The sequence below is a fragment of the Aegilops tauschii genome, chromosome 2 (assembly GCF_002575655.3).
Source record: "Aegilops tauschii subsp. strangulata cultivar AL8/78 chromosome 2, Aet v6.0, whole genome shotgun sequence".
In the NCBI taxonomy this organism is placed as follows: Eukaryota; Viridiplantae; Streptophyta; class Magnoliopsida; order Poales; family Poaceae; genus Aegilops; species Aegilops tauschii.
Window position 1 is genome coordinate 642,634,478 of NC_053036.3, and position 72,089 is coordinate 642,706,566.

At 43.3% G+C, this 72,089-nt stretch overlaps 3 protein-coding genes and 3 pseudogenes across 3 annotated transcripts in view; 1 reads left to right on the forward strand and 5 right to left on the reverse strand.

Moving 5' to 3' along the window:
• Positions 1-4,436: 4,436 nt before the first annotated feature.
• Positions 4,437-7,729, reverse strand: LOC109744591 (disease resistance protein RGA5-like; annotated as a pseudogene).
• A 9,030-nt stretch (positions 7,730-16,759) lies between these two features.
• On the reverse strand, positions 16,760-24,686 carry LOC141042145 (disease resistance protein RGA5-like; annotated as a pseudogene).
• Positions 24,687-27,880: 3,194 nt separating this feature from the next.
• LOC109779962 (disease resistance protein RGA5-like) lies at positions 27,881-31,038 on the reverse strand. Its single transcript, XM_073507564.1, has 7 exons — positions 30,952-31,038; positions 30,496-30,864; positions 30,173-30,252; positions 29,135-29,558; positions 28,530-28,786; positions 27,956-28,313; positions 27,881-27,892 (listed from the first exon to the last, which is right to left on the reverse strand). Exons 1-7 carry the CDS (start codon positions 31,036-31,038, stop codon positions 27,881-27,883), a joined length of 1,587 nt encoding a protein of 528 aa, XP_073363665.1.
• An 18,701-nt stretch (positions 31,039-49,739) lies between these two features.
• On the reverse strand, positions 49,740-53,187 carry LOC109756087 (disease resistance protein RGA5-like; annotated as a pseudogene).
• A 3,920-nt stretch (positions 53,188-57,107) lies between these two features.
• On the forward strand, positions 57,108-59,740 carry LOC120974305 (uncharacterized). Its single transcript, XM_073507565.1, has 3 exons — positions 57,108-57,350; positions 59,091-59,584; positions 59,677-59,740. The coding sequence occupies exons 1-3, from the start codon at positions 57,108-57,110 to the stop codon at positions 59,738-59,740; spliced, it is 801 nt and encodes a 266-aa protein (XP_073363666.1).
• Positions 59,741-67,274: 7,534 nt separating this feature from the next.
• LOC141041419 (disease resistance protein RGA5-like) overlaps positions 67,275-72,089 on the reverse strand; it is a 7,847-nt gene continuing 3,032 nt past the window's right edge. The window contains exons 5-7 of the mRNA XM_073507566.1: positions 71,816-72,083; positions 71,540-71,710; positions 67,275-71,211 (exon numbers count right to left, since the gene is read on the reverse strand). Coding sequence (XP_073363667.1) covers positions 70,420-71,211; positions 71,540-71,710; positions 71,816-72,083 — 1,231 coding nt within the window. The 3' untranslated portion in view covers positions 67,275-70,419. The remainder of the gene's footprint in view (positions 71,212-71,539; positions 71,711-71,815; positions 72,084-72,089) is intronic.

Sequence of the window (72,089 nt, forward strand, 5' to 3'; positions counted from 1 at the left end):
AAGTTACATCATGTGTCTACCCTCGCTATATATGAGAGGTCTAGGATACAAGTGTCCTACTTGGACACGACTCCATATCCTGTCTATACACCATACGACTCCAAGTCCAACTGTAACCTAACTTGTACAATAATATTTGACACAACTCTAACATACTCGCGGCTAAACTACCAGGTGCTTGAGCCGCTAGTGTTAGAGAGCAAAGCTCCAAATCTCTGAAGGCTTTATTTCGAGGGTAAACACGAGACGCAAATCTCACTTGGAAAAGTGTTGCAAGTGAAAGGCCTATATATAAACTGCTCCCAATCTAGTTATCTACTCGAGATGAGCTGGTATCAAGCATGCCAACAAATCTGGGAATGGAACTGTTGTGCGGACGACGTAGGGTTGCACGACAGCTGCACAACGGGGAATCCAGCCGTTTAGTGCATTTCCATACATGCATGGACTATGTGATATATGTTGTCGTGCAGGAATCGTGCACGCAGTGTCGTGTCTATAGCAGTGCTCATCTTGGAACTCCTGCCAATACAATCAACCGTGGAGGCATGCTCTAAAACCCTATATTGGGTGGCTAGAGAGCAGCGAGGCATGATTATTGATAAATATTACGGAAGTCATACTTGGAGCATAATATCCGACCACCTTGTGCAGATAATGAGTACACTAACGGTGTCTCGCAAATTATTTCTCTACCTGAAGTCTTTAGGCACTTATCTATGGTGTATCACGGCAAAATCAGTAACCGGAGAGAGATCAGTTTGAGTGTAGGATCATAGAGCAGGTACACTCTTTCGACTGAACCTGGAGGTGATCTCCTGGCCTGTGTGGCTTCGTTTCCTGGTCGTACCCTGATTGCCATGAGATAGGTCTCCAACTGAACCTTGGACGGGACAGCATCCCACCGAGGCCAACTATGCTTTTTGACAAACCTACATTCACCAAACGACACATTCAGCAGCAAACTTAGAGAAACAAACGTGCAGGTGTATACCCGTAACTAAGGTGCTGTGGTATTACATTACCACTCTTCTGTTACCTACATGGAGGATTACTTTATCATGCATGTTATTCTTTTCTTCTCTAAGTTAGTGCAACTGTACATGTGCCATAGCATCCATGTTGTAAATTTCCTCTTGCGGTAATACCCACGGAAAATGTATCGATTGCAAACCATCGATACCTATTTACTATTGAAATTACTAAGACAAACCTCTACAAAAGTTGAATAAGGCCACATTTGAGTTTTCAGGAAGATTCTTTTTAGAGGACATCAAGTTGTACCTTTCATGGAGCTCACAATGTATGTGGTGGTGATGCGGACGCGAGAAATAATTCCTGTTAATACATGACATTGGGAACATTAAAATTGTTTTGTAGATAAGCGTAAAACATATCAACACACCATGACATTGGTTGCGCTTGTGTGTACTTGGTTACTGCAGATGCGAGTCAATCTTCTGCGGCTAAGAATTTAACAAACTGTACGGTACCTCGCGTACCTCCTTGGAAGAATGATAAGTATTTAATCTTGACTTTTCATAGAACAAGAAAAATTTGTTCATGCAAGCATGCTACACGAGTTGCTGTATATTAAGGAGTTACCCAATATGCCATGCATACCTTGTATATAGAAAATATTTCTTTCAGAAAAAATCTATTTATGTGTTTTATTAATATGCAGCATAAAAGTGTACAATAGAACCATTATTTCCTAAGCTATTTCCATGTAGAAAATCTCAAGGCGTTGAATTTTCTCTTGTTTGATGGAACATTTTCTTACGCAATGAAAACTAGTCTGAAATACTATGATCAGGCTACTTCCTTTCCTTTATTATTATTTGATTCCATGTATTGACAGTGTGCAAAGTTTAATTTATAGCCCCTTACTAAGAGTAGTACCGAGCTCATAGTAACCTTGTAGAAACTACCGGCATGCTGGTAATTCCCCCTAATCCTGTTTACCACCCATGGTGCAAGCCAACAGTTCCCAGCCATACTTTAAATAGCTTGCTATCTCAGCACTGGTGTTTGGAGAGGCATCACGCTAAACGCATCGTTCACAATTTAGCACCATTTAGCATGCTATAGCTTCAACATAGCGCCAAACGTAGAATGTCATACCCCTCTATTAAAAACATTGATCCCAACAGAGTTTAAGTATCGGAATAATGGATGCAAATGAGGTAAACCTATCAAAAACTAGTATTTGAAATGCATAAATAATTGGGAAAAGGTACTAATATGAAACTTTACATGGTTAAGAAGAGAAACAAGAAAATACTTTTACAGATTTTATATCTCTCCCTAATAATAAAGCACGGATTGAGTCTCCTGGGTTGAGGCAACAAGGATGCTCGCCTCGACGGTAGCGCACACATCGTTGACTCCTGTCCGCGATCGTCGGGTACGGTTGATTCATCGAGGCCACGGTTGATTCATTCATCCTTAGTACAGTTTATTTTCTATTTCATGTGTTTTCAGAAGTTGGGTCTTGATGACCTATAAGCAAGAAGAACCTTCTCTAACTGATAGTGTTATTCTCCTAACCAAGTTGCTATTTCGGTATTCGAATGGGGGATAAAGAACGACATTCATCATTAGTACTTGAAGAGACTTGCATGCTTGGGACTGAACATGATCTGTTGTAGTGCATCTTACTTGACTGCTCATTGTACAATTTATATAAAATCAAGGTCTTCTCCATATGTAAGGGAATGTTTTCTTACTGCAATGGTAAACTATTCTGAATCCATCTCATAATGTGGCTGCTCATGTTTGGTGCAGTTGTAGCGCATGGCATGGCGATGGTGGGGGAGATGCGAAGGAAAGATGAGAAGGGAAGATGATAGGGGATTAATCGATAAGTATGCGGAGGTGCTGTAAAATTTCCTCCTTTATGTATAGTTATTTCATTATCCATCTAAATATCATCCCATGTATATGTATGAAAATCATTTTGTGCTGCTAAATTTTCTGTACAGATTTAGTATTATTTGGTGTTAAACTTATAATGATCGAAACAATGCTAAATTTACATGTTGATTCATCATTTGTATACTTTTGTTTTCAGCGGATTGATATGAGAGGTTTGGCACTACTCTTACTTATATATCAAAACGTACTAGATTTCTACCTCATTACGGTTGAAAACGCAGCCCCATTGGTATAGAAAAGAAAACAATCTTTTCAGAATAGTTCGTCATCTCGCGAGATTGCAGAAACCCTCGCGGCATTGACGCATCTTGCCTTCTGCGGTTGAGAGGACCTGGGCTGGGCTAAAATTTCTGTATAGATTTAATATTATTTGGTGTTAAACTTATAATGGTCGAAAAAATGCTAAACTTACACGTTGATTCATCATTTGTATACTTTTGGTTTCAACGGATATATATGAGAGGTTTAGCACTACTCTTACTCATAGATCAAAATGTATTATGACCACCAGGTTAAATCTACCACATGGGTCGTCAGCTTTGTTACCGTAACAATGCACCAACCTAACACGCGAGGAAAACAATTTCACAAGTCTCATGTTAAATATCTATTCAAAGAGGTACATGACAATGTCGATGTGCAGGAAAGATAACTTCACTCACTAACATCTCTGATGCTATGGCTTACATGTTGACAGTTGAGACCTGCTGAGTTTGCTCATTTATTGTGTGATGTGTTAACTTGCTTTTGTAGTTTGTATATGCCAACATATGTCATCTTGTTTTATGGTTAGTAGTATTTCAACATTATTTTCCTATTCATCATGCATGAAAACAAAAGGTGCTACAGAGCTAGGAGATCTTGGTGTATACTACAATATATTAATACGGAGGGATTCCTTTGTCACATGATTTGATAAGATATAGTTATTTTTTTATTTTGTAATCAGATTCTTGATGTACCGTTTCAGGTATTTTCTTTTCAGAGATTTGGCCATTCAACTTTTCTTCTGATTGCTAATTGCCTTTATGTGAAGAACTTTGTATGGATTAGTTGATATGGTCAGTGGTCAAACTGTTTGAGTTGCAAAATTGTTTGAAATTTTAAATCTGCAGGTTGTATATATACAACCGGATATGATGTGCATCATGCGTAGCTGTCTTCTTAGTTTTGTTTGTTAGCATTAATTAATATCTACTTCTTTTTTGCAGACTCTTTTTTAATATTTGATGTACTTCAGATGTTGAGCATATGAGCATTTTTCTCTCCCGTTACAACACAGTTTATATTCTGGGTTGCGCCAGTTGCTTTCGGTTGGCGACGACTGCAATGTAGTTATCACCATGCTCCTTATGTTACTGGAAACATCATTCTTGATTATTTCTCCTTGTGCTACTGGTCACCACCATTGTTGATTATTTCTCCTTCCGTTGTGTTATCCAATAGATATTCTCCTAGTACATGTATATTTGGGTGATAAAGGAGCAAGCTATCCCTGATTAAACCCCAAATTGGCGAGATATGATGTTTTCTATCTGAATGTTGTTTCATAGAATTAATCATTGGTTTAGTTTGAGAGATAAAACCCAAATAAGTTTATGCAATGAACGAGAAATAACATGATTGCATGTTAATTTTCTTCTTAAGTTTCATAGTAGAGATTTTGCCACCGATGATCTACTGCACGCGGACGCCACATCCTTTCTTCTCAGGTATCATTCGACATTTCAAAGCCAGTCCGTTGCGACCAGGGTGCTGGAGGCTCTTGGGGTCGCAGCCCGCATTCCTGCTGGAGGTAAGTTTTGTAGCCTCCCATTGCAACGCACAGGCATTTGTGCTAGTAAGGTAGAAAAATTAGCAAGTAAAAAATAACTATATACTGTTTGACAGTGTGAATTATGGTAGTTACCATGAGGCGTCCCATATCTGTAACTCTCAGTCTAGGCTTGTTTTGATTCATATCTATCTCTTTCCTCAATGCATTTTCCACACTACTAATCTTCTCGCTTGTATCTTCACTGAATGTAACACAAACATCCTGAAGCGACGGAAAGTTCTCTAAACCCAATGCAAAATCACCAAACTTGAATGATGTGTCCTCCACATCCTGAAAATCTAATTTGAGGGTTTGGAGACTTTGCATGGCTCCTCGTCCAAACCTCAACTCCATGATGTCACTCTTGACACTGAACATCTTTAGACATAAAAATGCATAAGCAATGCCAGTGGTCAACCGTTTTTCTCTGCCTTGTGTAGGTTTCTCCACATGTATGACCAGTTCAGAGAGAGACACTATGCTCCTGAGAACTTGAAGGTCCTCCTCTCCTAATGTTTTCAGTGTGATACTTAGGAAGAACAGGTAAGACATGGAGCACATCCATCTTGGCACTGCATAAGTGATGCTATTAAGCATGTGGATTAACAACAATTGTGTTATTTGAGCAAAGGTTGACGGCAGCTCTTCTTCTATTTTGGTAGACCTTATGTCCAACACTTGCAGAAATTGTAGATTCCCGATCTCTTTCGGGATATTAGTGATAGATGTACCCCTTAAATTCAAATATCTCAAGTGAAACAAATTGCATATATCATTCCAATGGGTATTATACACTTCACATTCAGCTAAATCTAATACACGCAGGACTGGGAAACACAAGAGTGCTGGCAGCAAACTAAAAGCTGGAGTAAACACAGTAAGTGACCTCACGTGGGACAAGCTCACGGTTGCCAGCTGATTACCAACTTCTTCATTCCTGGTCTGCAAGGACAATCGGCGTATCTTACTTGGTAGATACTCTAACTGCTGACAATCTGGTGTTGTTAGAAAATTCTCCTCATGTGACAAATAAGTGATGAAGTCACGAACCATATCATGCACACGACGAAGGCTATTTAAATATGAAGGCTGGACCAAGTTTATATTAACTAGCTCCTTCAAGTAATCCTCTCCTACTTTATATAAGCCCCTCCCTTGTTCTTTTCTCACAAAACCTTCACCAACCCATTTCCAAATCAGTTGTTCTGCTTCAATATCATAATCCTCTGGATACAAACCAAGATGCAGTAAGCAAGTCTTTAGGTGCGGAGGTAGGCCAGAGTAACTTACAGATAATATTCTCCTCATGTTCTTCACATCATCATGATTATTGTCTAGCCCCGAACTGATGGATTTGTACACCTTGGACCAATACTCATGTGTATGTGCTCTTCCCTTTTCACTAGACAGCAAGCTACCTATCGCAAGGATAGCTAGCGGAACTACCCCACATCTTTTTAAAATTCTCTCAGATACTTCAACCAATTGATTAGGTTGTGACTTGTTCTCCATCTCATATATTATTTGATAGAACAACTTTCTTGAGTCGACAACAGAAAGAGGTTTCAGCCGATATACACCACCAGCTTGCAGGGAAACATCAAGAACCCGAGTTGTTGTGATTACTCTACTTCCGTATCCATTCTCAATCAATGCATACTTGATATTTTCCCAGACGGATTTATCCCATATGTCATCAATAACTATCAAGTACCTTCAGTTGATATCAAAATACATATATTACATAAGAGTTGTCATACATTAATTGGGAAGAATTGAGCTGTGTAATAAAGCTTACCAACTTTTCTTCGAAAAATTAAAACTGGGGGATAATTTTACTTCGCCAGCCTCTACACCAACTAGGGACGATGCATACAGCCTTTTTAAGCATGAGTACTAAGATTTTTAAATCTTGGTTACACACCAAGCCTAGTCCTGAAGGATAAATGCATGAGTACATCCACTCCCCCAACCATTTGAGCTATGCTGACTCCCAAAGCTTACCAACTTAAATGGCAAAGAAAATAAAAACTTGAGAGGTCTGCACTATTGTAATTTCCTTCTGGCATCCATATACGGAACATTGAGGAACACATATTCACAAACGTACCTCTTGTTTTCAAGGAATGTTCTTATTTCACTGATGAGTTGTTGCTCGCCCCATGATGCTTCATTAATGTTCTGGTACATCTACTTGTCAAGTTGATGGAGCATGCTCTTGAAAATATGCTTCATATTACGATTAAGAGACACGGAAACAAAGGCCGCACAATCGAATTGCAAATTTTGCTTTTGAATACTGATTTGCACTCTGAGCTTCTTATACACTGCATTGGCAAGGGTTGTCTTGCCCAATCCACCAAATCCAACAATAGAGACCACTTTTAGACATTTCTCCGAAACCTCATCTCCCTCCGTCAGCATCTTGATTACCTCAACGCTCTTCTCGTCAGTGCCAACGAGCTCTGTGGCCTTTCTATACAAGGCTGCTAGGCGAAGGGTGTCAATAGCTGGACCGACGGGCTTGGCAGCAGCCACATTGTCAACCTTGTACCTATCACGCCGGTCACTGACCTCCTTGATGCAGCTCTTGATGTCTTTGATATCGATGCCGATCTTGTGGCAAATCTTGCCCTTGGTCAACAGGCTAAGGCTCTTATCAATGAAATTCCTGAAGCTATGGGACTTATCTGGTCGGCCATCGGTTTCGATGCGCACCATGAACTTGTCGATGCTATCTTCCAGGCCATATGACAAGTCCCTCACAGCCTTGGCCCAAAGCTAGACTTGGATGTCCGGTGGCTGGTCGATTGGAGCCTCAGAAATCCTGAGGAGAGAGGTCTCCATGCTCTCCATCTCGGCTTTGAGGAACATGATCTCGCCCCTGACACCCCTCTGAAGGTTGTACTCCTTGGTGATTAGGTCGGCCAGCTTGGGCAGGAGGGTGCCTATCGCTCCAATAACCGCTTGGGCCATGCCCGGCCTGCGCTATAGCTCAGCCTCTCAGCCGGCCGCTGGTGTTTGCGGAAGCAGCAGAGGGAAGACGGTGGTGGCGATCGGCTGCGTTGATGAAGAACTTCGTCTTGCACTACATTGCCTAAAGAACGGCAACATGATTAGTCAGGAGCATGAAGTCAAAACTTCGGTAGAAATTCAGAATGAAGTCAAACAGAAAGACCTCAATGAAAGGAGAAAGAAGTGGGGATGGAGACCTGTCTTGAATTGAGAGAGAGTTGGAGAGTGAAGCATTGAGCGTACTGATGGGGAAATTAACTTTTCGAAAAGCTAATGGGGAAATTTTGGAGCTTGGTCTTTAGTTTCAGAGAAGATATACAGCAATCTGAAAGAGAGAAAAATATGAGTTGTAAATGAATAGGTTGAGAAAGCAATGATTTCAAGATAGTCATCACATGACAGCCTAACAACAATTACATATCATGCTGGAACTTAACAGCATCCTAAACATGATTAAGAAGCAGCAGCCACAGCAGTTTCTTAAGTTAACAAGCTACAGATCATGCGAGAAGAGCATATGCGAAAGCACCCAATTTACAGTATCCGGAGAATTTTTTCTCAAGGGGGAGATGGTGATTACCTAGAGCATCCTCAGAAGCCTGCGTGTGAGCTCGGAGTCAACAGATGAGCACTGTGAAAGCAAGATGAAGCTCAGATCTGAATCAACCGTACTCATACGAGGAGTTAAAGTATGCGGGAATCCGACTGGTTTGTCTGTTTCTAACGTGTCTACTGTCAAAGTGCAGTCTACGCATTCATAAAAAGAATACCCCCAGCCTTCGTTTGAAGCGCTCACACATTTTTAAATTCTAACCCTATTTTTACTCGAAAATGGTCGAGTAAATCATAATAGAAAGAGAGTCTCTCCTGTTTTACAGAATTAAGATACAAAAGGAGCATTTTCCGATCTTAGATGTGCCACAATTTCATATTCTAATATTTACATTGGTAAACAGATTGACAACTGAGTGACTATGCCACATCACCTCCGATTTTGTATGAGTTAGGAAGTTTTGCATCAAAACTGGAGATGAAATAATGTGGCAGATAGTCTTGGTATCAGAAAAATACAGCAGCCATTATTCAAAAGAAGTGTTTTCATGCTTTATAGAAAGTGTGTGTGTGTGTGCACGCGCGCGCGAGAGAGAGAGAGGGAGAGAGAGAGAGAGATTGGGGCTTGGGTTGTAGTATACTACAGAACCCAAGGTCCAATCTGAGGCTCATACTAGTACTATATAATACAACAACCTTGTCTCTTTGAACACAATTCGAGGTTTAAGGCAGAGTACTCTGTAGACTACTCCGTGCATCATTACACAAGTAAGAAATTTCGAGTTTTCAGGAGGAGAGTACTTACAGGATTTCTGCCATGTTACAGTTAACTAGTGGGGTGCCATCCATGTGATGGAGTCTGCTATTTGCAAACTCTATTGTCATAGTGAAGAAACCACGTTCCATGGTGGAATGCGAGCATGCCAAAAAAATCTGGGCATTGGTGCTGGAACAGAGAGAGGGCTCAAGTTGCCAAGGCTGCATCCAGTCACTTGGGCTAGTGATTTTACTATGCACGATGCAGTGTCCAAAGATGATAAGGCTTATATGATCACACTACTCTGGCGCATTTGTTAAGCAGAAATAGATTTGTGCATGGAGAGGAGTATGAACATATCAGATCTTTACTGCTTGTGGATGAACTGGTGTCCAATCTTGAGCTCCCTATTTCGGCATCAAGTTCTGTAGGCCGGCCGACACGCTGGACGCCTTCTCCCCTAGCCTGGACGATTATTAACATTGATGGTTCTCTTGATGTTGCAAACCGAACTGCTGGGTCCGGTTATGTCTGGTGAGGAAGTGTCAGGGTCTTATGGAGGAAGGCTGTATCAGGCAGCTGCTAGTGGTGGATACATTTATCAGCGAACTCTTGACTGCCAGAGTGGGAAATAGAAGCAGCTGTCAACAGAAATGTTCACCAAGCCATTGTTCAAACGGATTGCTCCGCCTTACTCTTCCTGTGGCATACTAGCAGGGCAGGGGTGCTCGATTAGAAGGAAAGTCCACATTCTGAATGAACTGAAAATTTTGTGCTGATCCTTTGAGGGTTTCAAGCTTCTTCATATTAACCGTGAGGCAAAATTTGCTCCACACTTGTGTACTCCCTTTGTAAAGAAATATTAGAGCGTTTATATCACTAAAATAATGATCTAAACGCTCTTGTATTACTTTACAGCGAGTAACAAAGAAGCTCTTAGCATTGTTTCTGCTTCTTGCTATGATGTAAGTCATGAATTTCTTTCCTGATTAAAGTTATTCAATCAAAGGTGTAATCCGGACATTGAGCAATAAAGAACCTGATTACTATCAGAAAACAATTTCAAGGTAATTTTTTGTTGAAACCCAATGGCAGAGTAAACAAATGTGCAACAATAGGTGAGTATATATGGAAAACATAAAGAGACAAAGAAAACAAGAAGAAAAGGTAACGATCAGACTTGTAGTACTGTATTGTATATCGTAACACACAATTAATTTGCATGTCTTTTTTTTGAGAAAAGGAGGATGACCCCCGGTCTCTGCATCGGGGCGATGCATACGGCCACTTTATTAATTATTATTAGGTGTCACAATTGAAGAGATTTAATACAAAAGTAATATGACGAAAGCAATCTGTAACAAAATGCTGTCGAAAACCATAAAGTTCTTATAAGACAAAATGGGGTGAAGCAAGCCAGTGGCTGACTGGCTGTTAGCGTTGGATGGGCACAACTGGAGCAGTGGTATTTAATTCAGGAAATAACCCATTAAACTTACATGGATAAAGAAGGGGCATTTTAGATGTGTCAAGATTTCTCACTCTAAACAGATCGACATCTGAGTGATTATGAGACATCACCTCCACTTCTATATGAATTAGGCAGTCTTGGATCAAAGTCAGATATTAAAAAAAACTAGCAGATAGTCTTGGTATCAGAAATGTAGCAGGCATTATTAAAACGAAGTGTTTTCATACTTTCTAGAAAGCGAGAGAGCGAGAGAGAGGGATTGGGGCCTGGGCTGTAGTATATTACAGGAACCAAGGTCCGATCTGTGGCCCATACTAGTATACCATATTACAACAAGCTTGTCTCTTTGAACACAATTCGAGTTTGAAGGCAGAGTACTCTGTAGACTACTCCGTGCATCATTACACAAGTTAGAAATTTCGAGTTTGTGGAAGTTACCTATTGTGCCATACTAAGTCAGCTACAGTTATTTTGGGGCGGAGGGAATATTTGCAACTCTATTGTCGTAGTGAAGAAACCATGTTCCATGCCATGGTGGAATGCGTGCATGCAAAAAAGTTCCGGGCATCGGGCCCTCGAACCGGGACAGAAGGGTCTAGACGAACCGGGACAAATGCCCCACGAGGCCCGGCCGGCCCCATGGGCGCACGAACCGGGACGTATGCCCCCCATGGGTCCCGTTTCGTGACTGAACCAGGACTAATGGGCTGGCCAGGCCCCAACCAAAGCCATGTTTTCTACTAGTGTTAGTCCTGTGAACCTTGTTGTACGGTGGGTAAGGTCTCTTGTTCTGTCTTAAGCTTTCCTGAGGCAGTGGCCCTAATGGTAGTAAGATGTTTTTTCTTCCAGGGTTTTTCGCATGATAGTACTCCACTGGTCAATGGAGGCATCCTGCAATTGTAGGTACCCTCAGAATGTCGTTATAGTTGTAAGCTCCTCAAAGTATCAGTCATGTAATTAACCATATCGTCTATGAAATAATAGTGACAGAACCCCTAAGAAACTTGTTTGCCCAGAAGACAACTTTAATTCTATCGATTATATATATTTTATACAAAGTCGGAACGGTTGGATAAACCTTTTTTAATAAAATCCCTAAAAAAAGAAGTTTTACCTCTCATTTGTATTTTTGGATTTATCCTTTGATGGTGGTTGCCATAATGGCAAAAATTACCGAGGAAAGGACAGTCCTGTTGTTTTTATTAAAGATTCTTATTCTAGAATTTTCTATTCACGGAGCCTAATCACAATCTAGACATCACTATCAGGATATTTTCGGGACCATAAATTCATACCAAAAATGTATGAACTCTATTTATGCAAGTATCACCAATGAATCCATGAAAACATTCAAGACTGTATTTTTTGTTCTTATTTTCTCTCATATATGGGATTGGATTTAAATCTTTAAGGTGAAATGTGTCAAAACTATCTAATGTCAATTATATTACAAACACGATTAGATTGTGCACAGTGGATGCATATTTTAAACGACGAACATTACAAATGTAACATGAGTTTGTTATTAATATTTAACAATGTTATCACATCATGTTGTCATAAGTTATTAAAACTATATTAGCTCTGAATGTGATATGATAAAAATGAGTTAAAAATAAGCATAAAGGTTTAGTATAAACATGTTCAAATTGTGGCTCCTCAACCTCACAAACCATTTTTGGATTTATCCTTTGATAGGTGGGTGCCATAATGGAAAAAATTACCTAGGAAAGGACAGTCCTATTGATTTTATTAAAAAATTCTTATTCTAAAATTTACTATTCAAGAAGCCTAATCATAATCAAGACATCACTATCAGGATATTTTCAAGACCATAAATTCATACCAAAAATGTATAAACTCTATTTATGCAAGTATCACCAATGAATCAATGAAAACATTCAAGACTGTATTTTTTGTTCGTATTTTATCTCATATATGGGATTGGATTAAAATCTTTAAGGTGTAATGTGTTAAAACTATCTAATGTCACTTATATTACAAACACGATTAGATTATGCACAGTGGATGCATATTTTAAACGACGAACATTACAAATGTAACATGAGTTTGTTATTAATATTTAACAAAGTTATCACATCATGTTGTCATAAGTTATTAAAACTATATTAGCTCTGAATGTCATATGATTAAAATGAGTTTAAAATAAGCATAAAGGTTTAGTATAAACATGTTCAAATTGTGGCTCCTCAACCTCACAAACCATTTTGGGTCCGTCTATGTCACATCTAGATGTGAGATAATATCTCACATCTAAATATGATGTCATCAATTTTTGTGGCCACTTTGTTTGTTTGTCTCTGTTGTATCGATCTTGTTTCACGTCTTATTTTCTGCGACTCCCACTTCAGCCCACCGCGACGCTCCAGTGACAAACAACGCACCTCTCAGACATGGCATGGCCTGCCATGGGCCTTGTGGTCGTTATACTTGTTGGGGTTGTGCATAAAAAACCAAACAAAACGCTCAATAAGTTTTGCCTTATTGGTGGTTGTTGCTCTTTTATTGGCCTGGGCTTGTGGGAAAAAGCTTATGAAATGAAAAACTTACACATGAAATTTCCTCAAAAAAGAAACTGCAGATGCTTTGTGTACTGAAAAGAAAAACTGCAGATGCTTTGTACTTACAAAATAGAAAAACATTGCACTAGTATCAACGGACTGGGCAGCAATAAAATCAGTAATGATCCAGTCATGACATGGAAATTGCATCACCAATTGATTGGATATATGTGCAACTTGACATTGTACAGGAAGCATCAAGTACAAAAATTGATTAAAAAAAGAGAGCAGAAAAGATCCTTCAAATTGTTACTTCCTCTCACCACACACATATGAATACTTGCAATAAGTTGTACTCCATAAAAAGGGCCTTTGAGACTGCATGCATATCATGATACTTCACTATTCTGTAACAGAAAATTTTGGAATCATGAAATACAAAACTACAGACAAAAGGAACAGAGACAAGAACAAGCAGTGATGCTTTTCAAATAGTTCTTTAAAAAATAGAAGCATGTTGTAAAAATAACTGGCAAACACAAAAAATTATTCCGACGTTTGGATGTAATTTTTTCAAAAAACCAACTGGTTTATGAAAATTTTGGTGAAGTCAAAAATATGTAATATCATCCGAAAAAATAAATTTGGAAAAGAGAGACACAACAATTATATTAATTATAAGAATTCAAATTTGGAAAAAGATCATGATTCTTAAAAACAAAAATTTGAAAACAAAAATTTGGGGAAAATGTTTTTAAGTTCGTAATTCTTAAAAAATCTTGATGATCAGACAGATGCCCCACAAATTGTATGTCAGGGATATAGTTGGACTTGCAACTAGGACAAAAAATGTCGTTGCCCAGTTACGAGTTGAGAGTGTGATTGCAACTAGGACAAAAAAAGGTTGGGCCCCAGTTGCGAGTCAAAGGTGGGCTTGCAACTGGGACAAAAATAGTCAGGTTCCGGTTACAAGTCGAGGGTGGACTTGCAACTGAGGCAGAAAATGGTCGGCCCTAGTTGCGAGTCGAGGATAAACTTGCAACTGGGACAAAAAAAGGTTGGACCCCAATTGCGAGTCGAGGATGGGGTTGCAACTCAGACAAAAAAGGTCAGACCCTAGTTGCGAGTCACAATGAACTTGCAACTGGAAGTAAAAATTGCCTCATAATTGCGAGTCAAGGATGGACTTGCAACTGGGACAACAAATGGTCAGGCTCTACTTGCGAGTCGAGGGTGGACTTGCAACTAGGGAAAGAAGTTTGGACGTAGTTGCGAGTCGAGGGTGAGATTGCAATTGAACCAAAAAACAAGGTCTGGCCCCAATTGCGAGTCGAGTGTGGACTTGCAACTGGACAAAAAGGTCAGACCCGAGTTGTGAGTTGAGGGTGGACTTGAAACTAGCACAAAAATAGGTTGGGCCCTAGTTACGAGTCAAGATTGGACTTGCAATTGAGACAAAAGGTCGCGCTCCAGGTGCAAGTCAAGGGTAGACTTGCAATTAGGGCAAAAAAGGTTGGGTCCTAGTTGCGAGCCGAGGGTGGACTTGCAACTGAGAAAAAAAAAGTTAAACCCTAGTTGCGAGTTAAGTGGTGGACTTGCAACTGGGACAAAAAAGGTTGGGTCCACTTGCGAGTCAACGGTAGACTTGCAACTGGGACAAAAAAGGTTGAACCCAATTGTGAGTTGAGGTTGGACTATCAACTGGAGAAAAAAAGGCCAGGCTACAGTTGTGAGTCGATGATGGACTTGCAATGGGACAAAAAAGGTTGGGCCCTCAGTTGCGAGCCGATGGTGGACTGACAATTGGGACTAAAAAATATGAGGCTCCAGTTGTGAGTCGAGGGTGAACTTGCTACTGGGACAAAAAAGGCCAGCCCTGAGTTGCGAGTCGAGAATGGACTCGTAGCTGGGACAAAAATTTCGGGCCCCGATTACGATTCAAGGTTGGGATTGCAACTGGGACAAAAGAAGGCCAGGCCCCGATTGCAAGTTGAGAATGGACTTGTAACTGAACAAGAAAAAAGACATCATCTTTGATTGTGGACAGTCAATTGACAACGAAGTAAAAAAACATTAATTTAAAAAATAAAATGGAAAAATGGAAAAATAAAATAAATAATTTCATGAATCAAAAACTTTACAAATTTAAGAAAAAGAAGGAAAAGGCAAAAAAAATAAAAATAAAAAAATAAAAAATGTTTGCTTGTGGCTACAACCCACGCCGAGGCAAAGGTACGGGGGCTGTTATAAAGGAAACAACGGGCTAAACGCTACGATGAGAACCCCTCTCGCGAGCGACGCATGCAGAGACAACACCAAACAACAAAAAAAAGACCAAAGAACACGAATCTTGATGTCTAAATTGTGTAGTTAAAAGTTAGATGTGATGTAACTATTTCACATTCACATCTACTCCTTGTAAGTCTTTTTAAACATTTTAAATGGAATACAACATACGGATGTATGTAGACATATTTTAGAGTGTAGATTCACTCATTTTGCTTCGTATGTAGTCACTTGGTGGAATATCTAGAAAGACTTATATTTAGGAACGGAGGGAGTAGATGTTAAAATAGCAAACCCGTTACGAAAATGCATAGAAAAACGCAAAAACACTCAAAACAAAAAAGGAAAGTTGGCGTCTCGTCCATTCTCCACTTACACCTCTGTAAGCACACACAAACAACTCAAAACAAAAACAAAAAACAGAAAAAAAATACTAATATACAACCCTAGACTTAAGAAAACCAATACATCAATAAAGAAAAAAAGATTAAAACAGTCCACAGAGAGATGGTATCGGATGAGTGAGACTCTTTCAATTCTACACATCGGTTTGAAAAAAAACACAAGCACTTCAGAGGGGATAGCAGGCCCATACAATGGACAGAGACAGCCCCGGGAGGGACACGCGATGCAGGACACACACATCGACGCAAGGGACAAAACAATGCCGCATCAACAGATTTTGCACGAACTTTACAGCCTTGATCTTGTGGTGGACAACTTAGATGTAAGATAACTATTTCACATCTAGATGTGAAATAGCAAATCTGAACCATTTTTATAGATCTCCGTCAAGACGGAGTTCTGGGTGTACGAAGTCATGTCCATGTTCTGGACTTGGCTGTGGAGGGAGTGGATGATGTCCAGGGATGTCGCCAATGGAAAAAATGAAATAAGAAGATGGTTTTTAGTGCTGCTGCAATGCATAACAAAGAATAGCCAAGAACAACTCCGAATAATAAACAGACAACAAGAACAAATAAGCGCACGAGTTCAGGTGTGACGATTCCGAACTCTAATCTACCAAAGACTTGGCCCTCAGCGCACTTAGGGGGCACGGCCACAGCACCCATGGCGCGTGCGGGGATGCCCAGAGCACGTAGGGTGCACCCACCTTGCCACAACACCTCCCCGACAGTGATTGGCCGGTCCTCTCGGGCCGTCCAATCACCGGCGGCAAGATGCCGTCGTAAGGAGCGCGACGTGCGCAAGAACCAAAGACTCGACATAACGTCTAGAACATCATTGTGACTGCTCTACGATCTATTGCAACCAAACACTTGCCCCCGCGACGCACTTGGTGGGCACGACCACAACAAGCAGGCCTCGTCGCTGGTGCTCGCGCATGCCGCTCACGTCGCCAAAGCACCTTGCCCCCGCTGGTCTAATGACCTATATTTTTGTTTTTTTATGCCAAATTTGCGTATTGAATCAATATGAATTTAGTTGTTTGTATACCAAATGTAATTTTCTTTTGAAACTATCGTAAGATTAGCTCGGGTGAAGAATAACTCAACCCTTGGTGATGAATAGTATTACTAGTGTTTCCAATGCATAAATAAGTATCATAATACGATAAAATTATATAAGGTTAAAAAGAATATAGGCAAACGTATACTTCCACTAATTGCATATACGGTTTACTTGCGTGAACTTCACCTTCTTTTTTTGTGAATGTTAGTATGGGCCTGTTTTGATTCATCTTGACCTCTTTCTGAACAGCATATTTCACCTTTTGAGTCTCAGTGTCTTCTTTGTTGAAGGGGAACTCGACAACAATATGTTCAAGCAAAGAGAGATTCTCTATACCAAGTACAAGATCACCAAACTGAAGCAATGTGTCATGCACATTATATAAAACTAACAGGAGGGTATGTAGACTTTGCATGGCTACCCGTGCAAACTTCAACTCCATGGTGTCACCCTTGACAGTAAACGTCTTTAGACACCGAAATGGATAAGCATCTTCAAGGACCAACCGTTTGTCTCCACCCTATGTTGGTTTCTCCACTTGTATGTACAGTTCACTGAGAGATGCTATGTTCCCAAGTACTTGAATGCCCTCTTCTCCCAGTGTTTCAAGTACAATATTTGGAGAGAAGAGGAAAGACATGGAGCACATCCACCTAGGCATTGCACAAGTGATGCTATCAGCCACATAGAATAACAACAATTGGGTTAGTTCAATAAAGGTTGACGGGAGCTCTTCTTCTATATTAGTGTACCTAATGTCCAGCAGTTGTAGAAATCGCAGATTCCCAGTAACTTTTGGGATCTTGGTGATAGATGTACCCATTAAACTCAGATACCTCAAGTGAAACAAACTGCATATATCCTTCCAATTATTATTGTCCACTTCCCTGCGGTAACTTAAATCGAATACACGTAGGACTGGGAAACCCGAAAGTGTTGGCAACAAACTGAAAGCTGGTCTAGCCACAGTAAGTGACCTCACATGGGTCAAGCCCATAGTTGACAGCTGATTAGCAACTTCTCGAATGCAGGTCTGGACAGAAAATCGGCGGATCTTACTTGGTAGATACTCTGGTTACGGACCACCTATTGTTGTCAGGAAATTCTCCTCATTTGATAAGGAAATGATGAGGTCACGCACCATATCGTGTATACGACAAGAGCACATTTTATTTGCATTTTCAAATTTTACAGGTTGGACCAAGCTTTTATTAATGAGCTCATCCAAGTAATTGCCTCCTACTTCATACAAGCTCTTCCCCTGTTCTTTTTTCACAAAACCTTCTCCCACCCATTTCCGTATCTGCTGTTCTGTTTCAATCTCATAATCCTCTGGGTATAGACTAAGATGCAGTAAAAAAGTCTTCTAGTGTGGAGGTAGGTTAGAGTAACTGACATATAATATCCTTCTCATGTTCTTCACATCATCATGACTATTGTCTAGCCCTGGACTGATAGATTTCTGCACCTTGGACCAATACTCAAGTGTATGTGCTCTTCCCTTTTTGTTGGACAGCAAGCTACCTATCGTAAGTATAGCTAGCGGCACACCCCCACATTTTTTAGAATGTTCTCAGATACTTCAAACAATTGATTAGGTGGTGACTTGTCCCCCATATCATATATTCTTTGATAGAACAACTTTATTGAGTCCACAGCAGAAAGAGGATTCAGCCGATAGACACCATCAGCTTGCTGGGCAACATCAAGGATGCGAGTTGTTGTGATTACTCTGCTTCCATATTCATTCTCAATCAACGCAAATTTGATGTTTTCCCACACAGACGTATCCCATATGTCGTGAATAACAATCATGTACCTTCAATTAATACCAGAACACATATATTATAAGGCTATTTAAGTTCTCATCATTGAGAAGAATTGAGCTACTTAATTAAGTGTAAATTAAATGGAAAAGGAAATAGAAAACTTAGTTCTGCACTATTGCAGTTTCCTTTTAACATCCATGGCTGAAACATTTCGGAGGGAGGGGGCATATGCACATACGTACCTCTTGTTTTCAAGAAATATTCTTATTTCACAGATGAGCTGTTCTTCACACCACGATGCCTCACTCGTGTTTTGGATCCTCTGCTTGTCAAGTTGATGGAGCAAGCTCTTGAAAATCTGCTCCATGTTAGGATTAAGAGACACGGAAATAAAAGTTGAACAATCCACCAGGGTTGTCTTGCCTAATCCACCAGATCCAACAATGGAGACCACCTTCAGTTGTTTCTCGGAAACCTCGTCTCCCTCTATTAGCATCTCGACTACCTCTAGCCTCTTCTCTTCAATGCCAACAAGCGCCGTCACCTTTGTATACAAGGCTTTCAGGCGAAGGGTATCAACCGTTGGACCAGGTGGTTTGGCAGCAGCCACACTGTCAATCTTGTACCTATTGTTGAAGATAATATTCGCAGCTATATCTCTAGGCGTTACGCATGTATCTTTCTGTTATGTTTCTATCTTCCGTAGGTAGTTGAATAGATTCTATCTCTACCTCTCTTGTTCTCCAAGAATGTAATTCAAACAGATGTATGCGCCTATGGGATAAGCCCCGTCAATCTATAAATACACACCGCCCTCCAACGAGGGTGATACGCTTCCTCCTATCAATTTCTACATGGTAATTAGAGCATCCTCTTCCTTCTCGTCCTAAACCGCAGAAGCCTAGATCGATCTCTCCACAGAAAAACCATGTCGTCCTCCTCCTCCACCCCAACTCTCTCTAGCCTTGGATCCCAGGTCACAGAGAAGCTTACACGCGAGAACTATCTCCTATGGAAGGCGCAGATCCTGCCGCACTTCCTTGGGGCGGGCCTTTACGGCTATCTGGATGGCACCATTGCCGAACCAGAGAAGATGCTTACCGTGAAGGGCAAGTAGGGAAAGGACCAAGTCGTCATCAACCCGGTGTATGAAGCCTAGATGCATCAGGACCAGCAGGTCCTTGGGAACCTCATGAACAACCTGTCAAAGGAGGTGCTGGTCTCGGTCGTTTCTATCAGGACGGCACAAGCACTCTGGACATCATTGGGTAATATGTTTGCTTCTCAATCACGCTCACGTATTAATAATCTTCGGATCTCCCTGTCCAATGCCAAAAAGGGCAACCAATCTGCACCGGTGTACTTCTCCCGGATGCGTGGATATGCCGACGAGCTTGCTGCCGCGGGGAAGCCACTAGATGAGGATGAACTCGTCTCTTTCCTGCTGGTCGGGCTGGACCTCGACTACAACCCTCTGGTCTCAGCCCTAGATGCCCGCACCGAGCCGGTCACCGTCGATGCATTCTATTCCCAAGTGTGCAACTTCGATCAGCGAGTCGAGCTGCTCATAGGAGGCCATGATGTGGGCTTCAAATCTTCTGCAAACTCTGCCCGTCATGGCGGAGCTCCCCCTCGTGGCTATGGCAGGGGGAGAGAACAGAAGCAAGGAGGTGGTGGCGGTGGCTACAAGAAGAAGCAGACCACCGGCGGGCGCCCCTTCTACAACAACAACAAGGGTGCTCGTCCAGGTGGTGGCTCGTCCAGCAGCAACAAGGCCAACAATGATCTGATCCAGTGCCAAATCTGTAGCAAGATCGGTCACAGCACAAGGGACTGCTGGTACCGCTTCGATGATGATGCTCAAGAAGAAAAAGTTGCTGCTGCGGCTCAGTATGGTGTTGACACTAACTGGTATGTCGACAGCGGCGCAACTAACCACCTCACAGGAGAGTTGGAGAAGTTGATGACCCGTGAGAAGTATCGGGGCCACGACCAAATCCATGGTCCAGATGGATCAGGTATGAGAATAAATCATGTTGGTCAATCAATTATCAAAACCCCTAGCCATCCTATTCATCTTAAAAATATCCTTCATGCTCCTAATGATCAAAAATACCTTCTTTCTGTACATCGCATTGCTCGAGACAATCATGTATTACTTGAGTTTTACCCCTTCTTCTTTTTGATTAAGGATCTGGCAAAGAGGATGGTGCTCTACAGAGGTAGATGCGTTGGAGGGCTCTATCCGTTGATCCCTCGCTTTAGGAGCTCAAATAAACAAGCTTTTGGTGTCACACAATTATCTTCGGCAAGGTGGCACGATCGACTAGGACATCCTTCTTTTGCTATTGTTCAACGAGTGCTTAGGAAAAATAAACTCCCGTTTGTTGGTGAGCCTAGTAGTGAAACAGTGTGTGATTCATGTCAAAAAGCAAAAAGTAATCAACTCCCATATCCCGTGTCAACTAGTGTTTCTTCTAAACCGTTAGAACTCATTTTTCTGATGTATGGGGGCAAGCATCCACTTCTGTTGGTCGACACAAATACTATGTAAGCTTCATTGATGATTATAGCAAGTATACATGGATCTATCTTATTAAACATAAGTCTGATGTGTTTCAAGTTTCCCAAAATTTCCAAGCACTTGTTGAATGAAAGTTTGATAGAAAAATTATCACAGTCCAATCGGACTGGGTGGCGACTACGAGAAACTAAACTCTTTCTTCCAAAAATTGGGAATTTCCCATCATGTTTCTTGTCCAGACGCACACCAACAGAATGGCTCCGCTGAACGCACGCATCGCCATATTGTTAAAGTTGGCCTTTCTCTACTTGCAAACGCTTCCATGCCATGAAAATTCTTGGATGAAGCCTTCCTCACTGCCACACATCTCATTAATATTCTTCCAAGCCGTGTCATCAACTACCAAACACCTACAGAACGGCTTTCGCAAACCAAACCAAACTATGCCTCCCTTCGAGTTTTTGGGTGTGCATGTTGGCCCAATCTTCGACCCTACAACACCAGAAAACTTTCCTTTCGCTCAAAACAATGTGTTTTCAGTGGTTATAGTCCACAACATAAAGGGTTCAAGTGCTTAGATGTGCAAACTGGAAGAGTTTACATATCCAGGGATGTGGTGTTCGATGAGACCGTTTTTCCGTTTCAAGGTCTCCATCCCAATGCCGGAGCTCTCCTACAAAAACAAATCCTTCTTCTTCCTAGTTCTCTTTCCGGTTTAGATCAAGGGCGTAATGATATTTTTGATGATCACATGACTAACCCTCATAACCATACAACATAGTATCCTGGTGATGCAGATGATACAGGCATTTGTGGCGCAAAAAACGGTGCAGAAACTGCTGAAAATGAAGCTGTACAATAGCCAATATTTCATGCAGCGGAACCGGACATGGGCGCTGGACACGAGGGAGATTCACCTGCGCCTGCAACTGCGTCGGGATCAGTAGGCTCCAGACCCAGGAGGATCGCCTGCAGCAGCAGGCCACCTCGGAGTCACGCGCGCGTCGCAGTGACTGCGCCTCCCCAACGAGGCGGGCCACGAACGCGCCGCCCAGTGCGCATGGACCCACCTTCAGGTCAATCATCGCCCTCCACGCGCGGCATAGTTCGGCGGGCCGCTTACAACGACCGGGCCCCCGACAGCGGTTGGGCTCACGACAGCGACTGGGCCAGCGCAGATTCTCCTGACGCGCCTAGTGCACCCGACGGTGGATCGCCCTCGGGATCCGCCTCTACCAGCCCTGCACACCCAGGCGGATTGGGCGGATCTTCTGCAGCACCAACTCCTGTAGCGCATTCTACACGTGTTGGTACACGTCTACAAACAGGAAAAATTAATCCTGTCAATTACAAAAATATTCTTAAATTCGAGCTGACATGTTCTACTGATGTACCACATTCTGTTGAAGGGGCGCTGAATGATGCTAAGTGGAGAAAAGCCTTGGAAGAAGAATACAAGGCCTTGAGGAAGAATGAGACTTGGCACTTGGTTCCACCGGGTCAAGGTAAAAATTTGATAGATTGCAAATGGGTATACAAAGTTAAAAGAAAAGCTAATGGCACTATTGACCGGTATAAGGCTAGGTTAGTAGCTAAAGGTTTCAAACAGAGATAAGGGATAGATTATGAGGACACGTTTAGTCCTGTTGTCAAGGATGCTACTATCAGGCTTGTGTTGTCTATTGCTGTCTCTAGGAATTGGTGCTTAAGGAAATTGGACGTACAGAATGCGTTTTTACATGGTATTCTGGAAGAGGAGGTTTACATGAAACAACCACCTGGGTTGAAAGCAAGCATGCACCTTTCCATGTGTGCAATCTTGATAAAGCTCTGTATGGTCTGAAGCAGGCCCCGAGAGCGTGGTACTCATGATTGAGTGCAAAATTGCAAAATATTGGTTTTGTTCCATCCAAGTCAGATACCTCATTGTTTATTTACAATAGGTCTAATATCACAATGTTCATGCTCATATATGTTGATGATATTATTGTCACCAGCTCGTCCAGTGAAGCAGTGATAGCACTTCTGAAGGACTTGGGCTCAGAGTTTGCTCTCAAGGACTTGGGAGATCTGAGTTTCTTCTTAGGGATTGAAGTCAAGAAAACTGATAATGGTATAGTCCTCTCTCAAGAAAAATACGCAACTGATCTTTTGAAAAGAGTTGGCATGCAGAATTGCAAACCCTCTCCAACTCTGTTATCTAGTTCAGAAAAACTATCTTTGCATGAAGGAGAACTTCCAAGTCAGGAAGATGGCACTCAATATAGGAGTATGATTGGTGCACTTCAGTATTTAACCCTTACTAGACCTGATATCTCTTTTGCTGTGAACAAAGTTTGTCAGTTTCTACATGCACCTACCACCTTACATTGGTCTGCTGCAAAGCGTATTCTGAGGTATGTGAAGAATACAGTAAGTGTTGGTTTAACATTCAGTAAATCTCAGTCTACTCTTGTCAGTGCTTTCACTAATGCTGATTGGGCTGGAGACCCAGATGACAGAAGGTCAACAGGTGGCTTTGCAATATGTGTTGGTCAAAATCTAATATCATGGTGTGCTAAGAAACAAGTCATAGTCTCTCGGTCTAGTACAGAGGCTGAGTATAAAGCTCTAGCTAATGGGTACAGTCCATGCTAAAGGAACTTGGAGTGCCACAGGTATAAGTTCCTTGTATTTGGTGTGATAATTTGGGAGCCACATACCTTTCTGCAAATCTTGTTTTTCATGCCAGAACCAAAAACATTGAGATAGATTTCCACTTTGTTAGAGAGCGTGTTGCTAACAAGAAGTTGGACATTCGGTTTATTTATTCAAAAGATCAAGTTGCAGATGGCTTCACAAAGGCTTTGCCTACACGGAGCTTTGAAGAATTCAAGCGTAATCTCAACTTGGCCAAGTTGTGATTATGGGGCGTGTTAAAGTTAATATTCGCAGCTATATCTCTAGGCGTTATGCATGTATCTTTCTGTTATGTTTCTATCTTCTGTAGGTAGTTGAATAGATTCTATTTCTACCTCTCTTGTTCTCCAAGAATGTAATTCAAACAGATGTATGCGCCTATGGGATAAGCCCCATCAATCTATAAATACATGCGGCCCTCGAACGAGGGTGATACACTTCCTCCTATCAATTTCTACACCTATTACACCGCTCACTGACCTCCTTGATGCGGCTCTTGATGTCTTTGATAATGATGCCAATCTTGTGGCGAATCGTGCCCTTAGTCAGCAGGCTGAGGCTCTTATCAATGAAATTCCTGAAGCTATGAGACTCCTCTGGTCGGCCATGGGATTCAATGCGCACCATGAACTTGTCGATGCTATGTTCCAGGTCATATGACAAGTCCCTCATAGCCTTGGCCCTAACCTTGACTTACTTTATTGTCCGGTTGCTGGTCGATTGGCGCCTCAGAAATCCTGAGGAGAGCTGTTTCCATGCTCTCCATCTCGGCTTGGAGGAACATGATCTCGCCCCTCACACCGCTCTGAAGGTTGTACTCTTTGTGATTAGGCCGGCTAGCTTGGGCAGGATGGTGCCCATCGCTCCAATCACCACCTGAGCCATGCTCAACCTCTCAGCGGGCTGTTGGAGTTTGCAGAAACAGCGGTGGAGGGTGGTGGCGATCTGCTGCGGTGATGAAGAACTTCGACTTGCACTACATTTCCTAAAAACGCGTAACATGATTAGTCAGCAACATGAAGTCAAAACTTCGGTAGAAATTCAGAATGATGTCAAAAAGACAAACCTCGATGAAATGAGAAAGAGTCAGGGATGGAGACATGTCTTGAATTAAGAGAGAGTTGGAGAGTGAAGCAGTGACCATACTGATGGGGAAATTATTTTGTCGAAAAGCTGATGGGGAAATTATGGGGAACCAGAAGCTTGGTCTTTACTTACATAGTAGCAGATATACAGCAATCTGAAAGAAAGAAAATATGATTGGTAAATGAATAGGTTGAGAAAGAAGTGATTTCAAGATAGTCGTCACATGATAGACTATAACATCCCAATTTTCCCTATGATAAATGAATGAGGTAACCATTAAGAATAAATGTCCTTTTCCTATGATAAATGATCTGTTTGACCAGTTGGAGGGAGCTACTGTGTTTTCTAAGATTGACCTTCGTTCTGGTTATCATCAATTGAAGATTCGTGAGCAAGATATTCCAAAGACTACTTTTACTACAAGGTATGGGTTGTATGAATATACTGTTATGTCATTTGATTGACTAACGCTCCTGCATACTTCATGAATATGATGAACAAGGTGTTTATGGAGTTCTTGGATAAATTTGTGGTTGTTTTCATTGATGATATATTGGTGTTCTCCAAGAATAAGCAAGAGCATGAGGTGCATCTGCGTTTGGTATTGGAGAAATTGAGGGAACATCAATTGTATGCCAAGTTCAACAAATGTGAGTTTTGGCTGGATGAGGTAGCATTCCTTGGACATGTTGCGTCAGGTAATGGAGTTGCAGTTGATCCATCTAAGGTTGCTGCAGTTACGGAGTGGGAGACACCCATGACAGTTGGAGAGATTCGCAGCTTTTTGGGCCTTGCAGGATGTTACAGGAGGTTTATTGAGAACTTCTCCAAAATTGCAAAGCCTATGACTGAATTGTTGAAGAAGGAGAAGAAGTTTGTATGGACTGATGAATGTGAAGCCAGCTTTGAGGAATTGAAGCAACTTTTGGTTACAGCACCAGTTTTAACAATGCCAGACATACATAAGGACTTCCAGGTATATTGTGATGCTTCTCGTCAAGGACTTGAGAGTGTTTTGATGCAGGAAGATAAAGTTGTTTCATATGCTTCACGTAAGCTTAAGAATCATGAGCATAATTATCCTACACATGATTTGGAGTTAGCCTTAGTTGTGCATGCCTTGAAAACTTGGAGGCCATATCTTATTGGTAATCATTGTGATATGTTTACTGATCATAAGAGCTTGAAGTATATTTTTACTCAGAAGGATTTGAACCTCGGGCAGAGAAGATGGTTGGAGCTTATTAAGGATTATGATTTGAATGTGCAGTATCATCCTGGTAAGGCTAATGTTGTTGCTGATGCGTTGAGTCATAGGAGCCATGCTAATGAAATTAATATTGATAATATGCCACCGGAGTTATGTGAGCAGTTCAGGAATCTCAGGTTGGAGATGGTTCCTAAGGGATATTTAGCAACACTTGAGGTAAAGCCTACTTTGCTTGACAGGATCAGAGAAGCTCAAAAGGGTGATAAGGAGATCGCTGAGATAAAAGATAACATGGTTAAAGGTAAGGCAGAAGGTTTCCATGAGGATGAACATGGAGCCATATGGTTTGAGAAGCGTATTTGTGTACCTCAAGATGCAGATATCAGGAAGTTGATTCCTCAGGAGGCGCATGATTCACCTTATTCTATTCACCCAGGTAATACTAAGATGTATTTGGATTTGAGGGAAAAAATTTGGTGGCCTAGCCTGAAGAGGGAAATTGCTAGATATATTGCGACATGTGATGTGTGCCAAAGAGTTAAAGCACAACATCATAGACCAGCAGGTTTGTTACAACCATTGCCTATACCTTATTGGAAGTGGGATGAGATTGGTATGGACTTCATTACAGGTCTTCCCAGGACTCGGTCAGGTTATGATTCTATTTGGGTAGTTGTTGATCGTTTGACTAAAGTCGCTCACTTCATCCCAGTAAAGAGAACTTGTACCAGTGCTCAGCTAGCAAAGATTTATATGTCTAAAATTGTTTGTCTGCATGGAGTTCCAAGGAAGGTAGTGTCTGATAGAGGTACTCAGTTCACATCCAAATTTTGGCGTTAGTTGCATGAATCCTTGGGCACCAGGCTGGAGTTCAGTACAACTTTCCATCCACAGACAGATGGGCAGACACAGAGGGTAAATCAGATTTTGGAGGATATGTTGAGAGCTTGTGCTTTGGACTACGAGTCTAGTTGGGATGATAATTTACCTTATGCAGAGTTCTCATATAATAGCAGTTATCAGGCTAGTCTGAAGATGGCACCGTTTGAGGTATTGTATGGCAGAAAGTGCAGGACACCGTTGATGTGGGATGAGGATGGAGAGCATCAATTCTTTGGACCAGACTTGATCAGAGATGCTGAGGAGAAGGTCAAGTTGATTCGTGATAGACTGAAGATAGCGCAGTCCATACAAAAGATTTATGCAGATGCAAAACGTAAGGAGGTGACATATGAGGTAGGAGACCGTGCATATCTTCAAGTTTCACCACTTCGTGGAATTAAGAGGTTTGGAATCAAGGGTAAGTTAGCACCACGTTTTGTGGGACCTTACAAGATCTTAGAGCGTAGAGGAGAGGTAGCTTATCAGGTGGAGTTGCCAGAATCCTTGTCAGGAGTTCACGATGTGTTTCATATATCTGAGTTGAAGAAGTGCCATGCAGAGATGATGGATGTTCCGTTGAGGGACACGGTGCCACTTGAGGCAATTCAGTTGGAGAGTGATTTGACATATGAGGAGAAGCCTATTCAGATTCTGGAGACAACAGAGAGAGTTGATCGCACCAAGACAATTAAGTTATGCAAGGTTCAGTGGGATCATCATACAGAGGGTGAAGCTACCTGGGAACGAGAGGAAGATCTCAAGCAGGATCACCCACACCTATTTGCTAGCTAGCCCGAATCTCGAGGGCGAGATTCATCTTAAGGGGGTAGGTTTGTAACCCAATTTTCCCTAAATAAGGATGTTATTAGATCATTCATATGCATATCATATTTCTATTGCACTATTTTTCTTTCTGCAATATTTCAAATCATTATGCAACTATATACTGTTTGACAGTGTGAATTATGGTAGTTACCATGAGGCGTCCCATATCTGTAACTCTCAGTCTAGGCTTGTTTTGATTCATATCTATCTCTTTCCTCAATGCATTTTCCACACTACTAATCTTCTCGCTTGTATCTTCACTGAATGTAACACAAACATCCTCAAGCGACGGAAGGTTCTCTAAACCCAATGCAAAATCACCAAACTGGAATAATGTGTCCTCCACATCCTGAAAATCTAATTTGAGGGTTTGGAGACTTTGCATGGCTCCTCGTCCAAACCTCAACTCCATGGTGTCACTCTTGACACCGAACATCTTTAGACATAAAAATGGATAAGCAATGCCAGTGGTCAACCGTTTTCTCTGCCTTGTGTAGGTTTGTCCACTTCTATGACCAGTTCAGAGAGAGACACTATATATGCTCCCGAGAACTTGAAGGTCCTCCTCTCCTAATGTTTTCAGTGTGATACTTAGGAAGAACAGGTAAGACATGGAGCACATCCATCTTGGCACTGCATAAGTGATGCTATTAAGCATGTGGATTAACAACAATTGTGTTAGTTGAGCAAAGGTTGACGACAGCTCTTCTTCTATTTTGCTAGACCTTATGTCCAGCACTTGCAGAAATTGTTGGTTCCCGATCTCTTTCGGGATATTAGTGATAGATGTACCCCTTAAATTCAAATATCTCAAGTGAAACAAATTGCATATATCATTCCAATGGGTATTATACACTTCACATTCAGCTAAATCTAATACACGCAGGACTCGGAAACACAAGAGTCCTAGCAGCAAACTAAGTGACCTCACGTGGGACAAGCTCACGGTTGCCAGCTGATTACCAACTTCTTCATTCCTGGTCTGCAAGGACAATCGGCATATCTTACTTGGTAGATACTCTAACTGCTGACAATCTGGTGTTGTGAGAAAATTCTCCTCATGTGACAAATAAGTGATGAAGTCACGAACCATATCATGCACACGACGAAGGCTATTTAAATATGAAGGTTGGACCAAGTTTATATTAACTAGCTCCTTCAACTAATCCTCTCCTACTTCATATAAGCTCCTCCCTTGTTCTTTTTTCACAAAACCTTCACCAACCCATTTCCAAATCAGTTGTTCTGCTTCAATCTCATAATCCTCTTGATACAAACCAATATGCAGTAAGCAAGTCTTTAGGTGTGGAGGTAGGCCAGAGTAACTTACAGATAATATTCTCCTCATGTTCTTCACATCATCATGATTATTGTCTAGCCCCAAACTGATGGATTTGTACACCTTGGACCAATACTCATGTGTATGTGTTGTTCCCTTTTCACTAGACAGCAAGCTGCCTATCGCAAGGATAGCTAGCGGAACTCCCCCACATCTTTTTAAAATTCTCTCAGATACTTCAACCAATTGATTAGGTGGTGACTTGTTCTCCATCTCATATATTCTTTGATAGAACAACTTTCTTGAGTCGACAACAGAAAGAGGTTTCAGCCGATATACACCACCAGCTTGCAGGGAAACATAAAGAACCCGAGTTGTTGTGATTACTCTACTTCCGTATCCATTCTCAATCAATGCATACTTGATATTTTCCCAGACGGATTTATCCCATATGTCATCAATAACTATCAAGTACCTTCAATTGATATCGAAATACATATATTACATAAGAGTTGGAGTGAAATGCACCACTAGTCGACGAACTCAAATTGATTGCACACTTTAGGCCAACAACTCAAGAAGTGATCGGATTTAGTCCGCAAACTCGTTGATTTGGCCTAAAATGTGCAATCAGTTTGAGTACATGGACCAGTGGCGCATTTAATTGGGCAGAATTGAGCTGTGTAATAAAGTCTACCAACTTTTCTTTGACAAATTAAAACTGGGAGATAATTTTACTTCGCCAGCCTCTACACCAACTAGGGACGATGCGTACAGCCTTTTTAAGCATGAGTACTAAGATTTTTAAATCTTGGTTACACACCAAGCCTAGTCCTCAAGGATAAATGCATGAGTACAAGGAAAGCATGGTCCTCAAGAACAAATAGGAACCTAAATTCACCTCCGTGAGGATTTGAACTCAGGTGTTGGGTTTGTACATCCACTCCCCAACCATTTGAGCTATGCTGATTCCCAAAGCTTACCAACTTAAATGGAAAAGAAAATAAAAACTTGAGAGGTCTGCACTATTGTAATTTCCTTCTGGCATCCATATACGAAACATTGAGGAACACATATTCACAAACGTACCTCTTGTTTTCAAGGAATGTTCTTATCTCACTGATGAGTTGTTGCTCGCCCCATGATGCTTCATTAATGTTCTGGTACATCTACTTGTCAAGTTGATGGAGCATGCTCTCGAAAATCTGCTTGATATTAGGATTAAGAGACACGGAAACAAAGGCCGCACAATCGAATTGCAACTTTTGCTTTTGAATACTGATTTGCACTCTAAACTTCTTATACACTGCATTGGCAAGGGTTGTCTTGCCCAATCCACCAAATCCAACAATAGAGACCACCTTTAGACATTTCTCCGAAACCTCATCTCCCTCCGTCAGCATCTTGATTACCTCAACGCTCTTCTCGTCAGTGCCAACGAGCTCCGTGGCCTTTGTATACAAGGCTGCTAGGCGAAGGGTGTCAATAGCTGGAACGACGGGCTTGGCAGCAGCCACATTGTCAACCTTGTACCTATCACGCCGGTCACTGACCTCCTTGATGCGGCTCTTGATGTCTTTGATATCGATGCCGATCTTGTGCCGAATCTTGCCCTTGGTCAACAGGCTGAGGCTCTTATCAATGAAATTCCTGAAGCTATGGGACTTATCTGGTCGGCCATCGGTTTCGATGCGCACCATGAACTTGTCGATGCTATCTTCCAGGCCATATGACAAGTCCCTCACATCCTTGGCCCAAATCTTGACTTGGATGTCCGGTGGCTAGTCGATTGGAGCCTCAGAAATCCTGAGGAGAGAGGTCTCCATGCTCTCCATCTCGGCTTTGAGGAACATGATCTCGCCCCTGACACCCCTCTGAAGGTTGTACTCCTTGGTGATTAGGTCGGCCAGCTTGGGCAGGAGGGTGCCCATCGCTCCAATCACCGCCTGGGCCATGCCCGGCCTGCGCTATAGCTCAGCCTCTCAGCCGGCCGCTAGTGTTTGCGGAAGTAGCAGAGGGAAGACGGTGGTGGCGATCTGCTGCGTTGATGAAGAACTTCGTCTTGCACTACATTGCCTAAAGAACGGCAACATGATTAGTCAGGAGCATGAAGTCCAAACTTCGGTAGAAATTCAGAATGAAGTCAAACAGACAGACCCCAATGAAAGGAGAAAGAAGTGGGGATGGAGACCTGTCTTGAATTGAGAGAGAGAGTTGGAGAGTGAAGCAGTGAGCGTACTGATGGGGAAATAAACTTTTCGAAAAGCTGATGGGGAAATTATGGAGCTTGGTCTTCAGTTTCAGAGCAGATATACAGCAATCCGAAAGAAAGAAAAATATGAGTGGTAAATGAATAGGTTGAGAAAGCAATGATTTCAAGATAGTCGTCACATGACAGCCTAACAACAATTACATATCATGCTGGAACTTTACAGCATCCTAAACATGATTAAGAAGTAGCAGCCACAGCAGTTTCTTAAGTTAACAAGCTACAGATCATGCGAGAAGAGCATATGCGAAAGCACCCAATTTACAGTATCAGGAGAATTTTTTCTCAAGGGGGAGATGGTGATTACCTAGAGCATCCTCAGAAGCCTGCGTGTGAGCTCGGAGTCAACAGATGAGCACTGTGAAAGCAAGATGAAGCACAGATCTGAATCAGCCGTCCTCATACGAGGAGTTAAAGTATGCGGGAATCTGACTGGTTTGTCTGTGTCTAACGTGTCTGCTGTCAAAGTGCAGTCTACGCATTCATAAAAAGAATACCCCCCGCCTTCGTTTGAAGCGCTCACACATTTTTAAATTCTAACCCTATTTTTCCCCGAAAATGGTCGAGTAAATCATAATAGACAGAGAGTCTCTCCTGTTTTACAGAATTAAGATACAAAAGGAGCATTTTCCGATCTTAGATGTGCCACGATTTCATATTCTAATATTTACATTGGTAAACAGATTGACAACTGAGTGATTATGCCACATCACCTCCGATTTTGTATGAGTTAGGAAGTTTTTCATCAAAACTGGAGATGAAATAATGTGGCAGACAGTCTTGGTATCAGAAAAATACAGAAGACATTATTAAAAAGAAGTGTTTTCATGCTTTATAGAAAGTGTGTGTGTGTGTGTGTGCACGCACGCACGCGCGCACGCGAGAGAGAGAGAGAGAGATTGGGGCTTGGGCTGTAGTATACTACAGAACCCAAGGTCCAATATGAGGCTCATACTAGTACTATATAATACAACAACCTTGTCTCTTTGAACACAATTCGAGGTTTAAGGCAGAGTACTCTGTAGACTACTCCGTGCATCATTACACAAGTAAGAAATTTCGAGTTTTCTGGAGGAGAGTACTTACAGGATTTCTGCCATGTTAAGTTAACTAGTGGGGTGCCATCCATGTGATGGAGTCTGCTATTTGCAAACTCTATTGTCATAGTGAAGAAACCACGTTCCATGGTGGATGCGAGCATGCCAAAAAAATCTGGGCATCGGAGCTGGAACAGAGAGAGGGCTCAAGTTGCCAAGCCTGCATCCAGTCACTTGGGCTAGTGATTTTACTATGGACGATGCAGTGTCCAAAGATGATAAGGCTTATATGATCACACTACTCTGGCGCATTTGTTAAGCAGAAATAGATTTGTGCATGAAGAGGAGTATGAACATATCAGATCTTTACTGCTTGTGGATGAACTGGTGTCCAATCTTGAGCTCCCTATTTCGGTATCAAGTTCTGTAGGCCGGCGGCACGCTGGATGCCTTCTCCCCAAGCCTGGACGATTATTAACATTGATGGTTCTCTTGATGTTGCAAACCGAACTGCTGGGTCCGTTTATGTCTGGCGAGAAAGTGTCAGGGTCTTATGGAGGAAGGCTGTATCATGCAGCTGCTAGTGGTGGATACATTTATCAGCGAACTCTTGACTGCCAGAGAGGGAAATAGAAGCAGTTGTCAACAGAAATTTTCACCAAGCCATTGTTCAAACTGATTGCTCCGCCTTACTCTTCCTGTGGCATACTAGCAGGGCAGGGGTGCTCCATCAGAAGGAAGGTCCACATTCTGAACGAACTGAAAATTTTGAGCTGATCCTTTTAGGGTTTCAAGCTTCTTCATATTAACTGTGAGGCAAAATTTGCTCCACACTTGTGTACTCCCTTTGTAAAGAAATATTAGAGCGTTTACATCACTAAAATAATGATCTAAACGCTCTTGTATTACTTTACAGTGAGTAACAAAGAAGCTCTTAGCATTGTTTCTGCTTCTTGCTATGATATAAGTTATGAATTTCTTTCCTGATTAAAGTTATTCAATCAAGGGTGTAATCCGGACATTGAGCAATAAAGGGCCTGATTACTATCAGAAAATAATTTCAAGGTAATTTTTTGTTGAAACCCAATGGCAGAGTAAACAAATGTGCAACAATAGGTGAGTATATATGGAAAACATAAAGAGACAAAGAAAACATGAAGAAAAGGTAACGAACAGTTAATTTCCATGTCTTTTTTTAGAGAAGGGGGATGACCCCCGGCCTCTGCATCTGGGCGATGCATACGGCCACTTTATTAATTATTATTAGGTGTGACAATTGAAGAGATTTAATACAAAAGTAATATGATGAAAGCAATCTGTAACAAAATGCTGTCGATATAAACCATAAAGTTCTTATAAGACAAAATGGGGTGAAGCAAGCCAGTGGCTGACTGGCTGTTAGCGTTGGATGGGCACAACTGGAGCAGTGGTATTTAATTCAGGAAATAACCCATTAAACTTACATGGATAAAGAAGGGGCATTTTAGATGTGTCAAGATTTCTCATTCTAAACAGATCGACATCTGAGTGATTATGCGACATCACCTCCACTTCTATATGAATTAGGCAGTTTTGGATCAAAGTCAGATATTAAAAAAATCTAGCAGATAATCTTGGTATCAGAAATGTAGCATGCATTATTAAAACGAAGTTTTTTCATACTTTCTAGAAAGCGAGAGAGCGAGAGAGAGGGATTGGGGCCTGGGCTGTAGTATATTACAGGAACCAAGGTCTGATTTATGGCCCATACTAGTATACCATATTACAACAAGCTTGTCTCTTTGAACACAATTCGAGGTTGAAGGCAGAGTACTCTGTAGACTACTCCGTGCATCATTACACAAGTTAGAAATTTCGAGTTTGTGGAAGTTACCTAATGTGCCGTACTAAGTCAGCTACAGTTATTTTGGGGCGGAGGGAATATTTGCAAACTCTATTGTCGTAGTGAAGAAACCATGTTCCAAGCCATGGTGGAATGTGTGCACGCAAAAAAGTTCTGGGCATCGGGCCCTCGAACCGGGACAGAAGGGTCTAGACGAACCGGGACAAATGCCCCACGAGGCCTGGCTGGCCCCCTGGGCGCACGAACCGGGACGTATGCCCCCCATGGGTCCCGGTTCGTGACTGAACCGGGACTAATGGGCTGGCTAGGCCCCAACCAAAGCCCTGTTTTCTACTAGTGTTAGTCATGTGAACCTTGTTGTACGGTGTGTAAGGTCTCTTGTTCTATCTTAAGCTTTCGTGAGGCAGTGGCTGTAATGGCAGTAAGATGTTTTTTCTTCCAGGGTTTTTCGCATGATAGTACTCCACTGGTCAATGGAGACATCCTGCAATTGTAGGTACCCTCGGAATGTTGTTATAGTCGTAAGCTCCTCAAAGTATCAGTCATGTAATTAACCATATCGTCTATGAAATAATAGTGACAGAACCCCTAAGAAACTTGTTTGCCTAGAAGACAACTTTAATTCTATCGATTATATATATTTTATACAAAGTCGGAACGGTTGGATAAACCTTTTTTAATAAAATCCCTAAAAAAAGAAGGTTTACCTCTCATTTGTATTTTTGGATTTATCCGTTGATGGGTGGGTGCCATAATGGAAAAAATTACCGAGGAAAGGACAGTCCTGTTGTTTTTATTAAAGATTCTTATTCTAGAATTTTCTATTCACGGAGCCTAATCACAATCTAGACATCACTATCAGGATATTTTCGGGACCATAAATTCATACCAAAAATGTATGAACTCTATTTATGCAAGTATCACCAATGAATCCATGAAAACATTCAAGACTGTATTTTTTGTTCTTATTTTCTCTCATATATGGGATTGGATTTAAATCTTTAAGGTGAAATGTGTCAAAACTATCTAATGTCACTTATATTACAAACACGATTAGATTGTGCACAGTGGATGCATATTTTAAACGACGAACATTACAAATGTAACATGAGTTTGTTATTAATATTTAACAAATTTATCACATCATGTTGTCATAAGTTATTAAAACTATATTAGCTCTGAATGTGATATGATAAAAATGAGTTTAAAATAAGCATAAATGTTTAGTATAAACATGTTCAAATTGTGGCTCATCAACCTCACAAACCATTTTTATAGATCTCCGTCAAGACGGAGTTCTGGGTGTACGAAGTCATGTCCATGTTCTGGACTTGGCTGTGGAGGGAGTGGATGAAGTCCTGGGATGTTGCCAATGAAAAAAACGAAATAAGAAGAGGGTTTTTAGTGCTGCTGCAATGCATAACAAAGAATAGCCAAGAACAACTCCGAATAATAAACAGACAACAAGAACAGATAAGCACACGAGTTCAGGTGTGACGATTCCAAACTCTAATCTACCAAAGACTTGGCCCTCAGCGCACTCAGGGGCACGGCCACAGCACCCATGGTGCGTCCGGGGATGCCCAGAGCACGCAGGGTGCACCCACCTTGCCACAACACCTCCCCGACGGTGATTGGCCGGTCCTCTCGGGCCGTCCAATCACCGGCGGCAAGGTGCCATGGTAAGGAGCGCGACGTGTGCAAGAACCAAAGACTCGACAGAACGTCCAGAACATCATTGTGACTGCTCTACGATCTATTGCAACCAAACACTTGGCCCCGCGATGCACTTGGAGGGCACGACCACATCAAGCAGGCCTCGCCGCTGGTGCTTGCGCATGCCGCTCACCCCGCCAAAGCACCTTGCCCCCGCTGGTCTTATGACCTATATTTTTGTTTTCTTATGCCAAATTTGCGTATTGAATCAATATGAATGCAATTGTTTGTATACCAAATGTAATTTACTTTTGAAACTATCGTAAGATTAGCTCGGGTGAAGAATAACTGCACCCTTGGGCCGATCTGCTGGGGTGGATGCCCGGCGGCCTTGGGACGCGGTGGCCATGGCGGGAGCTCGCGGGAGTGGTGGGCCGGCAGGATCTGCTCGTTCTCGGGTGAGTTTGGGTGCTGTTCGGCGTGTGAGGGTGCTCCGGCTTGCCGGATGTGCCAGATCTGCAGAGGCAGGGCCGAGACGGGCTTTTGCGGTCTGAAGTGGAGGGCCCCTGTTGCGTGTCCGTTCTGCGCAGGGGCGGGGTGTGGCGCTGTGCTAGCGCGTTGTGAAGGTGGTTGGCCGGATGGGCTGACCAGGTCATGGGTTTTGGCGGGTGATGTTGCCGGCGAAAGCCGTACTCTGACAGTGGTCGGAGTTGTCGATTGCGGCGCTCACGGGCACCGTTTCCTTGCTGGAGGCATCGATGTTGCAACACTCACCTTCCTTCCCATCTTGCTCCAGGGGAAACCCTAGATCCGGATTCCCGGATCGGACGATGAAGTCGCTTCTGCCTTAGCTCGGCGTCGTATTTCCTCGTGAGGCATCGTCTTGGAGTTGGACTCGGTCAGAGGGACTCAGCGGTCGTGGAGGTGGTTGACGGCGGCTTGCACGACATCTTCGTGTGAGCAACAGAAGCACCCGCCACATGCAAGGTGCGCCAGGCGAGCTATGTCCGCTAACCTCATTGGATTGAAGTGGCATATGTTTGCTCTATCGGACATAGCGTTCCTCTTTGATGTCGTCGAGCTTCGTGGATATGCTTGTGGCAGCTCAGATTGATACAATGGTTTTCGGTGTGTACTCTGGTAGCAGCGCAGGCGCTCGAGTGCTCGACCGGGTGTGTTGTGGAGTGTGGCCTTCCAGCGTGTTGTATGTTTTGTATGCTTTATGCCTAGCCTAGCTAGGCGCTGTGCAGGTTTTTGCCTGGTTTTCCTTTTAATAAACCAAGCAGTTTGGGTCCTTGTACCATCTTCTTCTTCACAATGAATATAGCAGCTCTCCTGTTGTCGTTCAAAAAGAAAATTAACCATGACTGGTTCCTGCCACGGCACCTGCCCCTAGGTCACCGGTACGGGGACATCGCCATGCCTAACCTCAAGTGAGAAAACTATATCTTTGTTTTTTTTTCGAAACGTCAAATATATCTTCTTTTGGTTCTACCTAGACGCAAGACCTTGATTTAAACTCAAGTGAGAGAAGTATGTCTTTAATTTGCTTGGTGGCTGTAGGCAGCACGCATCAGGAAAAGGCAGCCACATATCTGCTTGCTAACGTTCCTCCAGGGGCAAATAATTTTCCACAGCGATAATGTCCACCCAACGATGACATCTCTTTGGCCGGAATTTCTTTCTCGAATCAATTACATCACTGGTGCCACAACTTGGCGTGAAAAGTCAGCTTAGTGCTAAAACTTGTGGCATACATTGAACTGGTGCCACAACTTGACTTTGGCGTGCATATACGGTACAAATCACGCTTCTATACGAACACAATGCTGATTAGGTGCGCCAACATGGCATACATTCTCATAGAAAGCCCTTGGCAGCAACCCATATTTTTCTCATAGACTTGCGGCATACATTCAACTGGACGATGTGTGCCTGCTATTTTGCGGAAAAAAAACTCAGGATTTTTTTCTCATAGAAAGCCCTTGGCAGCAACCCATATTTTTCTTACAGATGGAGGCGCGTATAGTCCTTCTATCAGCAACCCATAGTATTGTGCAAAAATTGTCGCAGCCCCGGCCAAAACCAATACACCAGACAACAACGTTCCTTGTGATTAAGGATACGGAACACATATAACCATGCATTCTGACTTAATTGGGCTGGAGTCCCAGCACCCCTTTTTGCACTATTATTTCTGTAAAAAAAAACATGGAAACTGTAACCGTGTTTTAAAATAAAATAAACTTAAAAATAACAGTGAACACTTTAATATACTACATATTTATTTATTAAAATCTTGAACATTGTAAACTTATATTAGACTTTATTGGAAATATATATTTATTTGTTATTGAATAGGCAAATTATTACCTACTTTTTTGTAATTTGCAATTTAATTATATGAAACAACACTTGAATATTTTATAATGTAATATTATTATTATTTAAAAAATAAAAATATATTGTACATATATATTTTATAAATTCCTTCTAAAAAGTAACACTGCTAGGTGGTGTGTCAGCCACTCGCACATGATAACGACATGTCGCTGCTTCTAATCCCAACCAATTATTTTTACATTATATGAATATATGTTTTTTTAAAGCATGAACACTTTTATATACCACATGAATATTTTGTTAAAACTGTGAATACTTTAAAATTTATTTAGGAATTTATCAAAATATATAGTAAATTAAAAACTTTCTTAAAGCAGGAACACTTTATACACTACATGAATATTTGTCCAAAATATGAACTTTCTTAAACTTATATAAGCATTTATTAAAATATACAAAAACATAAATACTTACTTAAAGGCTGAATACTTCTATATTTTACATTAATATTTTATTAATCTGTGTACAATTTTAAACTTATATAATTATTTATTGAATATAAGTTTGATTCAATATGCAAATTATTAGATGAACAGTTTTGTAATTCATAAATTATTATATGTACAAATGCTAAATAAGTATGTGATTATTTTATAATTCTGTTTATTTCATTTATGTATAACACAACATTATAATTTACATATATTCTATAATTTTCTGGGAAAAAACACGCAAAATGGATTGTAGGGGCCGCAGCACACTTAGTAGAACATATCGAAGCAGAATCCAATTATTATTTTTAAATCTCAACTGACTGGTGGTTGGCCTTGCGCTGCCTCTAGCTGTAGGTCAGCGGTTCGAGTCGGCTCAAGTCCCTGCGCATATCATTTTTTTCAATTATTTATGGGACGCTGACAAGTGGACCCTTGCAACCGTGGCATAGTCTTTTTTGTGAGGAAAATTCTGAGGTTTTTCTGTACAAAATAGCAGGCCATAGACCACACGTTCACTTTGACGTCCAGTTGCTGACAGGAGGCCCCATGCCACATTAGCGTTTCTAATCAGCACCCTTCTCATATAGAAATGTGATTTGCACCGCATATGCACGTCAAAGACAAGTTGTGGCATCAGTTCAATGTATGCCGCAAGTTTTAGAACTAAACTGATTTTTCGTGCCAAGTTGTGACACCACTGGTGTAATTGACTCTTCTTTCTCCACACATGATTCCAAATCACGTTGTTCAATTAGTATGACTAAAACCGGAGGGGTCATGCATATTCTTTCTATTTAGCATATTCTTTCTACTTGTAACATAAGTATTCCATTACCATTTAGCAACCACATCTTATGGCGTAGCTCTGCAAGTTTTAGCCCTGAATGCCGCTCTGTTTGACAACTGCGCGGTTTTATGATTTCAGTAACTGAAAATCGATTTCGATAGAGGTTCAGGTGTTGAGAACCCAAATATGTTCAGACTTCAGACTATCACAAAAACGATCCTAACCTCAAGCCCGTCTCCCAGCGCCGGGGACGAGGAAGGGATCGAAGCTCGGTGGCTGCATCGACATGAGGCGGTCGAGGGAGTCGAGCGGCAGCAGCCCCGTGATGCCTCCGCTTATAAATTAAGCCGAGACAAGGTGCAAGAGGGAGGACATAGATCCGCCGCCGCCGTCGCGGGTCCTTCTGTCCTCCTTTCCCTCGGTGTCGCTTCCCGGCGGCCTCTCCACCGCACTCGTAGCAACTTTTTTTGGTGGCGACGGATGACGACGGCCAGAAGGATGACTGGGCCTTGCGAACAACAAGGACGTGTTTGGTTGCCTGCCTAGGCCTCGACCAGGCCCGCGCGGGAAGTGATCTGCCTGTTTGGTAGCCCGCATACACTATTGGGCCTGCATCGCACGCTTCTTAAAGCACCTCTGGGCCTGGCTCACTTGAAACGCACGAATCGGCAGTTTCTTCAGGGCTAGGCCCGAGCAGTGCACGTGTGCGGCGGGGGCTGCACGCGCGCGGCCACGCTCGAGAAGCCGCGTTGCTTCCCGAAGCGCCGGCAGTTATTAGCCTTACCGCCCCTCGCAGCTCCCTCTCCCCACTTTTCCCCACTCTCCCAACTCTCACCGGCAGCGGCGGATCAGAGCAGAGGAAGAAGACCACCGGCGGCGGCGGATCGGAGCAGAGGAAGAAGACCACCGGACTCCATCAATGGCGGTAAGCACTTCTTTCTCTTCGACATGCACGCTAGATTCGATCCACGGTGGAGGGGAATGGGGAATATGTAGATAAGCATAGGGGTAGTTCATACAAGTTCATAGCAGTTCATACGAGTTCATACATGCAAGATCGGAATGTAGAAGGGGGATTGGGGGATTGGGGGATAGGGGGTGGACAACGGACACCGGCTGTCCGCGGCAGCCGTCACCAGCGTGCGGAGCGGCTGGTCGAGCCGCTGGCCTTCATCTTCATCTTCATCGCCGTGCGGGCCGGCAGGTTGTCGTCGTCGTCCTCGATGGAGTCGAGGTCGATCTGCCAGGAACGACGGTCTGGCTCCGGCGGCCTCGCTGGCATCTGCACCGCTTCTTCTTCCTCCTCCTTAGCCTCCACGCCGATGACCGCCGGCGGCGCGATAGCCGTCTCCCAGTACACTGCGGCACGGCGGTCATTAGGAGCCCAGTAGGTCTTGTACTAGCACCACTTCTTCCTCTGTTTACCGTCGACGGAGACGACCTGATTCATGGCCCAGCGAATGATGTCAACTGCCATCCGCCCTTCGCTGGGTCAGGAATCAGCGTCTTCAGCTCTTCTTTACAGGCCTTCATGAGCACTGCATTAGATTCCTTCTGCATGTCCTGCATGGAGGCGAAGTTCGAGCACACCTTCATGGTGTTCCCGAACTTGGTCCGGTCACCAGTCGTCCCCCCGAGGAAGAAGGCCCTCCAGCCAATACCGCAAGGGAAGGGGTTGGCGTTGGAGCTCGAGCTAGAGCTCATGGCGATGGGGAGGAGGAAGGTTGACAGTGAGAGAAGAGAGGGGGTGGGTAAGTAGTGGTGGGCAGGGTGAGTAAATATAGGGGGGATGGAGAGGAGGAGAAGAGTGACAGTCATGCCGTTTTAACTACAAACTCTTCAATTAGCCATGAACTCTGTGTTGTGCGTGACTCCATGAATTGTGTGCAGATCGAGGAGAGCAATGAGATGGGCACGGAGGTTTACAACAAGGGCAAGCAGCCCCTTCACCCAATGCCCGACGAGGTTGTGCTGCCGCCCACCACCGAGGAAGACTTGAAGACGCCTGAGGGTGGCGACGACGAGGGCATGGAGAAGCCCCCCAGCAACAAGCGCCGCAACTACGTCCACTACCATCAGGAGGATGGCCCAACTCACTTTCTGCAAGGTCATCCTTGCACCGAAGCTTGAGTGCATCCCCATGCCCCTGGACTTCACGAAGCACTTCGTCGTGGTGCCGAAGTAGTTCAAGCTTAGGAACAACACCGGCTGCTCCTGGAAGATGACGGTGAAGCTGATGAACAGCAGGGCGACCCTGGATCAGGGTTGGGCCACCTACGCAGCCGTTCATCAGATCAAGATCGGCTACATGGTGACGTTCAAGCTCCTCACTCCCGACACCCTCAAGGTCATCATCTTTGACGACGATGGCATTGAGGTCGTCAACAAGTGAGGGAAGCACGACAAAGCCTTTGCCGCCAAGGAATAGGGCCGGGCCACCTCTTTCCAGCATACTATCGAGTCTGCTTTGAACATGTTTATGGTTTATGCGTTCAACTGTTATGGAGTGTGGTACTGCTTATATCTGAATTATGCTAGTTGATGCTCTGTTTATACTCTGTTGTGCTTATAATGTGTGCTGCCGACGTGTGGTGGTAACCTCACCAACTGGCCAAAGAGGTTACCACACACCAGGCGTTGCATACAACCAAACACCATGCCTTGGGTTTGTCCACTAACATGCAGGCAACCAAACACCAGGCAATGTGGCTCTGCCCATGCAGGCAAAAGGCCATGCAGGCAACCAAACAACATGCAGATGGTGCATTTGAGGCTGCATTTGCATAGCCAGGTTGGGTGGAGAAGTGCATGCAATGCGGGTACTGTAGCGCACGGCAACCAAACACGCCCCAAATGAGTCTAGTAGATGGGGTTGTGCGTTTCTTCAAAAATAATAGAGTAAACGAAAACGGAATTTCCCGAAATCACTAATTAAGGAGTACTTATAGCATAGATCACTCCCACCTTCCCAGATTTGACAAGTGACGTGTTGCATGTGTGCCATTTGTCGTAACCTGTTAGTTTTCCTTTTTTCATATATCTATTTATACAAAACGTTTTATATATTAAACCGTGCGTCCAAATCTCGAACGGTTTTCACCGTTGGATTTCTCGCATCGAGATCTTCAAAACTAGATCCCGAACGTTTTTCATCATTGGGTCCCTCGCGTCCAGATCTTCAACACTAGATCCCATGTTGATAGATTTTGATGAACTTTTTTTCACGAAAAAAACTGGATGAAAAAACAGACCTGGAGCACGGTTTTTTCCCTTTTCGAAAGAGGTACGACCGTGCCTCTCGTGAAATCACAACCATGCCTTTCGCGAAAGTAAAACCATGCCTCTCGCAAAAGGAAAAAAACTCATTTTTTTCATTTCCGAAAAGGCACGGTCGTGCCTCTCGCAAAAGCACAACCATGCCTCTCGCGAAAACAAAACGGTGCTTCTAGTGAAAGAAAAAAAACTGAAAACAGTTTTTTTGTTTTCGAGAGGCACGGTCGCGCCTCTCACGAAAGCAAAATCATGCCTCTCGCGAGAACAACGCCGAGCCTCTCATGAAAGAAAAAAACATGTTTTTTCGTATCCGAGAGGCACGGTGGTGCCTCTCGCGAAAGCAAAATCACGCCTCTCGCGAGAACAAAGCCGTGCCTCTCACGAAAGAAAAAAAACATGTTTTTTTCCGTATCCGAGAGGCACGGTCGTGCCTCTAGCGAAAGCAAAACCATGTCTCTAGCGGATGAAAAAATAAAGAAAACGTGTTTTTTTTCTGTTTCCAAGAGTCATGGTCGTGCCTCTCGCGAAAGGAAAAACATGCCTCTCTTGGAAGCAAAACCTTGCCTCTTGCGGAAGAAAAAAATACACATTTTTTCGTGCATTTTTTTCCCCGAATTTTCTTTTGTCCAAAAGCTACGGAAGACCGGTGAAAAACAGAAACACTGAAAAAACCGTTTAAAAAGCAGAAAAATGGGTGTGAAAAAAAAATCCGTAGAGAGCGCCTAATGCGTGACACGTGGTGGGTAGTTGAGAGCGCGTCAAGTCGCACTGATTGTTGTGAGGCTCCTGAAGAAGCGCTCATCAATTAGTTGCTCTCGGAATTTCCGATTTGACGCACGCTGCGTCAAGCTGCCGAGGTTTCGCATAAGCTTCAAGAGCGCGAGCAACGCATTATGGCCGGCCCATTAATAGGTTCAGCGATCTCGGTTTTAGTTTTTTACGGTTTTGAGATCCTGATTTGTTTTTTTTATTCTAGTTCTTTTTTTGTTTTTGTTTTCCCCTTTTCTCTCCTTTTTCCCTTTTCTGTTTATTTTTCTTCTCTTTCTATTTTTTCCCTTTCGCTATAAGTTTTACTTTTCTTTATTCAATTGTTTTTAGAAAATTTAAAAATCGTTGTGTTTTGAAAACATTTCCCTTTTTGTTTTCTTCTTCCCGTTTTTAGTTTTTAGTTTTTTCTGTTTCTTTTCTTTTTTTCTTGTTCTTTTATTTTTATTTCTTTTTACTTTTTATTTTTCTCTATAAAAAGAAAAAAAATTCAAATTTTGTTCATGTTTTCAAAATATATTCAGTTTCCAAAACAATGTTCTCGAAATTCAAAAATTGTTCGCGTTTCATAAAAAATGTTCAACACTTTGGAAGTCCAGAAGATGTTCGGGATTTCAATTTTTTTTATTCGCATATTCAAAAAAAGTGCGCGCTTCCAAATAATTTCAAGATTTTTAAAAATTATTCTTCATTCAAAAATTTGTTCTCAAGATTCAAAAATTGTTCGTGCTTTAAAATGATTGCGCTTCCAAATTTTTTAGTGATTTTTCAAAATGGTTCTCCATATCAAAATTTGTTCTCATGATTCAAAAATTTGTTTGTGGTTTAAAGAATTGTTGACAAATTCAAAAAAAATCATGTTTTCGAAAAATGTTTGGGAAATTCAAATTTTTTTGGATTTTCATAATATTGTTTGCGTCTGTGAACAAAATTGTATGTTGAAAAAATTACTCAAAATTTGGAAAATAAAAGTCAGGATTTTGCCAAACAGTGTTAATTCCGGAACAGTCGTTCTTTCGGTTGACAGGTCTGTTCTATCGCAGTGGCTAGCACCGATCTCGCACAAGTCTTCAGTCCCGTGTTAGACTCCTAGCCACCATGCGGCGCATTGGAGCCTTGGACTATGGTAGGGCAAATCCGAAGGGTGCAGCGGTGGCTGGTCATCCGCACTTTGTCGAGCTGCAGTTGTTGGCACTTGTTTCTTCTTCTTCTTCTTCTTCTTCTTCTTCTTCTTCTTCTTCTTTCTTTATTTTTTGGGGCTTGTTGTGCTACTCGCCCCAGCATGCAGTTGCTATGTGATCGGTGTTGGTTGCTTTGTGATACAAGGGGGTGAAACCCTTTTTCGGCAAAAGGGCCATTTTCGTGCCTAAAAAAAGGTCACATGTGCAGCGCATGACATCTATGAAAAATCCCGGCCAGGGGCTTACCTAGCAAGATGATGACCTATTTGCACCTGCAACCCAAGTTGTGTGATGGGCTTTATCATTTTACAAGTTATGTGACTAAAGTGCACCCATCGGACAAATTCTAGGATCGCCAGACGCCAGTGTCATTTACTCTGTTAGAATAAATCGAGGGCACCCTCGATCTACCGAGGACCAAGCAATCACATGAGGCACGGCTCCGAGATTTGTTAATGAGGTTCACCATCATGGCTACATACCCAGGGCCTAACTACGGCCTATGGGTGCTCCTCTCCATGACACTGCTATAATAACGCACCTCCGGCCGCCCGGGCGCCGGCACACACCGCCGGCTCCCCCTGCGCGTCTGTGCTATTATGTTGGCATAAGTTACATCGTGTGTCTACCCTCGCTATATATGAGAGGTCTAGGATACAAGTGTCCTACTTGGACACGACTCCATATCCTGTCTACACACCATACGACTCCAAGTCCAACTGTAACCTAACTTGTACAATAATATTTGACACAACTCTAACATACTCGCGGCTAAACTACCAGGTGCTTGAGCCGCTAGTGTTAGAGAGCAAAGCTCCAAATCTCTGAAGGCTTTATTTCGAGGGTAAACACGAGACGCAAATCTCACTTGGAAAAGTGTTGCAAGTGAAAGGCCTATATATAAACTGCTCCCAATCTAGTTATCTACTCGAGATGAGCTGGTATCAAGCATGCCAACAAATCTGGGAACAGAACTGTTGTGCGGACGACGTAGGGTTGCACGACAGCTGCACAACGGGCAATCCAGCCGTTTAGTGCATTTCCATACATGCATGGACTATGTGATATATGTTGTCGTGCAGGAATCGTGCACGCAGTGTCGTGTCTATAGCAGTGCTCATCTTGGAACTCCTGCCAATACAATCAACCGTGGAGGCATGCTCTAAAACCCTATATTGGGTGGCTAGAGAGCAGCGAGGCATGATTATTGATAAATATTACGGAAGTCATACTTGGAGCATAATATCCGACCACCTTGTGCAGATAATGAGTACACTAACGGTGTCTCGCAAATTATTTCTCTACCTGAAGTCTTTAGGCACTTATCTATGGTATATCACGGCAAAATCAGTAACCGGAGAGAGATCAGTTTGAGTGTAGGATCATAGAGCAGGTACACTCTTTCGACTGAACCTGGAGGTGATCTCCTGGCCTGTGTGGCTTAATTTCCTGGTCGTACCCTGATTGCCATGAGATAGGTCTCCAACTGAACCTTGGACGGGACAGCATCCCACCGAGGCCAACTATGCTTTTTGACAAACCTACATTCACCAAACGACACATTCAGCAGCAAACTTAGAGAAACAAACGTGCAGGTGTATACCTGTAACTAAGGTGCTGTGGTATTACATTACCACTCTTCTGTTACCTACATGGAGGATTACTTTATCATGCATGTTATTCTTTTCTTCTCTAAGTTAGTGCAACTGTACATGTGCGCATAGCATCCATGTTGTAAATTTCCTCTTGCGGTAATACCCGCGGAAAATGTATCGATTGCAAACCATCGATACATATTTACTATTGAAATTACTAAGACAAACCTCTACAAAAGTTGAGTAAGGCCACATTTGAGTTTTGAGGAAGATTCTTTTTAGAGGACATCAAGTTGTACCTTTCATGGAGCTCACAATGTACGTGGTGGCGATGCGGACGCGAGAAATAATTCCTGTTAAGACATGACATTGGGAACATTAAAATTGTTTTGTAGATAAGCGTAAAACATATTAACACACCATGACATTGGTTGCGCTTGTGTGTACTTGGTTACTGCAGATGCGAGTCAATCTTCTGCGGCTAAGAATTTAACAAACTGTACAGTACCTCGCATACCTTCTTGGAAGAATGATAAGTATTTAATCTTGATTTTTCATAGAACAAGAAAATTTTGTTCATGCAAGCATGCTACACGAGTTGCTGTATATTAAGGAGTTACCCAATATGCCATGCATACCTTGTATATAGAAAATATTTCTTTCAGAAAAAATCTATTTATGTGTTTTATTAATATGCAGCATAAAAGAGTACAATAGAACCATTATTTCCTAAGCTATTTCCATGTAGAAAATCTCAAGGCGTTGAATTTTCTCTTGTTTGATGGAAGATTTTCTTACGCAATGAAAACTAGTCTGAAATACTATGATCAGGCTACTTCCTTTCCTTTATTATTATTTGATTCCATGTATTGACAGTGTGCAAAGTTTAATTTATAGCCCCTTACTAAGAGGTAGTACTGAGCTCATAGTAACCTCGTAGAAACTACCGGCATGCTGGTAATTCCCCCTAATCCTGTTTACCACCCATGGTGCAAGCCAACAGTTCCCAGCCATACTTTAAATAGCTTGCTATCTCAGCACTGGTGTTTGGAGAGGCATCACGCTAAACGCATCGTTCACAATTTAGCACCATTTAGCATGCTATAGTTTCAACATAGTGCCAAACGTAGAATGTCATACCCCTCTATTAAAAACATTGATCCCAACAGAGTTTTAGTATCGGAATAATGGATGCAAATGAGGTAAACCTATCAAAAACTAGTATTTGAAATGCATAAATAATTGGGAAAAGGTACTAATATGAAACTTTACATGGTTAAGAAGAGAAACAAGAAAATACTTTTACAGATTGTATATCTCTCCCTAATAATGAAGCACGGATTGAGTCTCCTGGGTTGAGGCGACAAGGATGCTCGCCTCGACGGTAGCGCACACATCGTTGACTCCTGTCCGCGATCGTCGGGTACGGTTGATTCATCGAGGCCACGGTTGATTCATCGAGGCCACGGTTGATTCATTCATCCTTAGTACAGTTTATTTTCTATTTCATGTGTTTTCAGAAGTTGGGTCTCGATGACCTATAAGCAAGAACAACCTTCTCTAACTGATAGTGTTATTCTCCTAAACAAGTTGCTATTTCGGTATTCGAATAGGGGATAAAGAACGACATTCATCATTAGTACTTGAAGAGACTTGCCTGCTTGGGACTGAACATGATCTGTTGTAGTGCATCTTACTTGACTGCTCATTGTACAATTTATATAAAATCATGGTCTTCTCCATATGTAAGGGAATGTTTTCTTACTGCAATGGTAAACTATTCTGAATCCATCTCATAATGTGGCTGCTCATGTTTGGTGCAGTTGTAGCGCATGGCATGGCGATGGTGGGGGAGATGCGAAGGAAAGATGAGAAGGGAAGATGATAGGGGATTACTCGATAAGTATGCGGAGGTGCTGTAAAATTTCCTCCTTTATGTATAGTTATTTCATTATCCATCTAAATATCATCCCATGTATATGTATGAAAATCATTTTGTTCTGCTAAATTTTCTGTACAGATTTAGTATTATTTGGTGTTAAACTTATAATGATCGAAACAATGCTAAATTTACATGTTGATTCATCATTTGTATACTTTTGGTTTCAGCGGATTGATATGAGAGGTTTGGCACTACTCTTACTTATAGATCAAAATGTACTAGATTTCTACCTCATTACGGTTGCAAACGCAGCCCCATTGGTATAGAAAAGAAAACAATCTTTTCAGAATAGTTCGTCATCTCGCGAGATTGCAGAAACCCTCGCGGCATTGACGCATCTTGCCTTCTGCGGTTGAGAGGACCTGGGCTGGGCTAAAATTTCTGTATAGATTTAATATTATTTGGTTTTAAACTTATAATGATCAAAACAATGCTAAACTTACACGTTGATTCATCATTTGTATACTTTTGGTTTCAACGGATATATATGAGAGGTTTAGCACTACTCTTACTTATAGATCAAAATGTATTATGACCACCACGTTAAATCTACCACATGGGTCGTCAGCTTTGTTACCGTAACAATGCACCAACCTAACACGCGAGGAAAACAATTTCACAAGTCTCATGTTAAATATCTATTCAAAGAGGTACATGACAATGTCGATGTGCAGGAAAGATAACTTCAGTCACTAACATCTCTGATGCTATGGCTTACATGTTGACAGTTGAGACCTGCTGAGTTTGCTCATTTATTGTGTGATGTGTTAACTTGCTTTTGTAGTTTGTATATGCCAACATATGTCATCTTGTTTTATGGTTAGTAGTATTTCAACATTATTTTCCTATTCATCATGCATGAAAACAAAAGGTGCTACAGAGCTGGGAGATCTTGGTGTATACTACAATATATTAATACGGAGGGATTCCTTTGTCACATGATTTGATAAGATATAGTTATTGTTTTATTTTGTAATCAGATTCTTGATGTACCGTTTCAGGTATTTTCTTTTCAGAGATTTGGCCATTCAACTTTTCTTCTGATTGCTAATTGCCTTTATGTGAAGAACTTTGTATGGATTAGTTGATATGGTCAGTGGTCAAACTGTTTGAGTTGCAAAATTGTTTGAAATTTCAAATCTGCAGGTTGTATATATACAACCGGATATGATGTGCATCATGCGTAGCTGTCTTCTTAGTTTTGTCTGTTAGCATTAATTAATATCTACTTCTTTTTTGCAGACTCTTTTTTTAATATTTGATGTACTTCAGATGTTGAGCATAATAACGGAGATGGTGCATATGAGGATTTTTCTCTCCTGTTACAACACAGTTTATATTCTGGCTTGCGTCAGTTGCTTTCGGTTGGTGACGACTGCAATGTAGTTATCACCATGCTCCTTATGTTACTGGAAACATCATTCTTGATTATTTCTCCTTGTGTTACTGTCACCACCATTGTTGATTATTTCTCCTTCCGTTCTGTTATCCAATAGATATTCTCTTAGTACATGTATATTTGGGTGACAAAGGAGCAAGCTATCCCTGATTAAACCCCAAATTGGCGAGATATGATGTTTTCTATCTGAATGTTGTTTCATAGAATTAATCATTGGTTTAGTTTGAGAGATTAAACCCAAATAAGTTTATGCAATGAATGAGAAATAACACGATTGCATGTTAATTTTCTTCTTAAATTTCATAGTAGAGATTTTGCCACCGATGATCTACTGCACGCGGACGCCACATCCTTTCTTCTCAGGTATCGTTCGACATTTCAAAGCCAGTCCGTTGCGACCAGGGTGCTGGAGGCTCTTGGGGTCGCAGCCCGCATTCCTACTGGAGGTAAGTTTTGTAGCCTCCCATTGCAACGCACGGGCATTTGTGCTAGTAAGGTACAAAAATTAGCAAGTAAAAAATAACTATATACTGTTTGACAGTGTGAATTATGGTAGTTACCATGAGGCGTCCCATATCTGTAACTCTCAGTCTAGGCTTGTTTTGATTCATATCTATCTCTTTCCTCAATGCATTTTCCACACTACTAATCTTCTCGCTTGTATCTTCACTGAATGTAACACAAACATCCTCAAGCGACGGAAGGTTCTCTAAACCCAATGCAAAATCACCAAACTGGAATAATGTGTCCTCCACATCCTGAAAATCTAATTTGAGGGTTTGGAGACTTTGCATGGCTCCTCGTCCAAACCTCAACTCCATGGTGTCACTCTTGACACTGAACATCTTTAGACATGAAAATGGATAAGCAATGCCAGTGGTCAACCGTTTTTCTCTGCCTTGTGTAGGTTTCTCCACTTGTATGACCAGTTCAGAGAGACACTATGCTCCCGAGAACTTGAAGGTCCTCCTCTCCTAATGTTTTCAGTGTGATACTTAGGAAGAACAGGTAAGACATGGAGCACATCGATCTTGGCACTGCATAAGTGATGCTATTAAGCATGTGGATTAACAACAATTGTGTTAGTTGAGCAAAGGTTGACGGCAGCTCTTCTTCTATTTTGGTAGACCTTATGTCCAGCACTTGCAGAAATTGTAGATTCCCGATCTCTTTCGGGATATTAGTGATAGATGTACTCCTTAAATTCAAATATCTCAAGTGAAACAAATTGCATACATCATTCCAATGGGTATTATACACTTCACATTCAGCTAAATCTAATACACGCAGGACTGGGAAACAGAAGAGTGCTGGCAGCAAACTAAAAGCTGGAGTAAACACAGTAAGTGACCTCACGTGGGACAAGCTCACGATTGCCACCTGATTACCAACTTCTTCATTCCTGGTCTGCAAGGACAATCGGCGTATCTTACTTGGTAGATACTCTAACTGCTGACAATCTGGTGTTGTTAGAAAATTCTCCTCATGTGACAAATAAGTGATGAAGTCACGAACCATATCATGCACATGACGAAGGATATTTAAATATGAAGGCTGGACCAAGTTTATATTAACTAGCTCCTTCAAGTAATCCTCTCCTACTTCATATAAGCTCCTCCCTTGTTCTTTTTTCACAAAACCTTCACCAACCCATTTCCAAATCAGTTGTTCTGCTTCAATCTCATAATCCTCTGGATACAAACCAAGATGCAGTAAGCAAGTCTTTAGGTGCGGAGGTAGGCCAGAGTAACTTACAGATAATATTCTCCTCATGTTCTTCACATCATCATGATTATTGTCTAGCCCCGAACTGATGGATTTGTACACTTGGACCAATACTCATGTGTATGTGCTCTTCCCTTTTCACTAGACAGCAAGCTACCTATCGCAAGGATAGCTAGCGGAACTACCCCACATCTTTTTAAAATTCTCTCAGATACTTCAACCAATTGATTAGGTTGTGACTTGTTCTCCATCTCATATATTATTTGATAGAACAACTTTCTTGAGTCGACAACAGAAAGAGGTTTCAGCTGATATACACCACCAGCTTGCAGGGAAACATCAAGAACCCGAGTTGTTGTGATTACTCTACTTCCGTATCCATTCTCAATAAATGCATACTTGATATTTTCCGAGACGGATTTATCCCATATGTCATCAATAACTATCAAGTACCTTCAGTTGATATCAAAATACATATATTACATAAGAGTTGTCATACATTAATTGGGTAGAATTGAGCTGTGTAATAAAGCTTACCAACTTTTCTTCGACAAATTAAAACTGGGGGATAATTTTACTTCGCCGGCCTCTACACCAACTAGGGACGATGCATACAGCCTTTTTAAGCATGAGTACTAAGATTTTAAATCTTGGTTACACACCAAGCCTAGTCCTCAAGGATAAATGCATGAGTACAAGGAAAGCATGGTCCTCAAGAACTAATAGGAACCTAAATTCGCCTCCGTGAGGATTTGAACTCAGGTGTTGGGTTTATACATCCACTCCCCCAACCATTTGAGCTATGCTGACTCCCAAAGCTTACCAACTTAAATGGCAAAGAAAATAAAAACTTGAGAGGTCTGCACTATTGTAATTTCCTTCTGGCATCCATATACGGAACATTGAGGAACACATATTCACAAACGTACCTCTTGTTTTCAAAGAATGTTCTTATCTCACTGATGAGTTGTTGCTCGCCCCATGATGCTTCATTAATGTTCTGGTACATCTACTTGTCAAGTTGATGGAGCATGCTCTTGAAAATATGCTTCATATTAGGATTAAGAGACACGGAAACAAAGGCCGCACAATCGAATTGCAAATTTTGTTTTTGAATACTGATTTGCACTCTGAGCTTCTTATACACTGCATTGGCAAGGGTTGTCTTGCCCAATCCACCAAATCCAACAATAGAGACCACTTCTAGACATTTCTCTGAAACCTCATCTCCCTCCGTCAGCATCTTGATTACCTCAACGCTCTTCTCGTCAGTGCCAACGAGCTCCGTGGCCTTTGTATACAAGGCTGCTAGGCGAAGGGTGTCAATAGCTGGACCGACGGGCTTGGCAGCAGCCACATTGTCAACCTTGTACCTATCACGCCGGTCACTGACCTCCTTGATGCGGCTCTTGATGTCTTTGATATCGATGCCGATCTTGTGGCAAATCTTTCCCTTGGTCAACAGGCTGAGGCTCTTATCAATGAAATTCCTGAAGCTATGGGACTTATCTGGTCGGCCATCGGTTTCGATGCGCACCATGAACTTGTCGATGCTATCTTCCAGGCCATATGACAAGTCCCTCACAGCCTTGGCCCAAAGCATGACTTGGATGTCCGGTGGCTGGTCGATTGGAGCCTCAGAAATCCTGAGGAGAGAGGTCTCCATGCTCTCCATCTCGGCTTTGAGAAACATGATCTCGCCCCTGACACCCCTCTGAAGGTTGTACTCCTTGGTGATTAGGTCGGCTAGCTTGGGCAGGAGGGTGCCCATCGCTCCAATCACCGCCTGGGCCATGCCCGGCCTGCGCTATAGCTCAGCCTCTCAGCCGGCCGCTGGTGTTTGCGGAAGCAGCAGAGGGAAGACGGTGGTGGCGATCTGCTGCGTTGATGAAGAACTTCGTCTTGCACTACATTGCCTAAAGAACGGCAAAATGATTAGTCGGGAGCATGAAGTCAAAACTTCGGTAGAAATTCAGAATGAAGTCAAACAGACAGACCTCAATGAAAGGAGAAAGAAGTGGGGATGGAGACTTGTCTTGAATTGAGGCAATTATTTCAAGATAGTCGTCACATGACAGCCTAACAACAATTACATATCATGCTGGAACTTAACAACATCCTAAACATGATTAAGAAGCAGCAGCCACAGCAGTTTCTTAAGTTAACAAGCTACAGATCATGCGAGAAGAGCATATGCGAAAGCACCCAATTTACAGTATTAGGAGAATTTTTTCTCAAGGGGGAGATGGTGATTACCTAGAGCATCCTCAGAAGCCTGCGTGTGAGCTCGGAGTCAACAGATGAGCACTGTGAAAGCAAGATGAAGCTCAGATCTGAATCAGCCGTCCTCATACGAGGAGTTAAAGTATGTGGGAATCCGACTGGTTTGTCTGTTTCTAACGTGTCTGCTGTCAAAGTGCAGTCTACGCATTCATAAAAAGAATACCCCCAGCCTTCGTTTGAATCGCTCACACATTTTGAAATTCTAACCCTATTTTTACCCGAAAATGGTCGAGTAAATCATAATAGAAAGAGAGTCTCTCCTGTTTTACAGAATTAGGATACAAAAGGAGCATTTTCTGATCTTAGATGTGCCACGATTTCATATTCTAATATTTACATTGGTAAACAGATTGACAACTGAGTGATTATGCCACATCACCTCCGATTTTGTATGAGTTAGGAAGTTTTGCATCAAAACTGGAGATGAAATAATGTGGCAGACAGTCTTGGTACCAGAAAAATACAGCAAACATTATTAAAAAGAAGTGTTTTCATACTTTATAGAAAGTGTGTGTGTGTGTGCACGCGCGAGAGAGAGAGAGAGAGAGAGAGAAAGAGAGAGAGAGATTGGGGCTTGGGCTGTAGTATACTACAGAACCCAAGGTCCGATCTGAGGCTCATACTAGCAGGGCAGGGGTGCTCGATCTGAAGGAAGGTCCACATTCTGAATGAACTGAAAATTTTGAGCTGATCCTTTCAGGGTTTCAAGCTTCTTCATATTAACCGTGAGGCAAAATTTGCTCCACACTTGTGTACTCCCTCTGTAAAGAAATATAAGAGCGTTTACATCACTAAAATAATGATCTAAACGCTCTTGTATTACTTTACAGTGAGTAACAAAGAAGCTCTTAGCATTGTTTCTGCTTCTTGCTATGATGTAAGTCATGAATTTCTTTCCTGATTAAAGTTATTCAATCAAAGGTGTAAACCGGACATTGAGCAATAAAGAGCCTGATTACTATCAGAAAACAATCTCAAGGTAATTTTTTGTTGAAACCCAATGGCAGAGTAAACAAATGTGCGACAATAGGTGATTATATATGGAAAACATAAAGAGACAAAGAAAACACGAAGAAAAGGTAACGACCAAACTTGTAGTACTGTATTGTATATCATAACACACAATTAATTTGCATGTCTTTTTTTAGAAAAGGAGGATGACCCCCGGCCTCTGCATCTGGGCGATGCATACGACCACTTTATTAATTATTATTAGGTGTGAGAATTGAAGAGATTTAATACAAAAGTAATATGATGAAAGCAATCTGTAACGAAATGTTGTCGATATAAACCATAAAGTTCTTATAAGACAAAATGGGGTGAAGCAAGCAAGTGGCTGACTGGCTGTTAGCGTTGGATGGGCACAACTGGAGCAGTCGTATTTAATTCAGGAAATAACCCATTAAACTTACATGGATAAAGAAGGGGCATTTTAGATGTGTTAAGATTTCTCATTCTAAACAGATCGACATCTGAGTGATTATGCGACATCACCTCCACTTTTATATGAATTAGGCAGTTTTGGATCAAAGTCAGATATTAAAAAATACTAGCAGATAGTCTTGGTATCAGAAATGTAGCAGGCATTATTAAAACGAAGTGTTTTCATACTTTCTAGAAAGCGAGAGAGCGAGAGAGAGGGATTGGGGCCTGGGCTGTAGTATATTACAGGAACCAAGGTCCGATATGTGGCCCATACTAGTATACCATATTACAACAAGCTTGTCTCATTGAACACAACTCGAGGTTGAAGGCAGAGTACTCTGTAGACTACTCCGTGCATCATTACACAAGTTAGAAATTTCGAGTTTGTGGAAGTTACCTAATGTGCCATACTAAGTCAGCTACAGTTATTTTGGGGCGGAGGGAATATTTGCAAACTCTATTGTCGTAGTGAAGAAACCATGTTCCATGCCATGGTGGAATGCGTGCACGCAAAAAAGTTCCGGTCATCGGGCCCTCGAAACGGGACAGAAGGGTCTAGACGAACTGGAAAAAATGCCCCACGAGGCCCGGCCGGCCCCATGGGCGCACGAACTGGGATGTATGCCCCCCATGGGTCCCGGTTCATGACTGAACTGGGACTAATGGGTTGGCCAGGCCCCAACCAAAGCCCTGTTTTCTACTAGTGTTAGTCCTGTGAACCTTGTTGTATGGTGTGTAAGGTCTCTTGTTCTGTCATAAGCTTTCGTGAGGCAGTGGCCGTAATGGCAGTAAGATGTTTTTTCTTCCAGGGTTTTTCGCATGATAGTACTCCACTGGTCAATGGAGGCATCCTGCAATTGTAGGTACCCTCAGAATGTCGTTATAGTCGTAAGCTTCTCAAAGTATCAGTCATGTAATTAACCATATCGTCTATGAAATAATAGTGACAGAACCCCTAAGAAACTTGTTTGCCCAGAGGACAACTGAGGGAGTCCTGGATTAGGGGGTGTCCGGATAGCCGGACTATACCTTCAGCCGGACTCCTGGACTATGAAGATACAAGATTGAAGACTTCGTCCCGTGTCCGGATGGGACTTTCCTTGGCGTGGAAGGCAAGCTTGGCGATGCGGATATTCAGATCTCCTACCATTGTAACCGACTTTGTGTAACCCTAACCCTCTTCGGTGTCTATATAAACCGCAGGGTTTTCGTCCGTAGGACAACCTCAACATACAACAATCATACCATAGGCTAGCTTCTAGGGTTTAGCCTACTTGATCTCGTGGTAGATCTGCTCTTGTACTACCCATATCATCAATATTAATCAAGCAGGACGTAGGGTTTTACCTCCATCAAGAGCGCCCGAACCTGGGTAAAACATTGTGTCCCTCGTCTCCTGTTACCATCCGCCTAGACGCATAGTTCGGGACCCCCTACCCGAGATCCGCCGGTTTTGACACCGACATTGGTGCTTTCATTGAGAGTTCCTCTGTGTCGTCGCTTTTAGGCCCGATGGCTCCTTTGATCATCGACAACGATGCGGTCCAGGGTGAGACTTTTCTCCCCGGACAGATCTTCGTCTTCGGCGGCTTCGCACTACGGGCTAACTCGCTTGGCCACCTGGAGCAGATCGAAAGCTACGCCCCTGGCCATCAGGTCAGGTTTGGAAGTTTAATCTACACGGCTGACATCCACGAGGACTCGATCTTCGACGGATTCGAGCCACAGCCAAGCGCGCCGCACTGTCACGATGGGCATGATCTAGCTCTGCCGCCGAACAGTGTCCTGGAGGCCGCACGCGCATTGGTTCCGACCCTTAATTCGGAGGCTACTGCGCCGATCGAGGATGAGTGGTTGGACACCACCTCGGGGGCTGCGATCTCAAAGGTGATCGAGCCGAACACCAGCCCCACACTCTGCACGGCCCGTAACTCCGAGGAGCCAGATTCCTCCCCGGACTCCGAGCCCTCCGTGCGCCTGCCAATCGAATCCGATTGGGCGCCGATCATGGAGTTCACCGCCGCAAACATCTTTCAGCACTCGCCCTTCGGCGACATCCTGAAGTCACTAAAGTCTCTCTCTGTATCAGGAGAGCCCTGGCCGAATTACGGTCAGCAAGGATGGGATACGGATGGTGAAGAAAATCAAAACCCACCCACCACCCATTTGGTAGCAACCGTCGATAATTTAAACGACGTGCTCAACTTCGACTCCGAAGACATCGACGGCATGGACGACGATGCAGGAGATGTAGATGAACCAACGCCTATAGGGCATTGGACAGCCACCTCATCTCATGATGTGTACATGGTGGATACCCCTAAAGGAAGCGACAACGAGGAACACGGGGATGGAACGAGGGATCGATCTCTCGAAAAACAATCAAAGTGTCGGCGTAAACGCCGACCCAAGCCCCGCCTTGATACAGACCCAGCCATAGAGCAGGATGAGCCAGAAGACGACGAGCATGCCTTAGAGCAACCGTCCGAACAGGGCAACCCGGATAAAGAAACCGAACAACCCTCCCCCGGCGAAAATGGCATTCTGGATGACCTTACGCCGGATAAGCCCACGGAGCAGAAGAACCTCCACAAGAGGCTCGTTGCAACCGCACGCAGCCTGAAAAAGCAGAAGCGGAAGCTAAAAACTGCGGAAGATGCACTCAGAATCAGATGAAGCAAAGTAATCAATACCGCAGACAAATACGGCGGCTGTCACCACACTAAAAGCTATCCGAAGCGAAAGCTACTGCCCGAATTCGACGAAGAGGCCTTAGAACCCTCGCATTCAAAAAGTAAGAAAGCCACCCGGTCGGATAGACGACCCCATGGCCAGCATAAAGCAGCAAGCTGCGCCGCACTCAAGGCGGCATGCGACCCACTCAAGGATTTGCATCAAAAAGATGGCCCAGCCAGGTCTATTTATGGGCCAAGAAAGCAAGCTCCCGTAAGCAATGCAACAAAACCAATATCCAAACATCACGGCACACCCAAATACAGGGGCGCCGCACACCCCCTATGTTTCACCGATGAGGTCCTGGATTACGAATTTCCAGCGGGATTCAAACCCGTAAACATAGAGGCGTACGACAGAACAACATACCCTGGAGTCTGGATCGAGGATTATATCCTCCACATACACATGGCCAGAGGAGATGACCTCCACGCCATAAAATACTTACCCCTCAAGCTTAAAGGGCCAGCCCGGCATTGGCTTAAAAGCCTTTCTGAAAACACAATCGGAAGTTGGGAAGAGCTCGAGGACGCTTTCCGAGCAAATTTTCAAGGGACCTATGTCCGCCCTCCGGATGCAGACGATCTAAGTCACATAACTCAACAGCCCGGAGAGTCAGCTCGACAATTCTAGAATAGATTTCTAACTAAAAAGAATTAGATAGTCGACTGTCCGGACGCCGAAGCCTTAGCAACTTTTAGGCATAACGTTCGAGACGAATGGCTCGCCAGACACCTCGGCCAAGAAAAGCCAAGAACAATGGCCGCATTGACAAGCCTCATGACCCGTTTTTGCGCAGGAGAGGACAGCTGGTTGGCAAGATGTAGCACCAGCGACCCAAGTACATCCGAAACTAGGGATGGAAACGGAAAACCGCGACGCAACAAGGATCGTCACTGGACCAAGGAAAACAGTCCGAAAAGCACGGCAGTCAACGCCGGATTCAAAAGCTCACGGCATAATCAGAAAAAGCCGCCCCTCCAGGATAACATAGATGATTTATCCAACTTAAACAAAATCTTGGACAGGATATGTCAAATACACAGTACTCTCGGGAAGCCTGCTAATCATACCCACAGAGATTGTTGGGTTTTCAAACAATCCGGCAGGCTCAACGCCGAACACAAGGGGCTCGACACACCAAGCGAAGACGATGACGAATCCCAAAAGCAGAGCACCAGGAAACAAAAGAATTTCCCACAAGAAGTAAAAAGAGTAAACTTACTTCACATTACAAAACGTGCGGCACCCATAAAGGTACGCGCCATACGGCCTATCCCAAAGGAGTCTCGCCACTGGTTGTCAAAACCAATCATCTTCGATCATCTGGACTATTCTAGAAGTATCAGGAACGCAGGCTGGACTGCCTTGGTACTCGATCCAATAATTGACGGACTCCAGTTTAGAAATGTCTTGATGGACGGAGGCAGTGGACTAAACCTGATATATCAGGACACAATCCGCCCCATGGGGATAGACCCAACAAGAATTTGCCACAGCAAAACCTCCTTTCAAGGGGTAACGCCAGGTCCGGACACCCATTGCATGGGTTTTCTCCGGCTCGAAGTTATATTCGGCTCTACCGATAACTTACGCCGTGAAAAGCTGACTTTCCACATCGTCCCATTCTCAAGTTGCTATCAAGCACTGCTGGGACGCGAAGCTTTCGCCCGCTTTAACGCAATACCGCATTATGCATCTCTTACGCTTAAGATGCCCGGTCCACGAGGCATCATCTCTTTAAAGGGGAAGCATTGAGTGCGCCTCCCCCGAGCGGAGGATTGTGCGGCCGCTTTAACAGCCCCACAATAAAATGGCTTCACCAGCCAAAACATCTGAACAGGTCATTAAGACCACGGACACGGATAGACGAGTCCGGCACAAAAATATCATTGATAAAGGCTTAAATAGCCGTACACCCCAGCTCTAGGGGCTCCACACATATAAAATAAGAGACAATCAAGCTCAATTTTACCCATTGCAATTTATACTTTGTTTATTTAGTATAACTTCTGTTCGGCATGACCTTTTTTCAACTTAGTTCCTCTCTTTTACAGATGAATACCGTGCTGCGCCCGTCCAGGATACGGCACAATGGAAACACAGGCGCAGACGTGCAGTAAGGACCCGTTCCAAGGATTCTTTTCAGATTAAGACCCTGTGTAAACCTTTTTGACTGTCTCTTGTTGATATACATCCCCTGGTTTTCTCTGGTATAACCAAGGAGGAGGCTGGCGTCTTGGCATGTGGCCACGTCAGAATTTTCGCGCGTACCTGGACACCAGGGGCTTTTAACAAAGGGCGTTGTTTCGCCCGCACTCATAAAGACCGAATGCCTTAGGGAGTGTTCAGCGTCGCGAGTTTTGGCCTTATATGCATCAGCTCCGAATCATGTCTTTGGTCAAATGTTGGGTTGCCCGACTCCTGTGTTCGGCTGCCTTATGTTCCGCTCTATCGGCTAAGGCAGCACCAGGAGAACTACTGTGATTGTGCCCAGGTTCGGCCAGGCGAGCACCTTAGTAGAGAAAGCCGAAAACTGATTGTCATGATATAGCGTGAGACTGGTCAGCCACTCGATGACTTACCGGAATCTAAAGGATTCCTCCGCATTAACGAAGGGTCGTTTCCCGGCCAGGCACATACGCGCCCCGAATTCGGGAGAGCGCAGTCGCCACCAGGGGCTATCTAAGTAGCCTCACTGTCAAGCTCCTATGGCTAAGTGAAAGTGATAAAGCATTATAGTCCGATTGCCTAGTTCGTTGCGCTATCACCTCCTTTATAGGACCAAGACGTTGGATCAAGTGTGAAAATGCGCCTTGTACGAACACCCCGCATTATTTGCGTGGGGGCTGAAGCCGACGACTGCCATCTTTCAGATTTTATATATTTTAAACGGCCGCACAGGAGGTGTTACAATACTTGCAGACACAAGTATAAAAAGTTCCTACAATTTATCAAAACACCGTTTTACAAACGCATATGCTATTCGAATATAGCATCCTTCGAGCACTGTGTCTCTAATACACGAGCGCCTTGCAGAACTTCCTGAAAATAGTGCTCGGCAGGTACTCGGCTTCTGTCCGAATCTTGGGATGCAACAGCGGTGGTCTTCATTTCCGCCCAGTATGTCTTGACACGGGCAAGAGCCATCCGCGCACCCTCTATGCACGCTGACCTCTTAATTGCATCAATACGCGGCACCGCACCAAGGAACTGCTGCACCAAGCTGAAATAACTCTTCGGCTCCGATCTCCCCGGCCACAGGTGACTCATGACGCACTTCATGGCGAATCCGGACAACCTATTCAGTTCGGCCCATTTGGCCAGACGATCGGCCACTGACAGTGGACGCTCTGGATTGTGGAACTGCGACCAGAAAAGCTTTTCCACTTCGCGATCTTTTTGATCCCGAAAGTGTTCGGTCGCATCAGCAGCACTCGCTGCCAAATCCATATAGGCGTCCGCCGTACTCCACAACCGGTCCAACGGAGCATGCTTAGGATCACAAAACTTCCTCCGCAGCATAAAGGGCTTTCCAGCTGCGATCTCTCCAGCCTGACGCAGCTGCTCCTTCGCAGCTCTCATCGCAGAGCGAGCATCCTTGGCATCGGCAGCAGCCTTCCCTAAGTCCGCCTGTCCCGCCCGGTCTTCTTTTTCAAGAAGCTTGCAACGGTCAGCAGCGCTCTTTAGCTTCACGGCCATTTCGGCCATCTCTTTCTTGCGTTGGCAGTGAGCAGCCTGTTCGGCTCTCAGCTCTTCAAGGGCCTTCCCGGCAGCCGCATCACTTTTTCTGGCTTGTTCCTTGGCTTGGGGAAGTTCTGCCCGAAGACTCTCCACGGCGGCCGCACCATCTGCGTCAAGCACACATATTGTAAGATAGTGGCATAAAGCTCCTCTTACCAGGTGCTGCCCGAGGAATTACATACCTTGTGCCTCACCAAGCCGCTTGTTAACGAGCGCGATGTCGGCATCTGCCACGTCAAGTTGCCGCTTTAGCTCAGAAAATTCATCAGTCTGGCTGGATTCCAGACACTTCGCCACCTACATACAAAGGCGACATTTTAGACCTGGGATTATGATCCTCTGCGCGCCGTCACTTTTGACAACGCACAAAGTCTCAGGGGCTACTATCTACACACGGCGCATCTTATTTATGCGCAACTGTAAAAAGTGTACATCATTTCATGTACCTCAAAACCTGTCAGTAAACTTCTGACAGCCTCGTGCAATCCGCTTTCCGCGGACGAAATCCTTTCAATCACCGTGCCCATCAACGCACGGTGCTCCTCTAAGATAGATGCTCGCCCTAGCAAATTCTTCAGCTCCTCCGACCGAGCACCGAATGGTACCAGACTCGTTCTATGGCCTCTTTCGAAGGCCGGACGCGGAGAACCTTGGGGGGCCATAAGGCTACCTTCCGCCCCTGCCGGATTCGGAGAAACCCTCCGCGACGACACCTCAGGGTCGCCCGCCTCGCTAGGTGGTACGGCAGGGGGAGGCGTTCCGCTCTCCATCATCTCCGGAAGAAGGTCCCCCGAAGACGAGCTCTGCTGAGAAGGGCTGAGGTCCGAGCTACAAGGTAAAATTTCGGTTAATCTTCTCAGATATAAAGCAAGGATTTCTCTCATCTCTCAAAAAGAAAATCTTTCTCTACTTACGGCTATCTGGAGGGCTGATCCCCTTGAGGGCATAATTCGGCCGAGGTACCCCCCCGGCGTAGGACCCTCTGACAAGGATTTTTGCCCCCGCTTTGAGGCCATGGTCTCCGGGTCTTCAGAGGCGGTCCTCTTCTTCCCCTGAGGAGAGGAATTTTCGGTTCCTTCCTTCCGAACAGCCTCCTTCGAGGAGGCCGTCGTTTCCTTGTCCCCTCCCTCGCTTCCCTCCCCTCCCTCGCTTCCCTCCAAAGGCACAATCTTCAACATCCTGACTAGCACAGGATCCGGCCTGGTCTCGGGGAGGGGAGCCGAACACCTGATCAGCTTTGCTTTCGCTATCCACTCCTGTTTAAAAGGACAACTCTTTTAGGAGCAAGTTTATGATAAATATACGGATAGCGAGTCCGGGCACAAGGCTACTTACTTGAGTATTCGGTCAAATCCGGACACATTTCTTGTGATCCAAAGAACAGTTTATACATCTCCGCGGGCGTTGCGCCCATAAAATGCTGGAGAGCTCGCGGTCCCTCCGGATTAAACTCCCATAGGCGAAGGGAGCGACGTTTGCCGGGCAGGGTTCGACGGATCAGCATGACTTGCGTCACTTTGACCAGGCTGAGGTCTCTTTCTAAGAGATCCCTGATGCGGCCCTGCAACAAAGGCACGTACTAGGATGGCCCCCAGTTTAGGCCTTTATTGACCCACGACCCTAGCTGCTGTGGGGGACCCGAGCGAAAGGCAGGCTGCGCCACCCACTTGGTGCCCCGGGGAGCGGTGATATAGAACCACTCTCGTTGCCATAAGCCGAGCTCCTCTTGAAAAGGGCCCTCGGGCCATGGAGCATCAGCATTCTTGCTTATAACAGCGCCTCCGCACTCTGCGTGTCGTCCCTCAATCATCTTCGGCTCTACCTTAAAGGTCTTGAGCCATAATCCGAAGTGAGGAGTAACACGGAGGAATGCTTCACACACGACGATGAATGAGGAAACATGGAGGATGGACTCCGGAGCTAGGTCGTGAAATTCCAGCGCATAATAAAACATCAGCCCCCTCACAAAGGGATCCATTGGGAAGCCTAACCCACGAAGGAAGTAAGACACGAACACCACGCTCTCACCAGGCTGGGGACTGGGAATAGCCTGCCCTTGAACAGGCAGCCTATGCGAAATTTCGCCGGTCAAGAACATGGTCTCTCTCAACTTTAGCACATCCTCCTCCGTGACGGAGGAGGGCATCCATCGGCCTTGAAGGTCAGAACCGGACATTGTCGAAGGTCCGAAGCGCCTGAAATCTAGAGCCTAGGGTGTTGGAACCCGAGGCGACGGGCGAACTCGTTTGAGAGAAAGGAGTAAGGCCTTGGTCTCTTTATAAGAGGTTGAATACCAAGGGCCCTCCCCGTAACCGTTTGGGACTCGCCTTTAATCGAGAAAACATGCTAACGGGCATGATTCGGTTACCCACGTCTGTATTGATGAGAATCCCGTAAATAAAGGGGACACGATCTCTGCTTTGACAAGACGTGCCAAGGAAACCGCCTCACAGAACGCGCTGAGGTGGGGAAGTAAAAATGATTCGAATAAAGGCTTGGCCGTAGTGTGATGTCACGCTGCGGAATACGTCAGCAGATTAGATTTGTGTAAATATTATTCTCTCTATGGCAATATGTGGAAACTTATTTTGCAGAGCCGGACGCTATCCTTAGTGTTTACAATCTTTTATGAAGTACTTGGAGGAGGAACCCGCCTTCCAATGTCGAAGACAATCTGTGTGCCGGACTCGTCGTCAATGAAGCCTGGTTCAGGGGCTACTGAGGGAGTCCTGGATTAGGGGGTGTCCGGATAGCCGGACTATACCTTCAGCCGGACTCGTGGACTATGAAGATACAATATTGAAGACTTCGTCCCGTGTCCGGATGGGACTTTCCTTGGCGTGGAAGGCAAGCTTGGCGATGCGGATATTCAGATCTCCTACCATTGTAACCGACTTTGTGTAACCCTAACCCTCTTTGATGTCTATATAAACCGGAGGGTTTTAGTCCGTAGGACAACCTCAACATACAACAATCATACCATAGGCTAGCTTCTAGGGTTTAGCCTCCTTGATCTCGTGGTAGATCTACTCTTGTACTACCCATATCATCAATATTAATCAAGCAGGACGTAGGGTTTTACCTCCATCAAGAGGGCCCGAACCTGGGTAAAACATTGTGTCCCTCGTCTCCTGTTACCATCCGCCTAGACGCACAGTTCGGGACCCCCTACCCGAGATCCGCCGGTTTTGACACCGACAACAACTTTAATTCTATCGATTATATATATTTTATACAAAGTCGGAATGATTGGATAAACCTTTTTTTAATAAAATCCCTAAAAAAAGAAGTTTTACCTCTCATTTGTATTTTTGGATTTATCCTTTGATGGGTGGTTGCCATAATGGCAAAAATTACCGAGGAAAGGACAGTCCTGTTGTTTTTATTAAAGATTCTTATTCTAGAATTTTCTATTCATGAAGCCTAATCACAATCTAGACATCACTATCAAGATATTTTCGGGACATAAATTCATACCAAAAATGTATAAACTCTATTTATGTAAGTATCACCAATGAATCCATCAAAACATTCAAGACTGTATTTTTTGTCCTTATTTTCTCTCATATATGGGATTGGATTTAAATCTTTAAGGTGAAATGTGTCAGAACTATCTAATGTCACTTATATTACAAACACGATTAGATTGTGCACAGTGGATGCATATTTTAAACGACGAACATTACAAATGTAACATGAGTTTGTTATTAATATTTAACAACGTTATCACATCATGTTGTCATAAGTTATTAAACTATATTAGCTCTGAATGTGATATGATAAAAATGAGTTAAAAATAAGCATAAAGGTTTAGTATAAACATGTTCAAATTCTGGCTTCTCAACCTCACAACCCATTTTTGGATTTATCCTTTGATAGGTGGGTGCCATAATGGCAAAAATTACCTAGGAAAGGACAATCCTGTTGATTTTATTAAAAATTCTTATTCTAGAATTTACTATTCAAGAAGCCTAATCATAATCAAGACATCACTATCAGGATATTTTTGAGACCATAAATTCATACCAAAAATGTATAAACTCTATTTATGCAAGTATCACCAATGAATCCATGAAAACATTCAAGACTGTATTTTTTGTTCTTATTTTATCTCATATATGGGATTGGATTTAAATCTTTAAGGTGTAATCTGTCAAAACTATCTAATGTCACTTATATTACAAAGACGATTAGATTGTGCACAGTGGATGCATATTTTAAACGACGAACATTACAAATGAAACATGAGTTTGTTATTAATATTTAACAAAGTTATCACATCATGTTGTCATAAGTTATTAAAACTATATTAGCTCTGAATGTGATATGATAAAAATGAGTTTAAAATAAGCATAAAGGTTTAGTATAAAGATGTTCAAATTGTGGCTCCTCAACCTCACAAACCATTTTTTATACGAAGCCATATCCATGTTCTGGACTTGGCTATGGAGGGAGTGGATGAAGTCCTGGGATGTCGCCAAGGAAAAAAACGAAATAAGAAGAGGGTTTTTAGTGCTGCTGCAATGCATAACAAAGAATAGCCAAGAACAACTCCCAATAATAAACAGACAACAAGAACAAATAAGCACACGAGTTCAGGTGTGACGATTCCAAACTCTTGGTGGGCACGACCATAGCAAGCAGGCCTCGTCGCTGGTGCTCGCGCATGCCGCTCACGTCGCCAAAGCACCTCGCCCCCGCTGGTCTTATGACCTATATCGTAAAGTTTCTTCCTAGCCCGAGCTCCGTGGTGCCTCTTATCTGGCCCGTTAGTTTGCTTTGAGATTTGTGCAGAGAAGGAGCACTATAAGCCACACAGCTGTTCGCTAATGACAGCATGCACGGGAACGTACTGACTCGACCCGTCCTTTCGCTGCCGCTTGCATGCAGTACCGTAGTCACATGGGTTTGCCAGAGCACAAGTAAAGAGAGAGAATCTGCTGCATGCAAGTTTTAAAGAGAGAAACAGAGTGCCGTTGTGCAAAGTTTTTATAGAAAATTACTCCCTCTGTTCCGAAATAATTGTCGCCGGTGAAATCCAGTACAAGTTCTGCCACGTTACGAAATTAACGCACTTTCTCATTTTACCCTCGCGTCGCTCGTTGCTCTCCACTCAGTCGTCGCTCTCTTCGCCCTCTCTCCTCCCCTTTGCCTCTCTTCTGCCACCACCTCGAGCACCTCGCCCACCGCGCCAGCCACCACCACGCCGGCCAGGCGGCCACGATCTCTCCCCGTCGCTGCCATCTTTCTTTTGGCTCCACTCACCCCTCGTCCACTCGCACCCCCGCTTCACTCACACCCGACATCCGAGGTCAAAGTTTAGATTTTTGCTCCGGCGGTGAGCTTCTTGGCGATGGAGACGCTGGATCCGTGTGTGCTTGCTCTGGATCTGGCGACGGAGGCGGTGGATGCGACGTCTGGAGGACACATGGGCGGCGGCCTGCTCACCGAGGGCGAGCCTGGTGGCGGCGTGGATGGCGACCGAGGAGGCGGTGTACGAGCTGCGGTAGGCCGCGCTGGTGGAGGACCTGTAGGGGCGGCGGGCGCGGGAGGCCGAGGCGGGCAGGCGTCGCCAGTGGCGGGACGAGCAACTCGAGCAGTAGGGCGACGCCAAGCTCGGCTGGGGACTCCTGGGCGATGCCTACGACCGCTGCAGCGAGGTCTACGCCGAGTACGCCGCCTTCTACCTGGGTGAGCCCATCACACCCTGTCCGTCAATCACTACTCTGTAACTCTGCTGACAGTAGCTAAAGATCTCAACACATTCGGTCCAAAATTGCAAAGAGTAATTTATTGTAGGATCAACTACTCCCACTACCTAAGCAGCAGCTCTTTTGCTCCAGAATCCTCACGAGAGGATGACTATTTAGTCAGGCAACCAGCCTGAAGCTACTGTAGATATCTGAATATTTGGCTACTGCAAACGGAATACTCTAACCATTAAATGTTTGCTCTTGTAGTACTCCAACCAGCCTAAAGCTACAAGAATCTTACCAACAACTGTAGTGCTCCAGCCTGAAGCTATTCTGTAGGCCTGAAGCTACAAAATTTTGTTTCCTTGGCAAAAACTTCAGTTTACAAAATTTTGCAATACTGTTTTGGTTGCAGTGGTTTTTCAGTAGCTTGTTAACTTGCTGATGCTTTCTTAATTCTGTTAATTCTGTGCAGCTGCTCCACTGAAAATTCTTAGTGTATCTTATGCTTAGTGTTAATTCTTTGCAGCTACTCCACTGAACTACAGTACTGATGTACTGCTTGAACTACTGCAGTATTGCTTCCAATACAGCGGTATTGGAGTATTGCTTCCAAATACTAGAGTAGCAAGTGCAGCAGTAGTGTACTGCTCTTGTTTAGTAGTGTAGGAATTTAGTGTTCTTCTCTTCTCTATTCTCTTGTCTTCTCTTCTCCTCTTGTTCAGTAGTGTACTGCTCTTGTTCAGTAGTGTACATTATCATGATCATAAACTGAAACATTTCTTAACTGATTTACTCCCTATTGTTAGCATTGATGCTTTCTTCAAAATTATGAGAAATTAAGATGCATCATACACTTAAAACTTATTTACTCCCTACTGTCAATTGTTGTCTGTTTATTGTCAAAGCATGAATTAGTTTCTTAGGTTAATGAAGCATTACCCGCCATAGTTTTCTGTATCTTAATTATCTCTAAACATTTTTGCTTGAAAACTGAATGTGTACAAAGGACAGCTTGCCGATGGACAGTTTGTGGCAGTGAAGAGGTTAACTGAAACCTTTTCAGTTCATTTAAATTAACTGAGATTTTTCTACTCATTTGCCTGTTTAAGATGCATCATTAAGTAGCAGCAGGAGTAGTTTTGCCTGTATAAGATGCATCATTAAGTAGCAGCAGGAGTAGTTTTGCCTGTATAAGATGCATCATTAAGCAACAAGAGTATTACTTTAATTTAAATTAATTGAAACATTTTCTGTTAATTAAGATGCATCATTAAGCAGCAGGAGTACTCATTTGTACTGTACGTGTGTACTCATTTAGCTGGAGCATATCAGTAGTGTACTCAGAAGTAATCTTGCATTGTCTTGATCTGTTTTGTAGCCAACTTTGAAGAAGATGTTCAGACCCATGTAGAATGATGTTCATATTACTCCTGTAGACAAGCACTGATGTAGACATGAATTAGTAATAGAGACCCATGTACTCCTTGTATTCATGTGTACAGTAAGAAGAAGATAGTGCGCCTTGCCAGCTGCTCTTTTCTTTGCTTTACCTCAGGATAACACACTAAGATTTTCAGAATGTGAATAATACAACAGCCATTGTGAAATTGGAAGCACATTTTCTTTTCTTGGCTATGACTGTAAATTGAAAGTGCCATTGCTAACTAACCAAAGCCAGCCATGTTTAAAGAATAAATGTAGGCTGAACACAACCAAAGCAAGCCATGTTTAATTAGCCATATTTGGATGTCAGATGTAAAATGTGGGTTGCAGGCTGCACACTGGACATGTTGCAGCACATGCACTTGCCTGCTTTATTTGTCTCCTTTGTTTCATTTAACTCCTGATTTTCAAATTCTAGTGATTCCTCAAATTTTGCAGTATTGTTTAACTGAATCAATATTGTGCAGTTAGTTTCTGTAAATTGAGGCGAGGAGTACCTGCCTGGAGTGTTGTGTGTGGTGAGGACCAGGCGGGGGCGCAACGAGGATCAGGCTGGGCAGCGGGGCGAGGACCAAGCTAGGGCGGCGGCGACTAGACTGGGGCGGAGGAGGAGGTTGGGCCTGCTGCTGGCGACGGGGACAAGCATCTGGACAACAGGGGGAGCCTGGCGGAGGGTCCTGCTGGTGGAGGGTGCAGGAGGAGGAGGGGCCTGCTGCTGGCGACGGTGACTGCTGCTGAAGGGCGGCGGAGGAGGAGGGGCCTGCTGCTGGCGACGGGGACGAGCAGCTGGACGACAGGGAGGAGCGTGGCGAAGGCTCCTGCTGGTGCAGAACGGAGGAGGAGGGGCCTGCTGCTGGCCTGGATGAGCAGCTGGAGGAGGTGGAGGGCGGAGGAAGAGGAGGCGAGCGCGGGCCTAGAGGAAGGCAACGAGGAAGACGACGATCTGTTTTAAGGGGTAGTTTTGTATTTTCCCTCGTTTTCACCTGGTCGGAGAAATCCCCCAGCGACAATTATTTCGGAACAGAGGGAGTAAAAGAGAGTTGCATGCATGGGTCGATAGAGAGAGAAAAAGGAAGAGAAAAGACTAGTATGCACCGGTTGTCCGAGGAGGCCTATGTAACCTTGTGCCATAAACAGTAGTAGCTCCATGTTTTCTTATTCCCTAACGGCGCATGGCAGCAGAGAGACGCAACTAAGCTAACACATAAAGGATATCTTGTTCTCTTTAATCCTTTTTTTATGCAGAGGAACAGTATTCAGCATTATATGCAATAGGCCTGAGAGCTTGTGCATAGAGTTTTTTATTTGTGTTGAACTGTAGCGGTCATAGTGCTGCATGGCTTTTTCACCCGTCGCTGTCATGAGCCTGTAAGCTTGTGAACAAATTACTCTGACAACATGCAAAACTGCTCAGCCCCTGCGTGAATCTCTAGGAACAGCAGGTCCAACGAACGGCGTAGATAGAGGATACCGTGTAGCTCGTCCTACAAAAAACTGCTCTCGACCTATATTTTTGTTTTCTTATGCCAAATTTGCATATTGAATCAATATGAATGTAATTGTTTGTATACCAAATGTAATTTTTTTTGAAACTATCGTAAGATTAGCTCGGGTGAAGAATAACTGAACCCTTGGTGATGAATAGTATTACTAGTGTTTCAAATGCATAAATAAGTATCATAATACGATAAAATTATATAAGGTTAAAAAGAATATAGGCAAACATATACTTCCATTAATTGCATATACGGTTTAGAAATATACACAAAGGTAATACATGTTGCTCGAAAGTGTGACCAAGTACTTGCGTCAACTTCACCTTCTTTTTCTGTGAATGTTAGTATGGGCCTGTTTTGATTCATCTTGACCTCTTTCTGAACAGCATATTTCACCTTTTGAGTCTCAGTGTCTTCTTTGTTGAAGGGGAACTCGACAACAATATGTTCAAGCAAAGAGAGATTCTCTATACCAAGTACAAGATCACCAAACTGAAGCAATGTGTCATGCACATTATATAAAACTAACAGGAGGGTATGTAGACTTTGCATGGCTACCCGTGCAAACTTCAACTCCACGGTGTCACCCTTGACAGTAAACCTCTTTAGACACCGAAATGGATAAGCATCTTCGAGGACCAACCGTTTGTCTCCACCCTGTGTTGGTTTCTCCACTTGTATGTACAGTTCACTGAGAGATGCTATGTTCCCAAGTACTTGAATGCCCTCTTCTCCCAGTGTTTCAAGTGCAATATTTGGAGAGAAGAGGAAAGACATGGAGCACATCCACCTAGGCATTGCACAAGTGATGCTATCAGCCACATAGAATAACAACAGTTGGGTTAGTTCAATAAAGGTTGACGGGAGCTCTTCTTCTATATTAGTGTACCTAATGTCCAGCAGTTGTAGAAATCGCAGATTCCCAGTAACTTTTGGGATCTTGGTGATAGATGTACCCATTAAACTCAGATACCTCAAGTGAAACAAACTGCATATATCCTTCCAATTATTATTGTCCACTTCCCTGCGGTAACTTAAATCGAATGCAGGTCTAGACAGAAAATCGGCGGATCTTACTTGGTAGATACTCTGGTCTAGCCACAGTAAGTGACCTCACATGGGTCAAGCCCATGGTTGACAGCTGATTAGCAACTTCTCGAATGCAGGTCTAGACAGAAAATCGGCGGATCTTACTTGGTAGATACTCTGGTTGCGGACCACCTATTGTTGTCAGGAAATTCTCCTCATTTGATAAGGAAATGATGAGGTCACGCACCATATCGTGTCTACGACAAGAGCACATTTTATTTGCATTGTCAAATTTTACAGGTTGGACCAAGCTTTTATTAATGAGCTCATCCAAGTAATCGCCTCCTACTTCATACAAGCTCTTCCCCTGTTCTTTTTTCACAAAACCTTCTCCCACCCATTTCCATATCTGCTGTTCTGTTTCAATCTCATAATCCTCTGGGTATAGACTAAGATGCAGTAAAAAAGTCTTCTAGGGTGGAGGTAGGTTAGAGTAACTGACATATAATATCCTTCTCATGTTCTTCACATCATCATGACTATTGTCTAGCCCTGAACTGATAGATTTCTGCACCTTGGACCAATACTCAAGTGTATGTGCTCGTCCCTTTTTGTTGGACAGCAAGCTACCTATCGTAAGTATAGCTAGCGGCACACCCCCACATTTTTTTAGAATGTTCTCAGATACTTCAAAAAATTGATTAGGTGGTGACTTGTCCCCCATATCATATATTCTTTGATAGAACAACTTTATTGAGTCCACAGCAGAAAGAGGATTCAGCCGATAGACACCATCAGCTTGCTGGGCAACATCAAGGATGCGGGTTGTTGTGATTACTCTGCTTCCA

What these genes read in the sequence shown, in the direction of transcription:
- LOC109779962 (XM_073507564.1), bottom strand. Translation starts at nt 31,038, where the DNA reads ATGGCCCAGGCGGTGATTGGAGCGATGGGCACCCTCCTGCCCAAGCTG. An exon ending in CTGACGAGAAGAGCGTTGAG is followed by an intron (nt 30,253 to 30,495) that starts GTAATCAAGATG and finishes CTTGACAAGTAG; the next exon opens with ATGTACCAGAACATTAATGA. An exon ending in ACATTCCTTGAAAACAAGAG is followed by an intron (nt 29,559 to 30,172) that starts GTACGTTTGTGA and finishes TATCAATTGAAG; the next exon opens with GTACTTGATAGTTATTGATG.
- LOC120974305 (XM_073507565.1), top strand. Translation starts at nt 57,108, where the DNA reads ATGGAGTTCACCGCCGCAAACATCTTTCAGCACTCGCCCTTCGGCGAC. An exon ending in TGGACGACGATGCAGGAGAT is followed by an intron (nt 57,351 to 59,090) that starts GTAGATGAACCA and finishes GCACCCATAAAG; the next exon opens with GTACGCGCCATACGGCCTAT. An exon ending in ATCATCTCTTTAAAGGGGAA is followed by an intron (nt 59,585 to 59,676) that starts GCATTGAGTGCG and finishes ACATCTGAACAG; the next exon opens with GTCATTAAGACCACGGACAC.